Raw genomic sequence first — 72089 nt, 5'->3', positions numbered from 1 at the left:
TCTTTTAAAGAAAGGCCTGATTAATGACTTCAGCTTTGAATATGTAGAGGATGGTCTTTTGATGGCTAAAGCAAATTATTTGTGATTCATGGGACTAGTTCAATCAGGATAAATTGTTTTGTTAAATATTTAGAGAATAAATAGTTCAGGAAGTCATGAAGGGTAAGATTCACTAAGCTTTTTTTTCCCACATAGTGGGTGAAAAGCCTAAAGTGAATCAGTCACTAAGAGACTCACTGATTCAATCAAAGCTGTAGTGTACAAGCGAATGGACTGAAAGGCAAGTAAGCTTCAAAACCGAGGGGCAATGCTAGAAGCAGCCTGGGACCATTAAAAAAAACCAAAACTGTACCTGTACTGTATTCCAAAAAGGTCAGATCCAAAGTATATATAGCTGAATTTTCAAAGCCATTTACATGTATAAGACATGGTGTAATGCACAAAAAAGGATGCTATAAATTAGCCAGGGGCTCAGTGCATGTAAAAGTACACACATAACTGGATTTCATGTATATACTTATGTGCACTGGGAGAGACGTTCCTGGAGGGAGGGTGTGGAGTTAGAACATGCATACCTTTTTTATTTTAAAAAGTCTGAGGATAACTTTCAAAACTGCTCGTATGCACCCATTTACTCATGTAGAGAATGCATGCAAATTTACTACTTATTTTATAACCTGCACACAAATAATATGTGCAGGTTGTGAAATATGAGTACATATGCACACAAACATGCTTGCTTATTTAAAAACTGCAAGCCACGCAAGTTTTGACTTATCTTGAAAAGTAGTGGCACTTAGCTGGATATGTCTGAAAAGCACTATTGTCCATCTAAGTAGCGCTTTTCAGACTTATTGTTGCGAGTACAGGGTACAGTCGCTTGCTCAAGAGAGAGTGAGCCCTTGGATCACAGTACAACCTCAGGGCGAGTTTCCAAGGTAGGCATTATGGGAGGTGAACATATCCAGGCATGGGGTAAACTTGGAACATAGCTTGGACTCGGAACATAGTTCACTCAGACCTCTGCTGATCCTGTACACACAGAGCGAGATCCAAAAACGCAGTGCTGATCTCTAGGGTAGCCCTCCGGCACTCGATAGCCGGAATGGTGAGTGCATCAGGACAGTCAAGGACCGAGGACAAGACATGGCATGATAAGGAACGTGGACAAAGACACTGAAGGCTTGGCACTTAGAAGAAGACTTGGTACTTGGACAAAGGCTCTGGTTCAGGTAAGAGTTCAGTTTCCACAGGCACTGTACCTCAGCACGCCCTACACAGCCCACCAGCTGGTCATGAACCATGCTATCGCACTGCGCACCCTACACAACCTGCCACAGGTTGGTCACGGATGACGCCAGGAGTGAGACAGGCTCAGAACTGAGATTCAGACGAGGATGAGAGCCAGAACAAGGCTTGGAATGAGGAACATGGCTTGGAACGAGGAACATGGAGATCCACTAGCTGGACAAGCTCCACGAGACCTGGAACTAGGAACATGACTAGGAATTTGAAACTTGACTTGGAACTTGGAACTCTAAAAACAAAGATGGTCTTCGAGGTCTTGATCCAGCGAAGACTGACTTAGAGACAGACCTTGTACCAGGAAGCAGCCTACACAGTCCCCCATGGGCTGATCACAGACCATGATGCTGGCACGCCTGGAGGAAGGACGAGAGAGAAGCTGGAAAGCAGAACTTGAAACAAAGACAGGAACATCAGGAACTTGACTGAAGACTTGGACAAGGCGAAGCTTCAGAAGACTTGGACGAGTTGAAGACTGAGAAGACTTAGACAAGGAACTGATGAGAGACCAGGAACATGGAACGTCAAACATGGAGGAGCTCCCACGAAGAACAAGGAGACCAGGAACATCCAACGAGAAACATGAAGACCATCAATACAGGAGCATTACCACGGAAGACTTTGCAGGATGAAGAGACCATGGACAACCATGAGGATCCATTTCAAAGGCCCCAAGGAACTGGCAGAGAGTCCTTTCATAGGGCTGCTGGACTGACGAGGCAGTGACATCATCAAATGGAGCCACAGGGCTTTTCCCACTGTGGGCTTTTTAAATTGTGAAGAGAGGCGCATGCCTAGAGACGGGGCAGGAGCAGCAGCATTGGTGGCATTCCAGCAGCACTGAGGAGGCAGTGGAGTCGGCAAACCCATGCCACTAAGCAGAGGACAGTGTCAGCGGCCTCCCCAGGCTGCACCAGGAGCCAGTGTCAGCAGCATCCAGGCTGCGCTGGGAGGCAGGCAGCGGTGGTGGGGCTCCATGCCACAAGGAAAAACTGAGCCGACATCCGCCGGCAGGACGTGAGAGGCCGCTCGCAGGCTTGTCCCACGGCAGCATCACAACACTTATCCAGGTATGTAAGATAGCCAGGTAAGTCTAAAATGTGCTACATATCCGGCTAAATCTGAAAGCTGGGTAAGTAGAGCTTTTAGACTTATCCAGCTATCTGATTTAGCTGGATAAATAGCATTTTAAGACTTATCTAGCTAAGTACAGCTTTTTTTTTAGACTTATCCAGTTATCTCACATGTCTAGATAAGTCCGAAAAGTACTACTTAGATGGACAAGTAGCACTTTTCAAACTTATCTGGCTAAGTAGCACCTGCTGCTTTCTTAGCTGGATAAATCAGAATATAGCTGGATGAATGCTGCTATGTATCCAGATAAGTTCAAATTTGTCTAAGTAGCAGCAAAGGCACTACTTAAGCAGATAAGTCGGAATTTAGCCAGATAAGTGAGCACAGATGACATACCTACATATTTGTACTTCAAATTTTAAAGGGGTATGTGAGTAGATTTTGTTATGAATCCTCCTGTAGCTGTGCTACAGGAGGCTTCTCATCTCTTTCCTGGAGGCTGCTCCTAAGCCGGGGTCTCGCCTACGAACTGTCCAGGATTTGCTCCAGGGCCTGGGAGGCTTCAAAGTCCTTGGGGCCTGCTTGAGGCTTGCTTGGGTCTGCATGAACTTCCTGGTTTGGGCCACGCCCTTCTCCCTAGGGGCCGGCCCACAGCACTTCTCCTCAGTTATAGGGCCAGCTAGGTGTGGCCCATCCAAACTCCACCCAGGGAGTTGCCTGTCTTCAGCCCTCCAAAAGGACTTCAACTTCCAGTCAGCGTGGCCTTCGCAATGAGCCAGTCGTCTGAGGAGCTTCTCCTTCCCCTTGGACTCCATGTTCCTGCTCTTGCTTGGTGTTCCAGTATTCCAAGGGATCCCTCTTCATTTCGTCTCTGCTGTTCCTGATGCCGGTCTCTGATGTCCTGATGTTCCTGATGTCCTCCGTCTCTGCCCTCCTGATGTTCCTGACGTCCTCCATCTCTGCCCTCCTGATGCTCCAGAAGGCCTGATGTCCTCGATGGCTACAGGTCCTGATGTACCTGATCTTCCTGATGTCTGTTCCTGCAATGTTCCAGCTCTCCTAGTCCTCCAGGTGGCCACCCCGAGGGTAAATCCATTACGTCGGTTCCTGTTTCTGGTCACTGGAACCCCTGCCAGCTGCATTCCTTTCCTGAGCCTGCCTCGCTCCCGCGAGGTCCGTGACCAGCCTTCTTAGGCTCTGTAGGGCGCGTAGAGGACAGGGTGGTCTGTGACCAGCCCATTGGGTCCGCCCTGAGTAGTGGGCTGTGTAGGGCACCCTGAGGAACAGTGCCCACTTGTCTTCCTCCAAGTCTCCCCAGTTCCTTCCATCTCGTCTGGATTTCCCAAGGCCCGTAAGAGACATCCTTGCCTTGGACATTTCTGTTGCCGTGCGACTCCATCTACTCTAGTTCCAGATGCCTTCCATGGGAGAGCTTCTACCCGCTCACCCTTCGGGAAGTCTTTCGTTCCTGTTGTTGATGCCTTGTGTTCTTCTCCTGAATCCTGAAGCCTTCGTCTCAGCCTTCAAGCTTCAGCCCTTGTCCGCCCTCATCTCTTGTCCGACCTGCCACCTGTGCTGCTCCCTGCAGCAGGTCCGAAAGGGCTGGGAGTAGTCGGAGGACCACTCAGAGACCAACCTTGCGTGGTTGGCCTCATCCAGGCATGCAGGTCGGCAGGAGCCTGGTCATTTCCAACCCTAGACGAGATCCATCTTACCACAAGGAGCACACATCTCACCCCCAGTGCTCCCAGCCTGTGGAGCGCAACAGATTGCGAAGGCCCCTAGCGCTCCATGCAACCGGAGCGCAACAGATTTTATTCATGTTATTTAGATGCATTTACCCCTTAAGTCAGCTTTTACACATATAAGTCAAGGAATTTTCTAATATGTGCAAGGCAATAAAATAACCAGTTTTACCAAATAGTTTACCAGTTTGCCCAGTCCATCTGCAGCTTGAAAAGACCCTCCTGGTTCTTCAGCCTGAAGTCTTCCCAATTCACCCAGACCCCATACCCAGTCATTTTTCACTTTTAAGATGTTTACAATCACTTACTCCTGATATTGAGCAGGAGTAAATATATGCAAGTAAGGTGCCACATTTAGATGTGTAAAAAATTGTCCTCAGAGCAGTTAACGCTTTTAGCTGCATCAAAAAGGGGTGTTCCTTTAGGTTAGTTTAGATGGGACAAGGGACGGCTGTGACCACTGCTGCTCACCTCTTTCTTCACTTCCCTGACTCCATGGGGTAGACTGGCAGCCTCCGCCAGCTGACGACGGCCTGCCTACTGCTCCCAGGCCTCCCGGGGTGGCATGGATGCCGCTGACCACCATCTTGCCGTCAGAATCCCTTAGCCGCGCGCGCACGGGCCAGTCTTAAGCACGTCATGGTGGGAACCTCGGGGGCGTCCCCTCCGGATGAAGTCATCTCTCCAGGATATTTAAACCCACTGGCCTTGCCTACCGATGACTTGGCAAAGAGTTCATCCTTGCTAAATCCACGTCGCTCTGAGAAGAGTTCCTGCTTCCTGGCATAAGACGTCCCGGGTACCCGCTTCTCAGGGGCCCTCTCCTCGTCTTGGCTATCCGCTCCTTGGAGGTCCTAACGCTTGGAACTTCTGCCTGCCTCATTCCTTGAGGCTTCCCTGGAACCATCGCTACTCTTCTCGTGAGTACCCCGCTCTGTGGACCATTACCATCTCTACTGAGGACTCCCTCGGGCCTATCCCGCTCTGCGGGCTTTTACCAACTCTACTGAGGACTCTACTGTTGTTCCCCGCTCCGCGGACCACTATCATCTCTACAGAGGACCCTCACCAGTGTACCACGCTCTGTGGGCCATTACCTTCTCTACTAAGGACTTCATCAGCGTACCCTGCTCTGCAGACCTCTATCATCTCTACTGAGGACCCTCTCCGGTGTACTCCACTCCGTGAACCATTACCATCTCTACTAGGACCTCATTGGCATACCCCACTCTGCAGACCACTACCATCTCTACTGAGGCCCTCCTGCAGTATACCCCACTCCGCAGGCCACTACCATCTCTACCGAAGACCTCTTTGGTGTACTCCGCTCCACGGACTACTTCCACCTCTACTGAAGACCTCATTGGGGTATCCCGCTCTGCGGACCATTACCAACTCTATGGAGGTATCCACTCTGGGTATCCCCCTTTCCACCGACCCTGTGTTCTGGGTCTGTGAGACCTCCTCTCTGGCACCCCCTGCTCCGCGGGTAGTGTCACTCTATCTCTTTAATAAAGACTCTAGACTGTTACTGTGTCCGATGTCAGCTGAGACTCCGCCTCCCGATGGAAAGGCTCATGGGGCTCCTCCCTGTGGGCAGTACCATCTCTCACCTCGGCCCAGGGCCCACACCAACTAATTCTAACATAAAGGCAGCACCCTATGTGTATGTCCTCTAGTTGCCGCCTTTGTGCAATAGCTGATGCTCCCTCTCTCCAGGTACCATGTACACTCCCTCTGCGGCATCCAGTGAGTAGATACTGGACCCAGGAAATGAACCTAGCCGGGTCTTCTTCACTGAACCACTATGCCAGCCCCTGTTGAATTGCATCCATGTGTATGTGTGTTGGGGGAGGAGGGCGCGCGATTGGCACAGTAGTTCCTTCTTTCTCCTTCCTGCTCAGTCAGAACCAGTGCTAGGATTCTGGAAACTTCATTTGCAACTACCAGGGAATTTTTTCCTCTGTTTTTTAATAGACTTCCACTCCCTCCAACTATTCCTAATCATTGCAGCATTGATGCTGAGGACAGTAGCCATGCACCAGGACTTCCTCCATGATATTGTATCAGAGGTTCTAAATGCAGCCCCCAGGTGTCACCCCTGTTCAAGACCATGAACCAGGGTCCCTCTTCATGGCGGCATACAGCAATGCCACTGAATCAACCCACTACTTCCGGTTTATTTTAAATTTAATTGCCATTTTGTAAAATGCTGGTTACAGGTAGCTGCCACATATGCCTCTAACTCAAAGCCAGATGTACTAAGCGTTAATTTTTCACTAAGTGACTGAGCAGATAAATTTTAACTGGTTATCTTTAGTTGAACTCCTAAATCTAGCTAGGCAAAAAATTTGCATTATAAATATTTTATTTATGTATGATTTATATTTCACTTTTCAGGCACTTCAACATCGATTGCATTCTACTCTAGATATTAGACAGAGATGTCAGCACAAAGTTAGCTGGTTAGCACTGAGAAGAATCATGCTATCAGTTAAATTTGAAAATCCCACCCAGGGCATGCCCCAACATGGATGATTTCTAATCTGGTTAAATTTGTGCACACAACAATTTCATATGCACAATATTTAGCCGTACAGAAGGGCAATATTTAATTGGTTAGATTTATGCAGTTACATGTGATTTTAACCGCACACCTTTAGAGTATTAACCCCTATTTTTTTTTCAGGGTATATGTAAATGAGTCAGCATTCCAATTAAAGTGTAAGCAAGCATATTTTTATTATTCTTACACTTAGGGACGGTACATTTTAAACTGGTATTCGGACACACATGTGCGCGTGTTCGCTGGCCCATGCCCAGGCACACAGTTATTTTATAACATATGCACATATATGTGCGTATGTTATAAAATAGTCTGGCCATGAAGCTCAAGTGCACCTAATTTTAAGTGGGCATGCAACTGTGCACACAAAAGCTGCTTCTACTGCATAAGTGGGGAAATTTTAAAAGGGATGTGCACCAATGCCATTGCCTGTTTTACCAGTTCCCCCCCAGTTTGCCCAGTTAATAGATAGGTCCTCCAAAGTTTGGAGTCCAGATACCACTGGTTTGATAGCCCGTATACCCTCATTTACCTCAGACCCTTTACACTCCTCAGGTATGGCTTGTTAGGTTTTTTTTTAAACTTATATACCATCCATAGCAAAAGTAAAGTTATGCATCAGGGGACTTTGGCATGCATCGGATTGCGTAGGTATTTATGCACAAATTTCTGATTCAAGTATCAAAATGCTCATGTCCTGCCCATGCCCCTCCCAAATCATGCCCACTCTCGCACCTTTTTGAGAAGTCCTGAGATGTGCATGCAGCGGCATTTACACCGTATCTGGGCGCTTTTAAAATCCACTTGGTGCGCCCGAGCCTGACATATTAGCATATCCCCTAATTAACGCGCGCGTCAAGCTTTTAAAATTCAATTTAAACTGCGCTGCAATCACTCCTTGAGAAAGCATCTGGTTGGAGCAAATGCATAACCATTCTGCACCTCAGAGGGGATTGCTTATAATATTTCAGTATGTTGTCCTTATCAGCTTATTTGCTGGTTTTCAGAATTTCAAGGAGCCTCTTTCAAAACTCAGGTTAGCATGTATGATATTTGCACAACCCTCTCAAATAGCTCTTTCTCATAAACTCCTTCTTAGCTTCTAAGGGAGACAATTTTAAACTGCTGGCATTGCTGTAAAGACAGCGGGTGTTTTTTATCTGTGCTCTTTGCATCAGTTTTCAAATTAAAAGAATGCGTAGCAATTTATACCTCCTTTTCTGTGGCTCCTTCTTCTGACCAAAGTTACATGCATAGATTTGAAAATCCAAAACTCCATGTGAAGATTTCTCCTCTGACTTAATTCTGCCCTGAAATGCCTCCATACACTGCGGCTGAAAGTACATATATTATGGAACTATGTGCGTATTTTCACTTGCCTACAAGGAGAGCAATTTTCAGCTGATTTACGTGGGTAAAATGCTTTCTATTTGCAGAAACCCCCCTTGAAAATTGCCCTCTTAAAGGGTAACTGTAGAAGTCATTAAAACAGTGCTTTATCCACAAAATAGCTCTCCCTGTGTACAGGTAAACTTGTGAGTGTTGCGCCATGCCATGTGTCACGCTCCCTACTGTGAGAGGAAATGTTCCCCAGTGTGGGGGCAGGGAAGGATTTGCACCCATGGGCACAGTTTGGAATTGTCAAAAGCATGCGTGTAATTTTCCTCTGAAGAGCTACCCGCACAAATTAGCAGGTGTACACGTGCGCAATTATTTTTCCTGGGACAGGTTTCAAAGGGAAAGTATTTATGTCCTTTGCCTTTGAAAATCTGTGCAGTCTGGGGATAGAAAGTACCCTTAAGAGTTTGCACCTATGAGGGCAGTTAGAGAAATGACCCCCTTCCACTTATTGAAATTTATCATGTCACATTGATACATACAAAGTAACAAAGGAGGAAAGAAGATTTTAAAAAACAGGAAAGGAATTTAGTTGATGGGACCCAACATATTTGCAGCCAGGCTTGAAAATGCTTATTTTCAGTCTGTTGTGATTTATTTTTTTTTGCCCATAGACACAAAGAACAAGATTTAAAGATAGCAAGCTCATGGAAAACACTCCAGGTACTATCAGCTGTCATAAAGACTGAATCCATCCAGACTTTTACCCCCAAATCCCTTTCTCTCTCCAGCCACGTGGCATGTTGAAGCTGATTCATGCTATTAGCACCATTGGATACTTCTGTGATCTCTTTCAGAAATGGCAACATTTATCTACATTGGACTCTGACTATTCTAGAGAAAATGGCTAATGTATATGACTTGATATAGGGCAACATAAAACAAGGTCATCATACTAGAGCTGGAAGACTAAAGTAACATTATGGGAGCTTGCCGTTTTTCCAATAGCAAAGAGGTAAAGGTGGACAAAGCCATTTTCCCCATAGACACAAAATGAGATAACAATCCATTTAGTACATCTGACCTAATTTGTGTGTTCAGTTCCAACAAATTAGATCAATGCTGATGGTTTCTAAACCAATGCATGGAAATCAGATATGATACATTGCGTTGTCTTTCCTAATGCAGATAATAATACAACTGAAATAAATGATATTACATTTTGTTAATTAGATTCATTAATCAGTTATGGATAATCGTTCTAATACCATCAGTAGGAAATCGCATCATAGTGTAAAAAGGCTTGCAAGTGATAACAGTGGGAACATTTCACTTGGAATGTATATCCTGAGAGATAACTGCCAACTGTCACTGCTTTTCTGGCTATTTGTGAACAAACTGTCAAGCTGATGCAATAAGGTGCATACAGCAGAACAGTTTTGCAAGCATAAACCTCACTGCTGATGCAGGAAGGAGTTTTAGGTGCACAAAATGTGCATTTAAAACTGTGTGTCCTGCTTAGCACCCTCGCAAGGAAGTCCTATTCAAATGAGGGCATTAAGCAGTACTCCATGTTGCAGAGAAGTGAATTGGTCTAACCCAAGTTTTCATAGCATTGGGAACTTTACTCCTGGTCCTGCTTGCCTACAGATAGCCCTGAAAACAAAAACAAACACAATAAAAACATTCAAAGGAAATGCAGCCATACTAAAGATTCCGTCTCTGTCTCTTTCCCTCCTGCTCCTGTCTACCTACCTACCTCTCTCGGGCTCTCTCCCCGTTTTCCTAGGGGTTTCACAGAGAAGGGCAGAGGGACAATGGAGAACGACACAACCACCTCTCACCTTCCCTCTCAAGGCTCAAACACAATAGCCACTGCCTCCTCCTCCTCCGACTAACATATGATTTCTTCTGGGACTACCATAAAGGGGGGGGGGGGGGGGGTTGTGGAGTCAGCAAGAGCGAGGAGCTACCTTTTCCTGTCTGATCCTCTCTGTTACAGCCCTGGTTCTGCTCTGAAGTTCTCTTCTCCTCCTTCTCCCAGCCAAACATTAGGCAGGTGTTGAGTTCGTGCCTGCTTTCGCCCTCGCTCCACCGTCTCTACCTGTGTGGTGACTCCCTCTGTGCCTGATGGACGGCTTGATGCCGCAGCATCTCCATGCCACTTCTCCCTGGCGTTCCCGGGCGGCTCGACGCTGCGGATCCGCCATGTTCTTGATGACGTAAGGCGCGCACGCACGCGTGCTCCGAAGTATGTACCAGCAAGGGCGCGAACCTCAGGAGTGTCCCCCTGTATTGACGTCATCTGCTTCCAACATAAAAGGTCTTTACTTTTGCTAACAGATCGAGTTAGCAAGGACTCCGATTGGACTAGCTTCGGCTGTCCAAGACTACTTTGCACTCAAAGGATTGTTTGCGGGATTTCCTCTGGACCCGCTTCACTTTTGCAACATTGCCTCTCCGGACGTACCAGGGGTACCCGCTCCTCGGGGGCCTCATTCTCTTTCTATATTTCAGATTACAGAAAGGAGCTGGCACTCGCTCCTCAAGGGCCTATGTTCCTAAACCTTCTGAAGACTCTCCATTGCCTGGAAGCGATCGCAAGAGATGGACATTGTGAATTATTATTTCAGACTACAGATAGGAACCGGCACTCGCTCCTCAAGGGCCTATGTTCCTGAAGACTCTGAAGATTCTCCTTGTCCAAAAGCTATTGCATGTACAGACATTGTGAGTTACTATTTCAGATGGTATATAGGAATCGGCACTCGCTCCTCGAGGGCCTATGTTCCTGAACACTCTGAAGATTCTCTATTGATTAAGAAGCTACTCCAGATACAGATTATTGTGAGTGACCACCGCTCTCTCAGAGCTGTCCCTGGAACCAGTTACTCGCTCCTCGAGGGCCTAACCCTTTCCAGCTACTGAGCTATCTCAAGACCTTATGTGAGTTATCATCTAGTACTGGCTATGTATAACTGCATACCCTGTCTATTCACTATCTACAGTCTCTTTGCAGCTCAGCCACCTTGGAATCGTGGTTCCAGTATCTGAGGGACTTCAGCACTGCCGGGCATACCAGCTCACTCCTGCCACCTCTGGTGGTTATACTACTTATCTAATAAAAGAACTGTGTCTGTCTCCATACTCCAGTCTAGCCGGTGGTCTCTCTCGGGACTCCCTCCTGACCATCGGCCCAAGGATTCACCTAATTACCTTCTGTCCAGCTGAGCACCATCTCCAATACTCCGCTGGTACAGATTACCAACTCTGCAGTCTACATCATAACATATTACCATTCCTTAGCAGACCCATAGGAGGCAGTTCACTACAGATTGCTACTCCTCTCCTTTGGGGAGAGGATTCTATCAGACTGCTATTCTCATCTGCTAGCTCTTTCCATCCGCATAGCATATCCCACAACAGATTGCTATTCCTTTGCAGATTTGCTACAGATTGCCAACCCGCTAGCAGAAGTACATTAGATTGCTATCTCCTCCCCTTACAGGAGTATCCAGCAACAGATCCTATCAGATTGGTAACTCGTCCCTTCTGGAGGAGCAGATTCTAACAGATTGGTAACAGCAGGCCAGACATCATAAAGGAACAACACCCAGGTTTAAAATGTGCGTTCAGCCTGTACTGAACACACATTTTCCAGTCTGCACCCTTTTTTAACTCCTGATGTGTTGCGCTTGGAGGTGGACCCTTGTCCTGGAGCAGTGGAGAACGGATCCCTGGTAGGGACCAGGAAGCACCTGCCCCCAGGGGGTGGAGCACAGGAGGAGACAGAGAATAGGATGAGCTTCACCATTGGAAGCCCGCGGTCCCCCCGGGTGGAGCCCATAGGGACCTGGGCCACTTGGACTTAGGTGGGCCTCGCAGGGTCTCCCGGAGATGTAGTAGAGGGGCGTGCCCACGAGCAGCAAGAGAGCGCGGTCGGACTCTAGGCTGTAGGTCTGGAGGAGCAAGGAAGGCCAGTACAGCGTAGGCGATGACAAGGCAAGGGACAAAGCCAGAATCAGGAGACGTGGTCAATGGCAGCTGAGGTCAGAATCCGAGGATCAGTCCGAAGAGTAGTCGACTAAGCAGGGGTCAGGTTCCAGAGGTCAGACAAGGTCACAACAGGCAGAGCTCAGGATCCAGGCAGCGAACAGAATAGTCAAGGAGCAGGCCGAGGTCAGTACCAGAGAGACAGTCCAAAGGTACTACCTGGGGAGACAGGACAGAAAGACGCTGGAACAGAAGGACGCTGGAACAGAAGGACGCTGGGCAAGGCTGGAACACTAGGATGCTGGAACAGTAGGATGTTGAAACAAGACTGGAACAAGACTGTGAACGGGGAGGCAAACTAGTACACTTACAGTGCCGACCCGATTGCCAAGGCAAGGAAGTGCAGGCAGGGACTTCCTTATATCGTACGTTCAATCAGGGTGCGCCGCGGAGCTAGGACCCGCTCCTGTCCTTACAAGAGGCCGGGCGGTCCGCGCGCTCGTAGGAGTGTGGCCAACACCACTGGGGATGCCGAACTCCAGCGTGAGGCCTGGTGCACAGTGGAAGGCCCGGCAACTGCTGCCGCGGGACGCCAAGGCCTGGGGGAGCTTGTGGCTGCAGCTGGGGAGGCCAACCCATGACCTGCAGAGGAGCTAGTGAGGTGAGCATGCCTGTGCGCGGGCCGGGCACAGGCGGGGCGTGCAACATGATGTATTAGCATAGTATTAATTTGCAGCAGTTTTGCTTTTTTAAGTTTCATATCACACAGGTTATTGCATTGGCCTGTGAAGCAGCACCAGCACTTTCATTAACAATCCTAAAAATATACGTTTTTAAATACTGTTATTTTTTTAATTGCCTTTTCTAAAAGTTCCTGCTTTAAACATCCTACAGTACCTGAATGTAATTGGCTTCGAAGTTCTGAAAAACGGAATATAAATAGAAAACAATTAATACAAATAAATAAATCCTTGTTGACTTGATTTACAATTGTTGGTCAAATGGGAGAAGCAGAGAAGCTGTTGTCTGTTATTCAGTCCAACTGAACAGAGAAGCCAATGACTGAAGTGTTCATTAGAGATGTGCAGAGGCAAAATGTTCATATCAGTTTGTTAATTTGTTTTGTAGATCACCTCCATTTGTTTGGTTTGTTTAAAAAAAAAAAATTGTGTTTTGTTTTATTCATTCATTCATTTACTTTTAAAGTCAATGGGGGAAGCACTGCAGCCTATTTTGGGCTCCAAAATTGGGGGTTTCTCATCAATTCTACTGAAACTTGTGGGAACACATCATCAGAAGTGGGGAAGAACTCCGGGGCACCTAGACTGTGGCAAATTGGCACCAAAAGTGAAATGAATAGCCTAAGGCTCAATGAAGGGCTCTGTGAAGGGTACCAGCAGTGACAGGATTTATCCAAAGTACTATGAAAAGAGCAAAGAAGCATCAAGAGTGGTAAGAATACCCCAAAGCTTCAAAAGAGGGCAACAAGAACAATGGCATGAGCCCTCCAAGGCAGCATGAGAGGCAAAGTGGCACCAAGAGTGGCATCAATTTTCTAAAGCACCAAGAAGGGGGAATGAAGCAGAAAAGATGGCAGGAAAATCCCCAAAGCACCAAAAAAGTGACAAAGCAGCATCAACACACCAAGGTACTTTGAGAGGGGCAAAGCAGCCCCCCACAGTGGCAAGATTACCCCAAGGTATAGAGTCTGGGGTATGACAGCAAAGCAGAGTGACAGCAAGATCCTCAAGGTGCAAAGTCTGAGTATGGCAACAATGCTGAGTGGAATAAAGATTGATAAGTTATGAGATAAGGGATAAGGGATATAGCAGTAAGCAGAGTGGCATGGGAGATGTCTGTCTTCCTATTGAATACTTGCCACATCAGATTTAATACAAATGGATGACAGATCAATGAAGGATATCACTTTTGTGACACAAGCTTTGATTATATTCCCTACTTGAAATTGATTGTGCTGGGTGGAATTTTGGGTATCTTGTGAAATTTGCTTTCCAGCTGGAACTTTTGTCACAATCAGAACATGACAATAGTCTTTCATCAGTGTGGCCTTCCTGGTAATTTGTGAGCTTTAGCTTTATTAAGTTTTTCCCATATTCTGTACCTGAACACAGTCTCTTTCCTTTGTTGATTTTCTGGTGTTGCATTAGTTCTCTTCCCACTTAAACCTTTCCCACATTCAGAACATGTAAAAGGTCTCTCCTGTTATGTCTTCATCCTTCTGACTGTATATGTAGGTACAGTAATTTCAGAGTTACAGTATCCCTTTGTGCTTCCCTTGTGTGTGTATGTGTGATATTACTGGCACTTTGCTCATATACAAGAAAATTCTCAACTGAATTTCCTGCTGAATTTTTTTGCTTCTTTTCTGAAATACATTTATTCCTGCACTTTTCCCCCAGTCTTTCTAGTAAAATCTTGTTCCCTTTGAGCTTCTCACTGAGTTCCCACTGATGTTTCCCTATATTACTGCTTCTGCAATCATATTTTTCTGAAAGTGGAGAGTGGCATGAGATAAACACAGAGTGTTTCCCCCGTGGCTAAAATAAAAGAAGGGGGGGGGTAACATTTTCTTTTTTGTTAAATATAAGATGAGAAAATGCCTTAAAACTGAAATTTATGGTAAAATTGGCTATCATAGTATAGAGTTTCAGGGATCCTATCCTCAGCTCTCCGTGGAAGTTGTCAGCTGATTGGGACTGTCATAGCCCATGCTGGAACCTAGGAGCTGCTGGCCTAAGAGCTACTGGAAACTGTTTATTGTATCCATGGTAACCCAAGTGCTTCATGCAAAAGCTGATTGGACAGTTGAGTCAATTAGGATCCAGGCTATGAGTAAGAGAGTGGACATGGTGAAGGCAGAAGTGCTTTCATCACCTGTTTTTCTTCAGAGACTGCCTGAAGTGTCTGCATTCAGTAATAAAAAAAAAACAAAAACCACAGAGGGAATATTTGTAGGCACATTTCTGAGTGGATGAAAGTGTGTGATTGAGAATTTTAGTGCCTGCATCTGGTATAAGTACAGCTATCAAGAAAAGATGTTAGGACAAGACAGTGATTGCTAGGCCGTGGGTTTAGTTTCCCAGCCAGTTAGCTGCAATGAATGAGAAATAAAAATATGTGAGAAAAATACAACATAATTTTACACCTTGACCGAACATTTCCACTAAGGAGAAATTAATTTTTGTACAGTTTTTTTTCTTATGAACAAATTAAGGCTAGGATTTGAGATAACATTCTAACAGACCCTGTTGTCAGCCTGAGCCTATTTATTTGGGAATTGTGCCTGTTCTTTTAACTCACCTTAATTATTTCCCTGTTAAACTGGAGATGCTCTCTCCCCTTTGACATTTAGAGCCATAGTAAAAGGAAGAGAGACAGAAGAAAAAAAGAAAGGAAAATAAGAACTGTTTTGTGTTTCATGAAAGAACACAGGGTAATTGTGTAAAGAAAATCTCAGATAAACAGTGTAACATGCTGTAATTGAATTAAAAATGGAACACAGCATCTAAATATTAACCTGGATAAATACCAAACAATATGTCCACACTCACATAAGGAGGAGAGATACTAGTTATCCCTCTAAAGATACCTTGCAATGTGTGTGAGTGTAAATAAGCAACATTCTGGGAGAGTAAGTGTGTGACAATTCAAATACTTCCAGAGGAAGAAAGAAGATTATTGCCTCTGTAACATTAAAGATAGGGAAGTATAAATCATCAATTTATTTTTCCACAAAGCATATTCAAGTTCAACTAGCCTGCACTGACCACACATAGCAAGACAGTAGCACCGGGGCCAGTGTAGTCAGTGTACATATTGTTGTTTTATTTAAAGTCAGGACACACTTTTGGCTTCTGACGGCACCTATTCCAGAGAAGGCGGCTTTATCCAGAGATGCTGCATTGTCGGAGAATACCCTTTGGCCACTCAAGCCACAACTGCCAGCTATGAGGACTCTAGTACATACGCCAGATATGGCATGGGGCGAAGAGTCACTGAAAATAGATAAGTTCATGCACCAACACTAACAGCTACAATGAAATGCTAGACACTTTTAACAAAAACTATACAAATATATAGTAACTGGAAAGCTCACAGATATAGTTCACAGAGATATTGTGCACGTCTTTAATAGAGAGGATGTTGCAAATACAGAGAACAGAAGTAGAAAGAGTAAAGAAAGCAAGAGAAAGAGAGTTTATAGAGCCACATACACTTATCTGATTTGGAGGTGTCTGTACAGAGCCGGTTCTGAGCATAATTTGGGGAGACTCTATAGGAGATAACAGAAAAGATTGTGTTAAATGCTGTTTACTTAAACTGAAAAGATTATTCTTCTGCCAGCCAGAAAAACATCACAGTGGTTTTAAATTCTTTTTTTTTTACTTTGTCTCTGACTATAAGCTTTGATCATATTTTGATTTTCATCTAAATTATTGTTATCAAGACTCTGTCTTCTCTCTCTACCCCTGGGAGACAGTCTGGGTGGGTTCTGTTCCTAGTTTCTTTTTTAGAAGACCCACCTTTCACGGTGGTGCTATTCGATGCGAAAACCGGCAGCGAAGATACCGCGGTGGTGCGAAGGCTGCGGGCTTTTGCAGGCCCATCCCCCCTTTGCCCCCTGCCCCCCCCCCTGTTTTCGCTGGATTCATCATTCAGCGATGAATGATGAATCCAGGTCTTAGAGAGGTGCTCTCTCTCTCTCTTATGCAAGCATGTTATTAAAATATGCACATAAAGGCTGCACATAACAGGGATATTTTAAATGGTACTTACGTGCACTATATAAAATTAAGTTTATCTCTGCTCATGTGCCAATATGCATGTTCCATTTAAAATTAGCCAGTAAAAGAATAAAACAAAAACTATATAAAATAAAATAAACTTGCTAGGCAGACTGAATAGACCACTTGAGTCTTTTTCTGCCCTCGTTTACTGTGTTATTGTGTGTTAGAACCAGAAAAGAAATGGGGTGGGAGGAGAAACGTTTTTTTTTCTTTTTTTAACATTCTTTTTGGGGACAAAATACCCCAGTATAAAGAAAAAAGAATTAGAGAGGGAGAACTAGGCTTGGATTCTAGAAGTATACAACTAAAGAATAAGGTGGAGAACCAGAAAAGAGGTGGGGGTGGGAAGAGAAACTTTTTTTTAAATTATTTTATTTTATTTTAACATTATATTAACATAACATTTTATTTTGGTGTAACCCTTGTACCAAGGGGCCAGCTTCCCAGCTATGGGGAGTGTTAGATGTACTCACCCAGGGTGGGGTGCACTGTCTTTCAGGAAGCGAGGTCAAAACAGGATACTTATAAGGCCAAACTGGCTAAAGACACTTTGAAAGATAGTCCATAAATTCCACTGTCCAAACAGAATTTGTGCTCCAACAAAGTAGACATTTATTTTAAAACAGAGATGTAAAAGTAGCCACATTATCAGGTTTGAATCATACTAAATTTCTATATCTACTTTACTTGCCATCTTGGTCAGATCACAATAAATCCCCTTCAAGAATAGATTCCCTTGGCCCTAGGGCTCCAGCTCCAGGGCATCCCTCATACCAGGTGCAGCAAATGTGTAAAGCAATGGATATCCTGAAAGCCCCCATCTTCCATTGCCCTCATCATATTTTTCCACTGTCTGTCACAAAGAAGCCTGCCTCAAGGCAACTGCCACTATGCAACATCTTTCTTATGGCTGATAGAATATTACATGTGGTATGCAGCACAGCCCACCTGCACCCTGATGCTTGGTCCCTACTAGAGCTACAGCCTGCCCCTGCCTCTGCCAGGTCCTACAAGTGTGCTGTCTGGGAGAGATAAGTGTATGTAGCATTCATGCTGGTTCAGATATCACCGGTTAAATGCACGCTACTCCCCTCTACCTTAGCCAGCTGAGCTTGAATATTACTATGGTACTGCTTGTACAGGATAGGGATAACCTGCCTACTAAATGTAGTTCTGGAAAGCACTCTGTAATTGGGAGCTAACATATGCAGCAGATGCTTAAAGTTCACACTCTCCACTGCCTGGAGGGGCTGGTCATCTAGGGCAATCATTTCCCCAATGCTACTTATTACTATTGTTGATGCTGCCTATCTCTTACTCTAGGACAATGCTACAGAACACCACCCTATTTCCTCTATGGTGGGACACATGGCAGGGGGCTACTGGTCTGCCAACTGACTGCTGGAAGGAACCATGGGATCAGCTTAGGGGAAAGTTTTCCCCTTTTCAACCTCTTTCCTTTGGCTTTTACTTTAAATGGTAAAAAGGGTCCCCAGGCTAGTACTATCTTCCTCCCCTGGTGCCAATGCTAGTGTGTACCGCTTTTGCAAGTGATACTGCATACCAGCATTTGTCAGTTGCCCCACTTGCTTCCCTCAATGGATATCCTTACTGCAGTGAATATAGATTCTCCCTCACTTTAAAGTGCCTCCATATCAGGGATGTGTTCCACAATCTCTTCTCTACATCTGTGGGGGCTGATGCTGGCACTGGAGTTAAGGTTAAGGGTGGACCCTGAGAAAAAATTCCAGGAGCATCACTCAAACTCTCTACCTGTACTGCCTGCTGTTCCCAAACCTGGTTTGTCAATAGGCACCCATTATGTTTGTGCCTACGGTGGAAAACATTTAGGGGCAGCAGGTTGGCTAAGATTTGCTGCCTTCCAGCTCTACGAAAACTCGTTCAGCAAAGAACAACCCTATGCTCCCCTGTAATAGAAGGTGGGGGTGTAAAAGCAACAAAAGTGCCTAGGGGCAGCAAATTCTAAACTCATCATTGTCTGTTCCTAGTGGTTGCTCTCAACACTGTCAGTATCATCTATCTCCCTCATCAATGCACTGGATGTTAAGATACTACTGACTAAACTTCCCAAATTTTCTTCAGCTATTAATTCTTCAATTTATGATTCAGGGAATACCAGATGATTCTTCCTCAGAATCAGTTGTTAAAATACGGCATCAATTGCCTCAGAAGCCAATGTAGAGGAGCATGCTGCTGCTTTTGCTGCTGTACTTCTGCTGCACCATACCATGCCCATGTCCTGCTAATGTCAGTCTTGGATGGCTCCCTGCCTTTTCCTCTGCTCCAAAACAAGATGGAGAGGAACAGGTGGTAGGGACAAATGCTTTCAAACTTTCAATTGCTTCTGCCTTGAGCTGCCTTCTACTCCTGCCATTCTTCAGTTAAGAAAGTCTTGTTTCAGTTTATAGGAAGGACTGCAACTAGGCTGGCCTGGCCCTGCCGCAAATTCTCTACCCCTGCCAAGGCTGCAAATTCCCTCTTCTACCTTGTCCATGATTCCCTCTTCTACCTTGTCCATGATGAAATTTGTAGTGCCTATTTGGGGTTTGGATATCACAAAGGAATTTGATACTGTACCACCATTGATAGTACCACTCTATTGTATGCCAAAACATATGTCTCACACACATAGACTCCTATTCCCCACACACCCAAAAAATGTTAGAAAGTTAAACAGAACCAACAAGGATGGCAGCCTGGCAATATTCTCAACAGTGTGCATATCACACCACACTGTACTGCACTAGACACTATGACAGAGAAAGACAAAAGAACTGCTTCAATCTCCACACTCCTCCCCTCCCCCAGTGAACAGAGAAAACACAGTGCCACTGCCTCTGTCTTTCTGATACAGTGAATGGACCACTGCAGCAGAGAATAGCTGAAACAGTCCTTTACTAGTGCCAAAGCCAACTTTTTTAAAGCTTTTTTTGAACTCTGAGGGAGGTTTGCAAAATCAAATCCTTCTCTACCAACTGCTAGAGAGGAAACAGAGAGTTTCTTACACATACTCAAACCTTTCAGTGGGAGGATAACAATGTCACTTGATCCAGATGACAGCTATAGGCTAATTAAAAAGATGCTTCACCATGATTTGTCTTTTGTCTGACCTCCCTGTCAACTTGCCCTGCCTTGGCTCCCAGGAGGTTATGATGTCACACAGGCAACAATTGGTTGCTATAGTTATCTGCATTTGTTTGTTCAGTGCTCACAGCACAGCCATAGATTTGAATAGGTAACATGCTAATAAGATGAAAATGTCATGTTTGGCAACTCACAGTATGACCCCAGGAGCTGCTGCTCTCTGTGAATCCTCTAGGCACATGTGCACCCAACGCTTTCCCATTTAAAGGGCCCTCAGTGGGAAATAGGCTGCAGCACCCACGGATGATGTAATCTGCTTCGCCCTACTTAAGGGCTCTTCAGATTCCAGCCCTTTGCCTCAGCATCAGGTCCCCTAGCATCATTCTGTCCCAGTGTTTGTTGCTTCTTGTGTGTTTGCCTCGCCTCATCTTGTCTGTACCTACCTGGCCTTACCTGTAGCTGCCCTGTCCTTGCCTTGTTCATGTGCTGCTTGTCTTGGCTTGTCTATTTTTCTGTCTTGTGCTTGGTAAAGATGTGAATCGTGTGCCAGATCGTCTTAACAATCAGATTCGGCTGGGGGTGGTGGTGGAATCTGATCGTTAAGATATGTGAATTGGAATCGTTTCCCATTCCAATTCACATCGCTAGGGAGGCCCGCGCCACTAAAAAAAAAAAAAAAACCACCCGACCCGTTAAATCGACCCCCCCCTCCCGACCCCCCCAAAACCTTTTAAAATTACCTGGTGGTCCAGGGGGGCCTCGGGGGGCCTTGGGGAGAGATCCAGGGGGGCCTCGGGGAGAGGAGAGTTCCAGGGGGACCTCGGGGAGAGATTTCTCGGCATCAGCTGTTCTAAAAAAAAAATAATGGCGCCGATGCCCCTTTCCCCTTACCATGTGACAGGGTATCCGTGCCATTGGCCGGCCCCTGTCACATGTCGCTGGGGGTGTTGGTGGAATCTGATCGTACCGGCCACTTAGGTGCTGATGAGTAAAGTGGCCGGCGCCATCTTTAAAGATGGCGCCGGCCATCCAGTGCTCCTACCATGTGACAGGGGCCGGCCAATGGCACGAATACCCTGTCACATGGTAAGGGCAAAGGGGCATCGGCGCCATTTTTTTTTTTTTTTTTTAGAACAGCTGATGCCACAAAATCTCTCCCCGAGGCCCCCCTGGATCTCTCCCCGAGGCCCCCCTGGACCACCAGGTAATTTTAAAAGGTTTTGGGGGGGTCGATTTAAAGGGTCGGGTGGTTTTTTGTTTTTTTTAGTGGCGCGGGCCTCCCTTAAAAAAAAGGGTCGGGAGGGTGGGGGGTCGATTTAAAGGGTCGGGTGGGGTTTTTTTTAATCGGGCCATCGGCGCCATTTTAATTAGTGGCAGCCAAAATGGCGCCGATGGCCCAAGAGCAGAAGATCGCGCCGGGACCCCCCCCCCACTGGACCACCAGGTAGCTTAACATTTTGGGGGGGTTCGGGAGGGTGGGGGAGGGTAAGGAATTGGTTTTAAAGGATCAGGGTGGGTTTAGGGGTTGTTTTGGTGTGCCGGTTTTCCCGCCCTCCCCCAAAATTTAACGATACAATACAAATGCCCCTGACGATAAATCGGGGGCATTTGTATTGTATCGTGCACTCTAACGATTTTGGATGATTTTAAAATTATCTGACGATAATTTTAATCGTTCAAAAACGATTCACATCCCTAGTGCTTGGTCAGAATCCAGCATGACCTCCTGGATTCTGACCTTGGCCTGGACTCAAACCCTCCTTGATCACTGCCTGGACCTAATCCTACGTTTTGGACCTGATCTTGTTCTGTCTGCCTCCTGCCCCAACCTCCACCTGATCCCCATCTCTGCTGTCTGCTGCCTATTCCCACTACAAGGCATCTCTGCCAGCTGTCGATGTGGGTCTAGTGGGCTTGCTTACTAGGCAGCACCAGCAACACCACAGAAGTAAGGGTCCACACTTCCAATGAGCATCACAGAAAATTTTAATTTAAACTGGTGGAACCCCTCCATTCATTTTGAGGGTCGACAAATGAAACAAAAATGGACTCATTCATTGTATTTACCCATTTGCTTCAAACAAATGCATATCCCTAGCATTCATCATTTGCTGGCAGGTCCGTATTTTATGCAATAAAAAATATTAATTTGAAAAGTGTCCCAGATAAGTCTACAAGATTGGTGCATTTACCATACTAAGTATCATCAGGAACACGCACACATACACAGGCTTCCACTCATGCACAGGGAATCTTTTTCAGGCATGACCAGACCCCTTCTTCTGGTGCCATTGGATGAGGTCTGTGGTGCCCTCTCCTTCTCTGGCCACTGAAGGATGGGAACTGTGGCAACCATCCTGCAGGCCTCTTCCTCTGGTGCTGGGCAGCCCTAAGTGGGGTGGGCCATAGCCCTCCCATGGCTACACCACTGTTGTGGTTTGTGAACTGGTTAAAAGACAGGAAACACAGAGTAAGACTAACTGATCAGTTCTACCAATGGAGGATGGTAAATAGTGCAGTGCCCCAGGGATCTGTACTGGAACCTGTATTTTTTAATATTCCTCTGTAACAATTGTTCCCTAAGTGTCTATATACTTTCTGTTAATTTCTTAAGAAAATAAAACAATATTTATCATTTTCACTTTTGTTTGATTTTAAAATTTATAGCTGTCATGGACCGGACAACTCAAGCAACACCGGGCAATTTTTTTCTAGTTTTAAATATACGAAAAGAAATAAAATGAATGAAAAAAATGTCTGTGCACACCAGCAAATAAGACTAGAGTAGCTTATGTCTAGTTGATTATGTGGTCTCCTTTACATAAACTATTTCACTTCCAAGCAATCTTGTTTTCTTTATCCTTCAGAAAGTGTGAATAGGGAAAGGATTGCATCTTACCACTTGAAGAGGGAGTGTAGGTAGCGGAAACCACATTTGTAATGTCTTTTCGCTTTCTTTCTCTGATGTATTCATTCTGTATATTTCCATTTTCTTTTTATAGTGGATGCGAATAGCATTAACCAGGAACCCACAAGGTGTTTCATCTACTGGTCTCTCCACCATTTAACAGCATTATATATAGCTGTATTTAAACACTGGAATTTAGTTATTTCCATACCTTTAATTTGATCATCATCACTGGCAAGAAAATCATTTCAATCCAAGTCACAGCAAAAGGCATGACACTTTTAAACAAAGGTGCTGAAACCAGGAACTTAAATTCCTCTCTGATTGCCAGTCTTTAGAGGAAACTTTATAAAACAGAATGACATTTCTTGATACGGTACAGGTTTCGGAGTATAGCTGTAAAGAATGACAACACTTGTGTTTTTTTACTTGATAATTTATGCAGTTAATGAATGCACATGGTGGGACTAGAAGTTTATTGAGCTGGTGGTGAATCCAGTTCCATCAACTGACTGATACTGACTTAATGACTCACAATACTTTCAGTTGGTTCATGCAGCACAAAGATTGCTTTGTGATCTTCTTCCTACACAGACCACCAGAAAAGCTCGTTATTCCTGACCTGCTTTCTTAGCTAATTTTAGAAAGCAGCATAATCTTTCAAAGGTAAACCAGCATAACTCTGATAACCATCTTTGCTGTTGAGCATTTTGCCCTTAATGCTTTCTAGAGTGGAGATGTAATAAGATGCACACTGAAATTCGGTGCACAGTTTAATGCATGCAGTAAAAAATGAACACACTCTGCAGTGAACTAAAGGCATGCAAATTAATGCAGCAGTTAAAAAGAAAACTGTATTCACAAAAATGTGCATACAATTCTGCAGCAATATATGCGTATGTTTTCTGCATTAGGAATCCTAAATCTTAATTTTTCTACTCAAAGTGTTGCGATCCCGGGACGGCCCCGGGATCGGCACTCACCCCGCCGCAGTTCCGGTTCAGTCTCCCCTTCCCCGGGGCTGCAGGGATCCCGGCCGCAGCGTCCCCGGCGTGTATCAACCTCTCTCGGGCCTGCAGGGCCCTCAGGCACCGTGCTCTGGCTTCCCTCTCTTCGCCGGCGTTCCCCGCGGCTGGCTCCGCCCCCCTAGGCGCGCGCGCGCGTTCCTGCCCTGCACTTAAAAGGCCCAGCGCGGGAAAACCAGATCCTCCCTGGGGATGACGTCAGACGCTGCAGGACTATTTAAGCCCTGCAGTCCAGAAGCTCTCTGCCTTGCAACGAGGTTCCCAGGTTTTTCTGTCTCCAGTTGCTGCATTCCTGTATCGTCTTGGTCTCCTCTGGCTTCTGACCCCGGACTGGCTTACGGTGATTCTCTTCTGGCTTCTGACCCCGGACAGGCTTACGGTGATCCTCTGGCTTCGGACCCTGGACTGGCTTACGGTGATTCTCTGGCTTCTGACCCCGGACTGGCTTATGGTGATCCCTCGGTTCTTGACTCTGGACTGGCAAGCGACGATTCTCTGGTACACGACTCTGGACTGGCGATCCTCCGGCACTCGATCTTGGACACCGTCAGACTCGGCCCCCGCGGGCCCACCTAAGTCCCAGCGGCCGGGTCCCTACGGGCTCCTCCTGGGGGGACTCCGGCTTCCAGGGTGAATCTCCTAAGTCCCAGCGGCCGAACTCCTACGAGCTCCTCTCGGGGGAGGATCAGCTTCCAGGGCGAAGATCTTCTCATCTCTGCGCCAGTTCCACCGTCTCCTTCCTCCTTGCCAAAGCCCTTGGTCGCATAGGGCTTCCTAGGTCCTTCCTCCGGCCATCCACGACTCCGTCCTTGCCGCCTCCCGGTCGGGACCACTGCTGCCACCTCGCTCAGCAGTTCACCCTTTGGTTCCGATCGGCCCAAGGGTCCACGATCCCAACACAAAGTGAACATCGTTGTTCTGTGTGCATAAATTGTGATTTTATGCACACAAATTGTGTTTTTCTGTGCACATAACTGATGCATAGAAAAAGCACTTTAGTACACAAAACCAAAATCTGTGTGTATACAATTTTTTTATGCCTATAACTGTTCTTTGTGCATTTAGTATGTTATACATAAAAAAAATAATATATACTGGAAAAGCATGCTTTCTGTGTGTAGTAAAACAGTTTTAAAGTGGATCAAGTGCTGTAAATATTTGAGGACTACATAAAGTGCAACTTTTTGATTATTTTGATTATTATTTAACTTGATATACTATAATTCCATATAAAAAAATCAAAGAAAAGAGCCATTTTGTGTTTGTGTAGTGGGGAGTTTTGCACATAGGCCTTATCTTAGAGGAATGCAGCCAAGTGGTTTTCAATTCCTCATGCTTCATCCTCTGACAAGGATGATGATCAGGCCCCTCCATTATCTGATCCAAAACCATCATCATCTCTATTGCCAGACTCAGTAGCCCGGGAGCCATTTGAGAAGGAGCCATCGCCACCAGCACAGGAGCATACTGAAAATTCTCCAGCATCTTTTCTCCCCCATTTAGAATATCTGCTTCCCCAGATACAGCCTCCTACGAGTCATTTTGTCCCCAGGACCTTCAGGTATGCTGTGCAATTTTGGGTGTATTTCATTAAAATTGTGAGGATGTGTGTCCATGCACAAAATTCCCTCAGGCCTGTCCATCATAGAACTATTATTCCTGAAGGAAATGTGGATTCAGGTCCAGCAGGCCAGAAGGGTTAATTGATCCAGGACTGAGGGAAACTAAGGCCTGCGACCATAACCCCTGAGCCCTGGAAAACTTGGAGCCATGTCAATTTGGTGGATCTTGGTGGTTTGTTTACCTCGGAGCTGCAATGAATGAGAGCACTGTTATTCAAAACAAAGTTGTATTTTCAATCTCATACTTGAAAAATGAAGAATAGATAATGATAAGTGCTGAGCATCCATTTCCTCCAGCAGCCATTCATTTCCAATTTCCATGCTCTAAAAGATAAGGTAAATCACAGTACCCTTGGAAAAATCCCAGTGTCTCAGGCCTGGATTTGTCAGTAGGCACACTAGGCCTGTGCCTAGGGCGGCAAAAATCTGAGGGGGTAGCAGGCTGGCTGAAGATTTGCTGCCTTCCAGCTGTGCTGAATTTCACTCAGCAGAGAATAGCCCTCTGCTTCCTGATCCAGCCCCCTCTTTTCCCAGGCAGTATACAGGGAACAAAATAGGAGGAGAGTGAGACTGAAGCACAGAGAACAAAGGGAGATTATTTTGGTAAGGTTAGAAGGGGATGAATGGGGTTCATTGAAGAGAAGAGAGACTAAGGAATGGGTGTGGATCAGATGAGTGGAAAGGGGAAGTGTTTGTGTATGTACGTTTGCCAGATTGAGAGGTTAGAAAGAAGTTGTAAGCGGGAGCAGGACCAGAACACAGTAGGGATACCTACCTCTTTCCTTCCCCTCCCCCACCTACTGCAATTCAGGTTCCCTTTCCCTTGATCTCAGATTCATCCCCGGAGCCTCCCTTCTTTCCTCTCCATTCTCTCCAGATCCCTGAACCCACCCCCCAACATTTCCAATTCTCTGTCCCCCTTTCTCAATCCCAGAACCTCCTTCCTTCTCCCTATTTTTCTCCCATCCAAGATTCCCATTCCTCAATCTTCCCCATTTCTTATCCTCCCCATCCTCAGTCCTTTGTATCTCTCTTCCCCATCCTCTTCCCTCCAGTCCCAGTCCTATTTCCTTCTCATATTTTTCCCACCATTCCCAGTCCTCTTTCTTTCTCAGACTCCTCCTCCTATCCCCAGTTTTCTTTCCTTCTCATACTCCTCCCTCCTATCCCATCCTTTCACCTTCTCCTCACCCCATTCCTAGTCCCCCTCCTTTCCTCTCCCCATCCCTGGACCTCTCACCCTCCCCTTCTCTTCTGCCCAGCCCTGAGATCTCCTACCTGTACTAATACTTAAGATCCTTTTTCCTCACCCAGTACAATAAATACATTATACAAGGCTAGAAAATTACTTAATTTTTATGATATAAAAGATGGAAATGTTTGCCAATGTGCTTCAGATTTTTCCAGTTTTTGCCACAAAATCAGTGCCTGAGCTGCTGCAGCAAACTATGGGACTCTGCCTTACACTTCCTGTTCACTGTTGTTTGACCTTACCTAGGGGAGGATAATGGTAGTAACATTGCCTAGGGTGACAAACTCCTAAATCCTTCTCTGCCATATCCACTGAATAACCCACAGCCCATCAATCACAGCATGGTTCCATACAAAGGCACCAGGTAGAACTGTTATTAAGTTGGCTTTGTAATTTGCCTGAGAAGTAATCTACTATCACCTTCCAAGGGAGATTGTTCCTCCTCATAATATTGTCAGCTTCTACGGCAGGAGGGAAAATGGAAAGAGGACCCTGGGGGAGGGATCCACTTCATCCTGCATGCCAAACCTCAGAGAGATGTTTGGAAGCATGCAACACACCACAACAATGGCTGCCATTTTCTCTGATGAATATTCTAATGTCTCACCAGAACTGTCCAAGCACTGGAAATGATTTTTCAAAACCCCAATGTCTGCTTAATGACTAACCTTGTGGTGGTGCATGCCTCATTCTCTTTTTCTGCAGCTGTATATGTCACTAGTAAGGGAGTTAGCAGTCATGGCTTGCGTCCATATCCAGCATCTTTTACCCAAAGTTTAAGGTCATAAAAGAAATTGTTACCAAATGTGCAGCTGATGGTCCCCTTTGAGCCATAATTAGTGGTCCCCTGAAGAACAAGGGTTGTGCGCTGGTGACCATTCTTTGTGCCACACATCCAAAGAGCTGACTGCTATATGTGCAGAGAGCAAGCATCGAGCATGCATTGGCCACAATTAGCAGCCACTCCCCAGAGAACCGACTGCTGTATAAGTGGTAAGTGCTCTGTAGTGGGTACTTCCTTTATTCAACAATAAATGCTTGCTTCAAAGAACTGACAATAGACAGCTGTATTATTTTAGACTTCCCCGATGTATCATTTTGCTCTTAGATAACTTCATTGCTTTGATTCGATGCCCTTTAGTATATATTTTTTAAAATCCTCATTGCATCCATTTTGCATATATTGAACCCTGAAATTATTCTGCCACCTGAATCATACTGTCTCCCAGCCAGAAGTGAAATACCTTGCAGAGATTTTGCGTCCCTCCTGATGCAGTTCTCTGTATGAAACACGGTCCATATCAGGGGACCGTGTAATTCTTTCACCAAATTTGGAAATATCTTGATGATACATTTGAAAACTATGAATAACAGATATTCTAAGTCTGAAAAGATATGGACACGAGATATTTTTTCCTCCCCTACTGTTTCATGTGTATATTCTGTTTTAGGCTTACCCAGCAGCTAGTCTCTCCCACACTTCCCTTCTGTGAAATTACATCCAACTGCCAACACAAAAGATAAGAATCATGGAGCACCCACATCAATGGTAGCAAACAGAAATCTTTGAAACACTCAAAATGTTCAGGTGTGCATGACACACTCCCTATATATTCAAGGAGTAGGCATACTTCCTATTGTGAAATGCCATCTCTCAATCAGACAAAGGTAGGGGAGTAGTTGGAAAAGCAACATGGGTGCAATCAATTGCACTCATCCCATTCAGCATACTAGCTATAAATAAAAACCTGCATGTTTTACTTCTTGCCATTGTGCTTTCTGTTGAGAATACTGGATATAGTCCCTAATGCATTTTATCATAGCCCAAACTTCTTGACTGAAATTTCAGGACAAGGATAATCGGATCCATTCCACCAACTATTCCCACTGTATTCTGGAATGACCCATTAGCCAGAAAATATACAGTGCTAAGTAGCTTCACCAAACCAGGTATGGCATGTCCACAGACTAAGAAAGGATCAATGTACTCGGAATGTATTCATATAGGGACAAAAGTCCCCTGGAGCACAACCTCTACCCAGGACCAGTGCAAGAGTATTTGGCCTTCTCAACTTATCTACTGGCTGTGGCTCCAGCACAGTGCTCCTTCCTATCGGTAGCAATAGCTCCGGTCCAGTACTACTTTCTTTGGTATTGATTCTGACACAGCACCCCTCTTGATCTTGTACTGATGAGATTTTGCCTCCCCCAAACTTTTGGCACTCTAGGTGACTGACTAGTTTGCCTAATGGAATATTCTGAGCTCAGATCAGGATGCTGGAGAGCGTGAATCCTTGTGCTGCTGCACGACCTACACAATCTGGAGGCTGGCTGCGGTCCACGATGCTGGCAGAAGAACTCATCTGGGCATGGGCTGGTTGGGACAGGAATATTCTTGAACTTGGAACATGGCATGAACTCAGAACACTTTTTTAAAAATTATTGTTTTTATTTAAGGAAATGTTTTAATTTATGATTTGTTGTTTGAATTAAGGTCTGATGAATATGTTGTACACCATACCGATCAGGGTTTACCTGTGTGTGCAGTTAATAAGAATGAATGAATAAATAAATAAATAAATAAATAAATAAATATATAAACCTACATGCCCAGGAAGTGAGACCCAGCAACGTGATGCTGGTCTCTGAGCTAGCCCTCTGGCCACTCCGAAAGCCCTTTCTGGCTTGCTACTTGGGAACAGCTTGAGTGTTAGGGCAGATAAAGGTGAGGTCTGAAGGTGACTCTGGAGGCATGGACATAAAGACACTGAAGGCTTGGAACTAGACGAAGGCTCTGAAGACTTGGACAAGATGGGGTTCTGAGGACTTGGACGAGACGAAGGCACTGAAGACTTGGAACTAGATGAAATTTTGGGAGAGCCCTGCACCGCAGCGTGCCCTACACAGCCCATGGGCAGGCTGTGGACCACGCTGATGGTGGTCCAGACTCTGAACTTGAAACTTAATAAAGACTTAGCATGAGGACTTGGAACATGACAAAGATTCTGGGAGGACCCTGCACTGCTGTGTGCCCTACACAACTCATATATTGGACGCAGACCATGACAATAGCAGTGCAGGCTCTGGACTTGGAATTTGACGAGCACTTGGCATCAGGACTTGGAACATGATTGAGACTCTGGGAGTACCCTCCACAGTGCACGCCCTACACAACCTGTGGGCTGGTTGCAGACCACGACAATAGCGGTGCAGGTACTAGACTCAGGAGCGATGGCATGGCTGAAGTCGGTGGCCCTCAGGTAGCAAAGAACAGGGCAATGCCACCCAGTCACATGGTTGATGGGCAGCGTCTCTCCTGCCATGGAGCAGCAGCATGCGGCTGCAACAAAGCTGTCCGGCACACAGAAAGGCAAAGCGGCATCCAGCTGGCATTGGGGGTTGGTGGTCTCCATGGAGTTGGGAGGTGAGTGAGACACTCGCGGGCCTGTCCTGCAAGTGGAATCACAACATGGAAGCATTGGCCCTGCCTGTACCTGTGCACTACATCCATCTCTGGTAAATCCCAACAGTATTGTCCTTGTTTGAAATATACACTGCTTGCAGGACCTACTGAGGATGGTTCCAGCTAAGGCTGTCTGATCTTTTTCGTCTTTCATTGCCACTGACTTCCATTTCTCTCTGATTCGTGCTTCTAATTCAAGCCTCCACCCAAAAGAGGTAGGTGAGCAAACAGAAGAAGTGCAGGTAAATTATTCTGGCACAGCAATCTACACTAAGGGTAGCCACTGGAAATGTGAGTTAACTTTTAATCCATGTCTGACCAGTAGTTAAATTTCCAGCATAAAATAACTGAGCATTAAGCCTTTGGGGCATTTGTGCACTTCCCTGTATTGAAAAACATTAGCTAATGCTTTCATTTGCACTGGATTGACATGTAAGCACTATAATCTAAGAACAGAACAAAATCAACTTCTCAAATGATACAAATCTCAAAACATTTATTGAAAAATATATAAAAGAACTATGACAGTTTAAATTGTATACATTTAACGGAGATGAACAAGATTACAAGAAGGTCAGTATATTCCCATGGATGCATCAGGAGAAGAATCATACCAAGAAGGTTACCTTTGATAGCTCCTCGGGGAGCTCTTCAGACTGTGAAGATTTAGAAAGCATGACTAATGTGAATTTTTTAGGACAAGGACGTGTTTATCAATGAGGAAGGAGCAGTTGGAAGAAAAGGAGGGGGATCCAGTACCATCCAAGTGGAATCGACCAAACTCAGATTCACAGGAATTTGCAATTATAAACTTATCTAGCAAAGTTCTAGAGACTGATGAAATATCATTATCAGCTTTCATATGTGCCAACAGCAACCCACAATGCATTTCAATTTTATGTTGACTTTGAAAAGTTTATACGTCATTTATCCCTTAGAATTTATTTTAATGAAAATCCATCAAATACATTTTCTACCTCTAGAGTGCAAACTAAAAGCAATTGGAACCCTCCAGGCCAAATACATCCTTTATTATTTTCCTTTACGAAATTGGTTCTAGAAGATGTGAGACAGCATGAACAATAATAGAATGAATCTATCAAAAAAGGAAAGAATAGCTTTGAAATGCCTTAGAGAGAATGATACAGTAGAAATCAAACATGCAGACAAGAGAGGAGCTATAGATATCCAGGATAAAGATGATTATGTTAGAGAGATTACACATCAGTTGGGGAACTGATTAGTTACAAGCCACTATTGATCCAACTCGTCTGAAGCTACAAATCAAGCAAATCACAACTAGAGCACTCACTCTGGGTTTTATTAGAAACAATGAGAACACATTCCTTAATTGTGTGCATCCTCAGACCCCCACGATTTATACCTTAGCCAAGGTTCACAAAAGATTAGAAAAACTGCAGGGATGTTTCATCTAATGAATCTTTATTGTAGTCTTTATCGAAGTGTGTAGATTGTTTCTTGAAAGATTTTGTTTCTGAAAGTGACTTTTTTGTTCAAGATTCTACACACTTTATGAATATGTTAGATCAGTTACAGGAGGAAATACAACATTGCATCCTGGTAATGTTTGGTATTAAATCCCTATACACATATATGCCTCAAGATGAGGCTTTACACATAATCTGGGAATTCTTGGAACAGCATCCGAAACCTCAGGGGTAGATTTTAAAAGCAGTGCGCGCGCTACCCGGTGTGCACACATTTACGCCCGATCTTATAACATGCGCACGCAGGCCCGCGCATGTTATAAAATCGGGGTCGTCATGCGCAAGGGGGTGCACAATTGTGCATCTTGCGCATGCCAAGCCCGTGCCGAGCCGCGCTGCCTTCCCCCATTCCCTACCACCCCACCCACCTTCCCTTCCCTTCCCTTCCCCTACCTCCCATGCCCTTTCCCTCCTACCTTTTCCTTCTTCTGTCTTTTATTACAAAACTTACTTCAGCTCTGGGGCTGAAGTAAGTTGCGCGTGCCGGCCGACTACCGGCACGCAATCCCAAGCCCAGCGGCAAATGGCCACTGTGCCTGGAGCCTCTGACCCTGCCCCCACCCCTCCCCCGGACTGCCCCACCCCCACCCCACCCCCTTCCCGCTCCTTTAGTAAAGCCCCGGGACTTACACGTGTCCCGGAGCTTTACACGCATCGCTGGGCCTTTTGAAAATAGGCCTGGCGTGTGTAACCTTTTGAAAATCTGGCCCTCATGTGTACCTACAGATTTCACAGAAACATAGAAATGATGGCAGAAAAGGACCAAATGGTCCATCTAGTCTGCCCAGCAAGCTTCTTAAGGTAGTAACTGCCACTATGCAAGTTACTCCCAAGTTTCTCTTAAGGGTAGTAAGTGTCTCTGTGCAGTTATCCCCAAGCCTTATGATACCCATAAAAATTGCAGCTAGTGGGGGGGGGGGGGGGGGAGCATGTCCATGGCTGCAGCTTCAGCACACTCTTCTTTTTCGTGCTCCCTTGGGCCTGACAGGATTCCCTCGCCTTGCCTTTTTTCTGATCGCTTATAATCAAAGCAGCTGGTTACATAGGGGCGCTATTACCTTTTTTTTGTTAATTTTTCATTTTACTCACTTAACTCCTTTGAGAAGGAATGACGAGCCGCACGAAGTGGACAGGACCCTAGAAGCTAGGTGGGGGCAAAGATAAAATGGTGGCGGACAGTCAGCAGAATTGGTGATAAAAGAACTTATTTGCATTTTCTCCGCTGCCCTAGCCGATCAGCTACAATGGATTCAAACCTCGGTGGATGACATTTGGGACAAAATGGGGCACTATGCAATGGCATTGATGGTGATCCAATCTAAAATGGAAGACCACGAGGCGAGAATGACAGGCCTTGAATTTGGCATGACTGAACTGGGGAGACGCTGCAGGTTTCTCAAGGATAAGTTAGACGACCTCAAGAACCGCAGCAGAAGGAGCAATTTGCTTATTCTCGGGGTCCCCGAAAACATCCATGGTTTCGAGCTGATGCGTTTGTATGAGTGAACAATTCTGCAGCTTGACCTGCATAGTCACCCCATATTAATTGAATGGGCACATCGTCTTGGTTCCAGGGGCCTGGACCTGAAACAGCCCTGGCAGGTGATTGTCAGATATTTAAATTATTCTGACAAGGCCAGGATTTTGCAGGCATATTGTGCAAAAAAAGAGCTGACGATTCTGGACTCAAAGCTTCTGATTTTTCCCGATTTTTCTAGCAAAGTACAAGCTGCACGGAGGGAATTCTCCCCCTGCTGCACACAGCTTTTTCAGCGTGGAATTAAATTCTCCCTCCAATGTCCTGCAAGCTTGAAAGTCTTCCATCTCGGGGCACCCAGGCTGCTTTCTTTGGTTCAGGAAGCCAAGGAGTTTTTGGAACAGATTCAGGTGCGATGTGGCCAATAATTGGTACTGCTCTAATTATCTTTTTTTTTTCTTCACTTTAGTTGTGTCACTGGGACTTTTGAGCATACCTGCTATTTCCAGACCCATTCTTGGACAGTGTGGATATAGAACACTCTGGTTCCAGCTTGCTGTTCTGCATCACTTCACCTCATAAAGAGCATGGTTACTCTGCTCATGGCAACCATATGAACATTCTACTTTTTGTTTTATGGTCCGATTTGCATACTGGTCCGACACAATGTTTTTTATTACTTTTCTTCTTTTTTTTCCTCCTGGGATTCACTGGTTGCATACCGTCTTCATGCTCCTATCATCCAGGACTTTGGGAACTTTGTACTTTATTTTGCGTATTTTACCTCCCCTGGGTTCTTTTCTTTTAGCCTGACTGGATTGGCATACAGTCCTTGCTGCATCTCTTCGAGATGCTAATTTTTTGTGCTCTTCTATGCCAACTTTGTTTGTCTACCTCCCTCCCAGGGTGTGTGTGTGGGTAAGGGTTTTTTTTTTCTTTTGTGCCCTTGTGTGCCCAGTGCAATATTGGGTTGAGGTGGCAGGGGCCCAGGAGACTTTTACTGAGTGTGGGCGCCCCCCTACTAGAGAAGGAGAAAGTGTCCACTCCTTCACTGGTGAAATTGGAGAGTGCCTCCCCCCCCTTGGGTTAGGGATGGAGATCTTGGGGGTTTACATATGCTAGAGTCTTGTTGGAGTGGGGTGTGTATGTGTGCGTTTGGTTGTGTGTGGATGTGTGCATGTGTTGGCCTTTTTGAAAACAGCAGCACCATTCTTGTTGTGTATCGTTGCTGGGATGAGGGGGAAGCAGAGCTATGCTCGGGGATCCCTCCCTCCATGCTCTTTAACCTACTGTCTTGGATTTATGCCATTGCTGACTTTTATGTCTAACTTTGTAATTTCCTCCATTAACGTAGTGGGACTTCATTCTCTAATTAAAAGGGAAAAGCTTCTTACTGACCTGAGAAAACATGGATCTCATGTGGCATTCTCTAGGAGACCCACTTGGATGACGAAGAACACAAGAAGCTACAATGTGAATGGGTCGAGCAATGTTTTCATTCTTCTTTCTCATCACGACAAAGAGGGGTAGCGATACTGATTCACAAGTCGATATAATTTCAGAAAGAAAAATGCTATTCTGATTCCAGTGGTCAATATGTCATTGTAGTGGAGGAACTGCAAGGGATTAAGATGGTTCTGCTTAACCTTTATGCCCCTAATATATACTCTCATAGTTTCTTCCCTAATCTCCTCGCTAAACTCACGGTCTGGGAGGCTATAATTTGATTTTAGGAGGTGATTTCAATGTGCTAGACAACCCGCTGGTGGATTGTGGACCAGCCAAAACACCCAAAAAAAATTAAGCTGATCTGGGGGTGGGATTTTTATCTCAAGAACTCTGCTTAATTGACTCATAGCGTATGCATCACTTGGATGACCAAAAGTTACCTTCTATTCTCATGCACATAATGTCTACTCTCATTTGGATTACATTCTCATCTCTGAAACTCTTTTTAACAAGCTAGTAGCTAGTAAGATTCATGAAGTTCCATTTTCAGACCATGCAATAGTTCTTGTCACACTTGAGCTGGCTCCAAAACCCTTGGGTCAGATTTGTTGGTCCATGTCTCCCTATCTGTAGCAAGATAGATGCTTTGCTACCTATCTGCAGGATAAATGGAAAGAATATGTAGACTTTAACCTGACTCCTGGAATTGACCCAATTCTATTTTGGAATGTGGCTAAGGCAGTCATGAGGGGTTATATCCTCGCTTATCACACTTGCACCAAACATGACAGAAACTCTGCCATACTAGCTCTGACAAAAAAAATTATGGCGCTGTGCCAGGCTCATGTGAGAGATCTTGGACATTCCACTAAGACCCAACTAGAGGAGGCCCAGAGAGAACTTAATTCTCTCCTAGATTGTAAGGCCCAACAGAGCATACTCTTTCTCAAATATAAATTACATCAATGGGGTAGTAAATCTGGAAAATTGCTGGCCTGATTGGTGACCTCTACTGGCCGTCCCAAAAGGCTCATTACTAGAATTCAAGACCAATCTCATTACTATTTCCTGAGGGGCGGATTTTAAAAAGCATTTACATGCGTAAATCTGGGTTTTACGCATGTAAATGCACTTTACTCGAGTAAGTGGGCTTTTGAAAATTGCTACAATATATGCCATTGAATCGTCCATAGGATTTATTCGCATAAGTGCACTTTACATGAGTAAATGGCTTTTGAAAATTGCTACAATAGTAGTTACATTTATGCGCGTAACTCCTTTGAAAATTACCCCCTTAATATCTGACACTTATTTATTTATTTATTTATTTATTTATAATTTTTCTATACCAACATTCTTGAACAAAATATCAAATCATATCGGTTTCCATTTAAACAGAACAGTCGCGGCTATGGCGTTACATAGAACATTGAGCAATGAACATGGAACAAGTCAACAATAACAAACAACAGTAAAATAATTCGTCAATGAATAACATAATATATAGAGCAACAACAACTGGGGCGGCTGTGGGCGTAACATCAAATAATACGTTTAATGGAGTATCATTATGAGACTGCATAATAGATAAGGCATGGCGGGGGCCTAAGGCATAGGGTAGCAATGAGAATCTGGCTGAAGGATGGAGGGAAGGAGGAGTAGGGAGAGGGGAAGGATGTGAGGCGTTGAATCATGATTGGAGGAATATGCTAAAGAAGTAATGGATGATCAAGTATCTCCTTAAAGTCCTGATATGTCATATGGCCAGAGGTTCCCTGATGACCTGTTATGTCCTTTGACCAGTGTCCAAGTAATATTGAGATTCTGGGAAGGCTTGTCTGAAGAGCCATGTTTTAAGGTGTTTCTTAAACATTTGGAGAGAGGGTTCTTGGCGAAGCTCGGGTGGTAGTGAGTTCCAAAGGCTGGGCCCGGCTGTGGAAATAGCGCGTTTTCTTAAAGTGTCACTTTTGTCAAATATTACAAATCATTATATATACCTGGGTCTGGAAACAAAACAGAATATCAGTCTTTTTTTTGAGGGTTGCAACTGATGGAGCTGAGTAAACAAGCATGGGGCCTGCTTGAGGCGCCTATAAGGGAGGCTGAAATTTGCGGGGCTATCCGCAAGTTGAAGCTCTGAAAAACACCCCGGCCAGACGGCCTTGGACCTAAAGTTTACAAATTACTGGGTGACTTCACTCTTATTCCCTTGAAGAAAATGTTTCATGCTGCATGGGATCGGGGAGAATATGAGAAAGGCCATAAAGTAGCTACAATAATCTTGCTCCCGAAACACCATCTTATAGACCCATTTCTCTTCTTAACCAAGATATCAAACTCCTAGCAACCATCTTAGCACAACGGGTTAACACTGTCATCCAGAAGGTGGTAGCATCAGATCAAACTGGATTTGTTAAGGGTTGGCTTTCCAGTTCCAATCTTTTAAAAACTTTGATGGTAACTCTTTTACCAAAAGCTGGTGCAAGCAAAGATCTCCTTGTAAGCCTCAATGGTGAGAAGGCGTTTAACCGAGTGGATTTAAGTTTGGGAATTCCTTTCTGTCTTGGGTTAAATTGTTGTACAAGTATCCTCTAGCACAGATCCTGGTTAATGGATCCCTCTCGGAAATTTTTACTCTGGGTAGAGGCATGAGACAAGGTTGCCCCCTTTCCCCCTTATTATTTGTTCTCGCCCTTGAGCTGCTTGCTATTAAACTGTGAGCTCTCCCCTCTTTCACTGGCATCAGGCTTCACAGGACAGAGGTCAAGTTGAATCTCTTTGTGGATGACATGTTGTACTTAAGAAACCCTACAGAATGCCTGGAGGACATTATTGCCACCATTACTCAATTTGAGTCTTTATCTGGTTTCCTGATTAATTATGGAAAATCTTTGACTTTTTCCTTTAACTGCTCTACAACAGAACTGGGTTGGCCCTTTCCTGTTAACCCAGGCTGGGCCTTCCTTTCGGTACTTGGGAATTCAAATTGCGAGATCCATTGAGGAACTCTATGAATTAAATATAAATTCAGCTCTTCGCAATATAAAGGCGTTATTACAGAAGTGGAAAGCCCTCCCTCTTTCTGTCCTGGGTCTCTGTGGGTTGATTAAGATTGCAATTCTTCCTAAACTCTTATACCTGCTACAAACATTGCTGCTGTGGCTTAAATCTTCAACCATACGAGCTTTTTGGTCCCTTGTGGGGACATACATATGACACAATTGGCCAGCACGAGTAAGTTATGATATACTCAGACTGACCCGAGAACGGGCTGGAGTTGCCCTCCCTGACATATCATAATGTAGCATGTCTGCTCTGCTATATACAAGAGTGAGTCTCACATCGACCTAAATTTGACTTGGAAGGCTTGATGGCTGATTGGACTATGCCATATGCCACAATTAACTTGATTCATCTCAGCGCCGGTAAGCTGCTTTCTCTGAAGATGTCTGGGTTCTGGCTCACTGCTTTACGTAAAGCCTGGACATAGTGGAGGGGGCTGATGGTTTGGAGCGTGACAATTTCCCCTTTTTTGCAGTTTGTTGGCGACAGGATTTTTTTCCTGGTTTGGGACCCTTGATTTTTCAGGACTGGGCGGGCAGGAGGATTCATAGCCTGGCCCATTTTGTGGACTCAGAGGCTTCTTGCCTTTATTCATTCGAGGAGCTGCGTGAAGAGTGGGATATTATTCAGAAGCACAATTTTTTTGCATACCTACAGGCCCGTCACTTTTGCATGACCATTTGTAAAAATTATGTTTCACTTGTTTCTCTAACAGACACTGAGGATAGTTTTCTAGATACCTCACCTAGATTTAACAAAATTGTTGTTTGGGAGGAGGCAGCTCCTTTCTGACTTGCCCGCCCTGCACCTGCAATGCCTTGCCGCAAAATGGAGTGAAGATCTGGGCATTGAAATCCCACTGCAATTATTGTCTTGTGCTTTTAAGCTGATCTATCAGCAATATTTAGCAGCTTCTGTGCAGGAAATTCATTTTAAGCTACTTCACAGGGCTTATATTATCAGGGTTCAGGGCGTCTTTATGCGGTTGTGGGATTCCAGTCTCTGCTTAAAATATAAAATTCTCCCAGATCTTTGTCACATAGTCACTAGCTACTCTAAATTACAGCCTTTTGGGCATTGCGTTATGAATTATTTGGACAAGCTATTCGGATGTCACATCTCTTGGTCTGGTGAGTCTTTTTATCTATGTATTTGGGACAAGCGGGGCTCCCTCCCTCAGGGGGGGGCAGGAAATTTCTTGTGGTAGCCATCCTCCTCGCAAAAAAGACCATTCTGGTTAATTGGAAATAAGAAGAGGCTCCTTCCTTTGCATAATGGTGTTCAGCATTTGTTCTTTTGCCTGTATTGCCAATGATCCAAAAAAGACGAATTACAAAAAAAATTGCAGCTAGCAACATTTTTACTGGGTGATGGGCTTTCTTGAAAATTCAGTCTTGCTTGATGTACTTTGTTTATGGACTTGGCCATAGAAGTAGTATTATGCTTTCTCTCTTATGTCTGCGTATCAGTACCTGGACCGTAGAAGTCGAGCCCTCTTGGTTGTTGTCTGAATCCTATTCCCCTTTCCCCCTGCCATTCCCCTTTTCCCCTGCCCATGAAGTGTCTGATTTTAGTTTCCTAATTGGTTGGTCACAGGCCTTTTTTTCCCCATCTTCCCTTTCTTGGTCTTTTGCAAATTCCTTTCACAGGGTTTCTTTTTTTTCCGTTTCTTCTCTATCCACCTGTCTTCTCTTCTTCCCTCAAACACACACTAATTCTCACATGCTGTCTCTCTCTCTCTCACACACACACAGGCACAGGCTCTCACACACATGCTGTCTCTCTCACACACACACAGACTCTCACTTTCATATGCTGTCTCACAGAAACACACTTAGGCTCTCATTCTCAAACACTGTCTCTCTCTCACACATACACACACACAGGCACAGGCTCTCACACACATGCTGTCTCACACAATCTCAAATGTTCTCTTTCATACATACACACTGTCTCTCTTTCACATGCTGTCTCTCACACACACACAGGCTCTCACTTTCATATGCTGTCACACAAACACACAGGCTCTGACTTTCACATGCTGTCTCACACAAACACACAGACTCTCACTCCACATGCTGTCTCACACACACACACACAAGGAGCCTTACATGCTGTCTCTCCAATTATACAGGCTCTCACTCTGACACATAATCTCTCAACTCACTCTCACACATAATCTCTCAACTCACTCTCATACACATACACACTCTACAGGGCCTCACCTCTTGGCCTCCTCTTCGCAGGTCGCCGCAGCAGCCCTAATATTCTCAGGCCGCTGTGAGGTGGGATCTGCGGCAGCCCTGCTACAATCGTTACTACTCCTCCTTGCTGCCTGCGCAGCTCTGGCAACATTTTCCTTCCAGGGCTGCCCAGGCAAGAAGGAGATGGGGAACCTGGACTGAATTTTTCTTCAAGCCATGGTGGGATGAGCTGCACCACAGCCCTGCTGATCAACGTGACATGCCCGTTGCCACCCATTATAAAACTGCTTCCTGCTTTTTCTGTCGCCAGTGGACCTGATCCATTGGTGGCAGAAAAAACGAAAATCTTCCGCCACCGGTGGGATCAGGCCCACTGGCGGCAACACGGGCCTCTCCCTGCTCCTGACGCTGCCCCACTGGGTGTGCCGCCCCATGCAATTGCACTGTTTGCACACCCGGTGGTGCCAGGCCTATCAGTGGCACAGATGCACTGCTGAATTTCCCCAGCTATGTTAAAGTTAGCTGGTTATGTTAAGCTGGCTAACTTTAGGACAACTCTATGGGCTGACCAGAGTTAGGCACGTTGGTTAAGCAGCTAACTCTGGATACTTGGAGTTAGTCCCATAACTTATGCGGCTAACTCTAGCTCGTCCTGAAATGCCTCCCGCCCACCTGAAAATGTCTCTGACTTATGCGCCTAGATTCTTGGTACACATCTCAATGTATGCCTAGAATTTAGGTGCATATGGTACTGAATATCTCCAGCTAGCCATTTAGAATGGATAACTTTTCAGTTATCCATTTAGGTGGCTTTTGAATATCGACCTCCTTTTGACCAGGTTTCCTACCAATGGATAAAGTCCATGTAAGAGGAGATTTAGGAGGGAACAAACTTGAAGGCCATTTTAAATGTGGACAATGTATGATTTGTAAGGTTACTATACAACAAAATAAGTGTATTCATCCAAGAACATCTAAAGCTTTTTACTTGAATCATTTTACAACATGCTCTTCAATTCATATCGTTTACATCATTATTTCTCCTTGTGAACTTCTTTACATAGGAAAAACAATTCGTAGTTGCATCAAGAAGAGGAAATTGAATGCACCATTGGTACAATATTGTATGGACCAAAATCATCTGTTTCATGAATTACATTGCTTTGTTTTGGACCAGGTTGTTATACATTCAAGAGGTGGTAACCATGACTGGCAGCTCTGCACATTAAAACAAAAGTGAATATTTGAACTAGGAACAGAGGAACCCTGTGGTTTGAATACAAACAGAATGGGGAACACACATTGGAACATCAAATAAATAAATTCAGCAAGTTGTCCACAGTGCACACAGTATCAATATGGTAAAAATTTCAGATGGGTTTAAGTGACTTTATAACATCGGATGATATATTGCAAATGGTATCTAAGTAAGTTGCTATTGATTCATTTTAATGTCCATCACACTTTCTGAAAATAATAATTGGCCTACAATTTAAAGGGACTTGAAGGCTCACCTGTTGTTAGGTATTCTGATCAGCCATTGGTCTGTACACAAAGTCAGTCCAACGACCGTGTCAGCTGATTGGTTGAAAGTAGAATAGCCATTCATATGATTGGATGAACGTTTCTCCATAAGTCAGTTGAATGCTATGATTCGCCAAGTTTAAATACTACAAGAAAGCTTAAGTGCTTTGCCATGAATCATCTAAGTTAGCAGTAAGAAGAGCATAAGAACTTTTAAGAACACTTTTGAGAAAGTAAGACTTTTAATTGCAATGTTTGGATTAAAAAATATATACTAAACACTATTTAATATTCTTGCAGCATCACCCTGAAGCAACTGGTTTCCAGAGAAATGTGTGCTATGTTGGCATTTTTCACAGCATTCACCGAGATGTTTGATATTTAAAGTTTCAAGTGTTTGACATTAGCATGATTGTTCTTTGTAACCATGAGAAATATATCAACAGTCATTTGGAAAAAGAAATAAGCCTCGATGAGATAAATTTCATTTATTGAACTTCATTTTGTGTCCAGTAAAGGCTTTTTTGATATAAACAAGTTTGGCTGCAACGTAGTGAAGGGATTCATACAAAGATAAGTTCAGTTTCATTGAAAATACATTTTGAGTTACAGAGGATTTTGTAGATTAAAAAGTCATAAAATACAAATTTAGAAAAATAAGAGACAAAGCAACAAGAATGCACATGGGAAGTTATTAAAAGAAGTATTGATGGGAAGTTGGTTCATACTTTTAATAATAATTTTAAAAATATATACAAAAAAATTCTCATAATAAAAAATAGGAGGATGGAGTTTTTATGACCAATGATTGACATCTTGGCATGTTTGAAACTTGGTAGATCAAGCCTGCTCTGAGGTCTTTTCCTCCATTTTGATAGAATATATAAATATTTATTTGGCCGGAATTAGAAAATATTTAAGGCATCAAATATTTGAAATGTTGATTTTGTTCTGTTCTAAGATTAGACTTCTCATCCCTGGCTATATTGAGATTCAGCACCATAACCCATATACACACATATTTACATACATATTTGGTATAGAAAACCCCTTTGTGCATTACAAATAATGTCTGGGCACAAAAAATATGCACACATTCATGCTTAAAACTGTGCATATAACATAGCACACATATCAGGCCCAGGGCAAGAACTCTGACACATTAAGGGCGCTAAAGGGTTCTCCCCCTTCATTTTGTGTCTATGGGTAAATTGCTTAGTACATCTAACGTATTTAACAAAGGAAAAGATTGGGGGATAATGTTACGGTTGATCACTAAAATACTGCCGTGATAAAAATGGATCACTTTTTTTTAAATAAAGTATTGTTGGTGGACACTGAGAACAGACTTCCAGCAGAGGTGGGAGGAGCCAAAACAGTCACAAAATTCAAGTATTTTTCAGACAGACCCAAGGTGTCCATTTTCAAAGAGCCCATGAGCAGATAAAATAGGCTAATTTTCGTCAGTTATCGTTAGGTGAATTTTCAGACAAATCTAACCAGCTAAGTTTTCAGCTAAAAATTTGAAAGGCTAGATTTAGGATGGCTAATTGTGTGCTGGGGATGCCCACTAACAGCCAGTTATCACTGAAAATCAGTACAAAGCGGCTAAAGTCATAATAAGCCTGCTCTAGCAATGCTTCTGATGCCACCTCTTTTTCCTTTGACCGTCTGAATTTTCCCACCTTTTGAATTTAGGGATGTTAAATCTAGCCTGTCACAGGGGAAAATGTCTAAAAACAGAGGTTAAACCAGTTAACTCCTGTGGGGGCCAATGTAATAAAACCCACGCCAGAATCAGAGTTAGATTTTAGCATGAGTTTTAATGCACATGTTAAATAAGTGATTGATGTGGTGTACAGGAAGCTATGACATGCAAATAGACTAGGAGTAAAAAATAAAAAGTGTACAGGACAGTCTTCAGAAAAGGGATTAGTCCTTTCCCTGATAGCTGACAGTGAAGGGACCAATCAGCTGAGAGTGAGGAAGCAGCCCTGCCGGAGGAGATAAGATGATCTCCGGCTAAGGCTGCCTAGTGGTGGGGGGAATTTGGAAAGGTAGGTGGGTTCGTGAGGGTAGGGGAGCTCTGCTCTGGCCAATTTGTTTTAATTAAGGGAGGGGTCTGACCTTCTTGGGAGGGGAGGGAGGATTCACACAGCCTGGCCCACCTGAGTTGGGTTTTGTACCTCCAGCAGTTTAACTACTGCCTCTGATCAGGAGTTAAATTTCCCATGGTTAAAAAAAGGCATGTTAAGCAGCCTCCCCCATTATCATGCCTCCTTGCATTGCAGGGTAATAGCTAATACATTTATTACCTTGCAATTAGCATGAGATCTGCTAACCTTGCCGCAGGTTTTAACTCCTGTTTTATCACAGGTTTTTGCAGCCCTAAAATCCCTATTACATATGGGGTTAGGTTAGCACCAAAAAAAACCAGGCTAAAACAGAAATTAAAGCCCGTAGTAGGGTCAATGCTACTTATTACATCACCCAATAGTTAGCCTAGTAAACCTTTGGAAAAATTCACCCACAAGGCACATTAGTGAAAAAGCAAGGGAGAAAGAGACTGGATCGTATGCAGGCTAGAGTGCTCTATTTTTCTAATGCAGTTTTCTTCTTCTCATACAGTGGTAGATTCTAAAATTAATCATCTAAAAAATCATTAATTTAATGCAGAGCTCAAACACATTGCAGTTTACTGATACAAGATGTATTGTGTTACTTGAGTGGCATGTCCTGGCTGATACATTATAAATCACTCAGAAAATTCATTTGTTTTTTTCTGCTTTCACATGGGCACTTCTCCTGTTATCTTATCTATCATCGTACCTGTTTAATAACACAGCAGTGCTGGCTGGCCAGTCATAATCTTTGCTGAAAGAGTATACATTGGCAAACACCAGTGTTTTGGGGACTAAGGAATAACATCAAGTAATATAACTTGTGCGACAAATACATTACTTTGTTATAGTCTTACTGATAGGAAAAAGGACTGGAAAATGGAGCCCTGTTTTTTCATAGTACACTATGCTTTATTCTGCATTAAAGTCTAAGGCAGGGGTAAACAACTCCAGTCCCCAAGTGTGGTAAATGGGTCTTGTTTTCAGGATATCTGCAAATAAATATGCATGTGATATTTGAATGCACAGCCTCTATTGTATGCAAATCTCTCTCATGCAAATGCATTGTTGATATACTGACATTGTGGCACTCAAGGACGGGACTTGCATACCCCTCGTCTAAGGGGCCCATTAATGAAAGGGTAGTAGGCTTAACTCAGCTCTGTTAAACTTACTGTGCTCAAAAAGGTCAATAACATAGACAGGATTATTTAACAATGGGTTTATGTCGAATTGAGTATAATACTAAGAGGAAAATGAAGCCAGAGAAGTGGTCACTGGGAAACCTGGCAGAGGCAGATTGTTAGTAAACACATATAAGCTTCTAAATGCAGAAATTTATTTTACCTATACCTCTAGAGATGTAGGTCTGGTTTTTTTGCTGCTAATTTTGGAGCATTAATAGAGATTGCATTAAAATGCATGTTGTTTAACAGCAGTGGTCCTATACCTCACAAGCCACTCCTTCTCTGCCCTGCTGCCTAAAAAACCTCTCCAAACCAGCAAACCTTTTTCTTGTACTACTATGTATACTGACTGAATTCTGTTGGGTAGTGCAGGAGCCATGAGAGGAGGCTGCTGAAGGCCAAAGGCTGGTGAAGTACATTCAACCTCTATTATACAAAGGCAGCACATAGGCAGTATCTATAAGCCCATGAGGTGGTAATACATTTATTAACATAGTGAAGACCATATTCAAAAGCCTGGTGAAAGGCAAAGTTGCCTGGATAAAATCAATGGCATCTATGTGGGTGAAAGTATTGATGAGTATACTCTGCTAAAGTTATGCTAAAGGATGACACCTCCTGAGCTTTTGAAAATTGAAAAAAAAAAGTATCTGTGCAGAATACTCTCTATCCTATACCCCGGCCCCCAAGAGAAATAAAAAATAGCAGGCAGAGTTGCACTGATCCACCAATATCCCCTAACTTAAAAATAGTGACGTGCAAAATTACTTACCCCCCATCCCCCATCCCCCAAAGTGCCCTGAAAGCCCAGCGGTATAAGAAGCTTTTACCTCCTCCCAATGGGCTTAATACTAAGTGCTGGTACAGCTAACAGGTAAGGGCATTTAGGATTAATTTATTCACTCTGGGATGAAAAAAAACAAATCCCATTCACAACTGATTTCTGAATTAGATTGTTCCCTCCCCTGCCCATGAGTTCTGAAAGGGATTGGCTCCTTCCTTGTCAATATTCTTTAAAAGTAGAATGATCTTACCATAGTATCACAATAAAGGTTTGTAAGGTATAAAATGGTTTTGTTTTCTTGTCACATAAAAGAGATGCACCACACATATTATTGTGTGTATTTTTTTCAGACACTAATGGATATTCTCTGTTTTGCTAAATAACATTGGCAAATGACAGATTGAGGATTCTGGCTGATCCTCAGCAATAGGTGGGAAGAGTCTCTTCACAGGGACTTAACTTAATGAAGGACTGGGAGCTTGGATACAATTAACTGGAAACACAATGCATGCATCACTGCCTGTGCTGACATTCAACCTATATCTCCCTGGTGGTAAGAGCATTTATATAATGACTGTTTCTGCTAAAGTTCATAATGAAAGCTCTAAATCTTGTCTTGCTACAAAATTCTACCATATGATGAAAAAAAAAAAGAAAAAAGGGTACCATTGTCTGTCCTTATAGAATATTTTAACCAGTGTTTTGTACACTTTATACCACTGGTGTTTGCAGAAGTAAATGTAACCCCATTCTCCAGTCTTCCTGGTGGGGAGCAGAGAGAGGAGGGGTTACATTCAGGTGCTGCTGAAACAAAGCAAAACTCAGCACAGTCACAGTGGGTCTTCAGGACAGAGGGAAAAGTAGTATTTCCAGGCCCTTGAGGATAAAATAAAATATGCATTTGTTTTTAACAGATGCCAAAAAAGCAACAAATGAGGCCATTTTTGGTTCATTCTGAATGAAAAAAAAACCTGAAAATAATCTTCTACTAGAGATACCAGAAATATTGAGGTATTTTTGCCATTTAAAAAAAAAAAAAAAAAAAGACTCCAGTAGTCCCAGCTGGACCTTCCTGGCCAGGTTCTGGGCCTTTGCTGAAAAACTGCTGAAGCCAAGGAGTTCCCATCCCTCCACCCCAATCTTGCTGTAAAATGGGCAGGTATGAGGGCCAGGCACTCCTACCCAGGTCCTGGCACTTTAAAAATGGTACATCTATCTGGAGGAGGGTCCAAAGTGACATCACTTCAGTGCCTTCAACCAGTGTGGCTAGGGCCATTTTCATACACGGCTGTACGTTTCTACAGCCATACATCAAAATGGCTCTGGCTTCATCAGAATAAGAAACCAAAGTGACATCACTTCAGTGCCACTATCCAGGTGGAAGGGGCCATTTTTAAAGCACTAAGACCAGATCAGGAATAACTGGGTCTCACTCCTGCCTGTTTACAGCATGATCCAAGAATGGTGCAAGTGGGGGCTGGAGTGGGAGCTCCCCAGCCCCTGCTTGGGCAGTTTTTTGGCTCAAGAAGGCCCAGCCAGGATGGCCATTTTTTTTAATCAATTCCATTTTTTTTTTTTTTTTTTTTTTTGCTTAATGATTTTCAGTTTGGCAAACAAATCCCCCCAAAAAAATTACGCTGAAATGAAAAAATGAACCAAGAATTGAGGGGCTGCACATCCCTACTATAAAATTCTTCACTCAGTGTTGTCCAATCAAATGATAATGTACTAAAGCAAAATTCAAACTTGGGTGAGCTGATTAAAATTTCTTCTTAAGAATATAAGATTTGCCATACTGGGTCAGACTAAAGCCCAGTATCCTGTTTCCATCAGTGGCCAGTCCAGGTCACAAGTACCTTGTAGGAACCCAAACATGTCGAAAGATTCCATGTTGCATATCCCAGGGATAAGCGGTGGATTTCTCCAATTCCACCTTAATAAGTTTATGGACTTTTCTTTCAGGAACTTGTCCAAACCTTTTTTAAACCCAGCTACACTAAAATCTTTTACCACATCCTCCAGAAACAAATTCTAATGCTTAATTGTTGTAGGTGTGGACCTTTGGATTGAGGTGGAATTGGCACAACCTGCAGGTCCCCACTATCGGCTGGCGGAGCTGGTTGTGGCAGAGGCCCACTAGAGTTTCACTTATAACAGCCTTTGTTCCCATTAGGTTGAATCCTTGGGTGCCGGAGCTGACAGGCCTTAGGCAGGGGCCTCTGCTGATGAGCTGGATGTCTGTGGAGATGGTTGGGTCACAAGCCAGAGTCCAGGGCAGATTGGGTTCATGCATAGTTGGAGGCAGGTGGTGGTTGAAGCAGGCAGCGTTCAGACGTAGTTGTGAGTCAGGCAGTGGTCAGTGGCAGGTGGAGTTCAGGCATAGTTGTTTGCCAAGCAGGCCGAAGTCAAAACCAGAGATCCATCTGAGGGAAGGCGGGATAGATCGGGAAGCACAGAGGCGAGGAACCGCACAGGTGGGTCAGCAATGACACAGGGGACACGGAAGAATTAAAAACCTACCACAAGACAAGGAGTTGACAAAGATCTCAGGACGAAGATGAAGATCAGGAACTGAAGAATGAAGACCAGAGATTGAAGAGACCAAGATCAGGAACACAGGAACAAATACCAGGAACATGCGGAGGCAACTTGCTCTACTTACAGTAGTGGACCTATTGTCGAGGTGTCTAGATGCAGGAGTACTGTTCTTATATAGAGCAGTTTCAATGAGGTCATCAGCAGGGGCTGCGGAGGTTTTCCTGCCATGGTCCCTTTAAATCTTGTGCTGAGACACGCATACACCTAGGGCCGGCACTGCGTGCAGGGAACAGCTTCAGAGGAGAGTCTAGACACGGCGACCTACCGCACGTTCCTATGTGGTCTTCCCCATCAGAGAGGGCTACTTCATGCTTGGGGCTGGAGGTAAGTGAGGAGGTCTCCATGACAAGCCCATGGACCACCAAATGCAACATTAATTATGCGTTGAATAAAAAAAATATTTTCTCCTATTTGTCTTAAATGTATCACCTTGTAACTTCACTGAATGTCCCCTAGTCTTTGGACTTTTTGAAAGAGTAAACAACCAGTTCAGGTTTACCTGTTCCACTCCACTCATCATTTTATAGGCCTTCATATCACCCCTCAGCCATCTCCTCTCCAAACTGATGTGGGTCCAAGGCTCACTAGGGATAGGTAGAGGTTGTAATAATTCCCAGGGATGTCCAACTGGAGGCTTGTGGCGGGTGCAGGTAGGGCAGGACTCCACGAAGGCCTGTACGTCCCTCTTCATATTGGGCCACCAGTAAAAACACTGGAGGGTGGCAAGGGTCCAAGCCGGTCTGGAGTGACCCACGACAAGAGAGTCGTGGGACCAAAATAGTACCTTCTTCGTAGCCTGCATGGGACCACGGTCTTCCCTGGAGGGATCGGGAAGCTGGCAATCAGCAAGACCCTGGCAAGGTCGATGATGTGTCGTGGTGAGTCCGGTGCATCCTCTGAATTGAAGGATCTAGAAAGGGCGTTGGCCCAGAGATTCTTGTTGGTGGGCCAGTAACGCAGAAGGAAGTCAAACCATGTGAAGAAAAGGGCCCAGCGAGCCTGACAATGGTTGAGGCATTGGGCCCGATGCAGATACTCAAGGTTCTTGTGGTCAGTGTATACAGTGATTTGGTGCTGGGCCCCCTCTAGCCAAGGACGCCACTTCTCAAAGGCCAGCTTAATGGCTAGAAGTTCTCTATCCCCTATGGCGTAGTTTCGCTATGCTGGGGAAAAATGTTTGGAAAAGAAAGAGTGTGATTGGCAGAGTACTGGCTCAAGACCACTCCAATTCCTTCAGTGGAAGCATCCACCTCCACTATAAATGGGCACCAAGGGTCGGGATGCCAGAGACAGGGCTCGAGGAGGAAGGCAGCCTTGAGATTCTGGAATGCGGTGAAGGCCTCAGGCGGCCACTGTGAAGGGTTCGCCCCCTTGCGGGTTAGGGCCATGAAGGGGGCTGCCAGGGTTGAATAGTGGTGAATTTGGTTGAATTTGTTCCCTGCAGAGAAATCTCTGCAGGGAACAAAGACCAGTGGGTTGAGGCCAGTCTCTAATGCTTTTGAGCTTCTCTGGGTCCATCCAGAAGCCCTGGCTAGACACGATGTAGCCCAGGAAAGGAACGGTCTCCTTCTCAAAGGAACATTTTTCTAATTTCATGAACAGCTGGTTCTCTTGGAGATGCTAGAGAATGCGGGAGACACGGTGGCGATGGCTTTGCAAGTCCTTAGAAAACACCAAGATGCCATCGAGATACACCACAACGCAACGATATAGCATGTCCTTCAATACCTCGTTCATTAAGTTCTGGAAGACGGCTGGGGCATTACAGAGGCCGAACGGAATAACAAGATATTCATAGTGGCCGTCCCTGGTATTAAAAACCGTCTTCCACTCATCTCCCTCTTGAAGGTGGACCAGGTTATAGGCTCCTCTGAGATCCAACTTGGAAAATATTTTGGCCCCTTGGAGCCTATCAAAGAGTTCTGCAATGAGTGGTAAAGGGTAACAGTCCTTTTGGGTGAAAGTGTTCAACCCGTGGTAGTCGATGCAGGGGCGGAGTGTCCTGTCCTTTTTTCCCATGAAGAAAAATCCCGCTCCAACATAGGACATGGAGGGATGGATGAATCCCTTAGCAAGGTTCTTGCCTATGTATTCTGACATCGCCTGGGACTCTGCGAGCAACAGCGAGTAGATTCTGCCTCTGGGATGCTCAGTGTTAGGTTGATGGCTCAGCCGAGTGTTGGCGGCCTTTTTGGAAAACATGTCTGCAAAAGCAGCATACTGTGGTGGTAGGCCCGGGAGGAGGCGTGAGGTAGTGAGGCAGGGTTGAGGCGCAATGACCTCCTGGCAAGTGGAGTGGCAGGAGGGTCCCCATTGTGAGAGTTGCAGAGTGGCCCAGTCGAACTGGGTGAATGCTGTTGCAGCCAGGGCAGACCCAGGACCACTGGGTGTATCACCTTGTCAAGGACATTGAAAGTGATTGACTCCACATGCAGGGACCCCGTGCAGAGGTGGAGTGGAGCCGTGGTGTGGGTGACCCTTCCCGGCAAGGGTTCGCCATGGATAGACGAGAGGAGCAGAGGCACCTGGGAGCGGATGGTGGGAATCAGGAGATGTTCTGTCAGTTGCTTTAAGATGAAGTTGCCTCCGGCTCTCGAATCTATGAGGGCTAGAGTATGGAACTCCCGAGTGTCCACGGTGATTGTCACCGAAAGAGTTAGTGGAGGAGATGGTGAAATCAGGCCTAGGAGCAGTCTTTCCACTGAACCTAGGCCCGGAAGTTTACCGAACGCACTGGACAGGCTGCTAGGATGTGACCCGATCCCCCACAGTATAGACAGAGGCTGGAATGCCGGCGTCTGAGATGTTCTTCAGGGTTAAGCTTACCCTGGCCTAATTGCATTGGTTCTTCTTCAGTTGAGGCTGATGGGGCCTGATCTGACTTGGGTGAGGGGGAGTACCGGATGCATCGGGAGGCCGTGGCTGGTTTCTTTGAAGACTGCAACTCGTAGGAATGCTCCTGGAGCCACTGGTCGATGCGCCCGGCGAGATCGATAAGGTAGTCCAGTGAGGTGGGTAATTCGCGGGCTGCAAGTTCATCTTTGATCTGGGGACTCAGGCGCTCAAGGAAGATGGATCAGAGCAGGGGCAGATTGGCCTATCGGGGGATCATGCATCCCCCAGTGGGCCGGTGGCTCTAGTCACGTGATCTGCCAAGCGCGGCTGTGACAGAGCCGCGCTCAGCAGACCACGTGGTATCTCCTGGGGCGGCCTGGGCGGTGAATCCCCGGGCCAGTCATCATCGGGAATCCGCCCCTGCGTCGGAGACAGTCTGGACCCCAGTGCAGTTCAGAGGCTAGGGTTCGGAATTCAATGATGTAATGCACGAGGGACAGGGAGCCCTGACGTATGTGAAGAACTGCGGATCTTGATGCTAACTGCCGGCCCGGGTCATCAAAGACAGAGCAGAAGAGGACAAGGAAGCCAGGCGGGTCCTGGAGGATGGGATCCGTGCACTCCCACAGAGGTGAGGTCCAGGCCAAGGCCTTCCCATCCAGGAGGGAAAGGATGTAAGTGGTCTTTGTAATCTCGTCTGGAAAGAAGGCCGGCTGGCGGCAGAAGTGCATGTTGCATTGGTTTAAGAAGCCTCAGCACATTTGGGGATTTCCAGAAAAGCGCGAGGGGGCCGGAAGTGGGACAGTCTGCCGTGATGTCATCATGGGAACCGAATGACTGGGGCCTGAGGGCAGCTGACTTACCGCAACAGTGGAATCAAGGCAAGTGCTGAGGTTTTCCACTGCTGCCGTGAGGGTTTCCAGGACCTTTTGTTGTTCAAGGATTTTTTGGGGCAGGCCCAGAATGACCTGAATTGCGGAGACCTCCTCTAGTTCCATGGACTTGGCAATCTGTTAGGAATTGTGGATCCTTGACCCGAGGTGTGTTGGCACCACCTGTAGGGGTTGAGCCCCTCAGGTCTCCACCATCGGGAGGCGAGTCAGGCTGGGAAGCAGAAGCCAACAGGAATGTTGCCAGTATCAGCCCACGTTCCCCGCAGGTTGAGCCCTTGGGTGCTGGGGCCGGCTGGTCTTAGGTGGGCCTTTGCATGGCTGGTCCTGGAGGAGTGGCAGATGAGGCAGGTGGAACAAGGGAGGTCAGGTCCAGTCCAAGGTCGAGGGCAAACAGCAGGAAATGGTGGTCGAATTCAGACTGAGGTCAAGGGCAGGCGGCAAGAAGCGATGGTCAAGTCCAGTCCGAGATCGTAGTGCCTTTGAGGAAAGAGTGCTGAAGCAGGCCCTGCGGAGCAGGGGCGCAGAGGCAGGATCCCATGGAGCGGGAGAACTGAAGCAAGCTCCGTAGAGCAGGAGTGCTGAAGCAGGATCCTGTGGAGTAGGAGCGCTGGAGCAGGGTTCCGTAGAGCAGGAGTGCTGAGGCAGGAACCCATGCAGCGGGAGCACTGAAGCAGGAACCCATGGAGTAGGAGCACTGGAGCAGGATTCCGTGGAACAGGAATGCTGAAGCAGGAACCCATAGAGCAGGAGCGCTGAAGCAAGCTCCATAGAGCAGGAGTGGTGAAGCAGGATCCCGTGGAGTAGGAGCACTGGAGCAGAGTTCCGTGGAGCAGGAGTGCTGAGGCAGGAACCAGTGGAACAGGAGCACTGAAGCAGGCTCCACAGAGCAGGAACAGCAAGTAAGGAATGCCAAGGTAGAATCACCGAAGCAGGAACCAGGGAACTCGTTGCCAAGTCGATTAGTCAGGGAGAGAGGCTGTCCTTAAATAGCCTGGGGGTCTGATGTCATCACCTGGGGACGGCTCTGAGGTTCCCACTGTTTAAAAGGAGGGCTGGCGGTGCGCGCGCGTGCCTAGGGAGGGCCCAAGTCGGAATGCAGGTTGGCAGCGTCCCAGCCATCACGTGGAGTCCCAGAGCTGCGGTGGAGCATGGCGGTAGTGGCTAGCTGCAGCCACGAGAGTACCGGGAGCTAGGAACAGAGCAAGGCATGAGGTGAGTTGTACAGGCTGTGGCCGTTGGGTGTAACACTCTCTAAATTAATACTCTTGAACCAATACCATTAAACCACCAATACCATTAAACCACCAATACCATTAAACCCAACATACAGTTTCTCTTAGCAAACAAACAATCAATTAAGAAAGTTCTGTTAACTGCAAGTACTCTGAAGCAGTACTTTTGGACCCAACATAGAGTTTCTTTTAGTAAACCATTCATTAACAACTCCCTGTTAGTTTAAGTACTCTAGAGCAGTACTTTAGGTCTAAATATACAATTTCTCTAGCAGGCAATTTATTAACGTTCCCTGTCAGCTACAATCAGTTTAGAGCAGTGCTCCTGTGTCAAACCAAAAAACCTTTGTTGGCAGACAACTATTCAAAAGTAAATGAAACCTGAACAATGTCAGTACTTTTCTTACCCTGTCCTATTATTCTTTAAGGGAACTGGTACAACTTTTGAAAACTCTGCTTGTACTTTTTACTCTTGTTATAATTTCTCCCTAGTTCAGGAAGAGGGGTTTGCAGCTGTAGCATTTACCTCTCAAATCTGTATTACCATTTTGTGCATTTACAGATTACTGCAGATTACCACTATGACCCTTCCTAAGGGAGCCAAAAACACAAACTCATAAACCTTACAATATATATTTTTCAGCCTGGCTTAACTTCCCTGCTCCACTACTGTCAGTTTATCCTGTCTAAGACTTGTGCACAGGTCACTTTTGATTTATTTTTTTATTCTAAATTAATTCTTAGCAACTAAACTAAGATGGGCTTTTAGGATGGGTTGTCCAGTCAACCTCAGGATCTTCCTCTGCTGAAATCTACTCCATAACTGAGGTTACCAGCTCTGTCCCTCTGCTACTGCAGAAGCCTCTTATACAACTGAACCAGTGATGGATTTAGGATTTTACTGCCCCTAGACACAGATGGTACTGTTGCACCCCACTCTCATCCCCCAGTAAGGTCAGACAACAAGGAGTAGGTGTAAGGCACAGCCCCAGAGTTCAAAGGTACAATCCTAGGCAAAAGTGAAAATTCTGAAGTATATTGACAAATATTTCCATCTTTTTTATTACATTATAAACCTTGCTTGTATCTGTACAATTTATTTTTCTTTTATTGGGTAAGAAAAAGGATGTCAAGCATCAATACAGAGAGGAGATCTCGAGGATGGAGAGAGGCGGAGGGTGAGGACCAGGGATGGGGAGAAGGATCAGGAATGGGGCGAGGAGGAGAGAGGACCAGATATAGGGAAGTTGAGGGGAGGGAGAATCAGGAATCTGTGATGGGAGAGGGGAGAAAGTTTAGGCTTGAGGAAGGGGAACAGGGAGTAGGAAGTGTTAAGTTCCAGGACGTGGGAGAAGGGAGAGATAGGAAGGATCAGAGGATCCTGAATCTGGGAGACAGAATACAAGATCAAAAGTGTGAGGATGTGAATTGTGGTGGAGGGAGGGCAGTGGAGGGAGTGGTGAGAAGGCAGGTGTCATTACTGTGCTCTGGTTCTGCTCTTCCTTGCCTCCCCTCTCTAGCATCTCACCCAATTTGGCACAGACACCCACATACACACCCCCAACTCCAATCCTGCCTCTCTCACACCCAAAATTACTGCCTCCCTCTCCCATTCCCCCTCTCACACGCACAGACATACACCCTCCAGCTGATCTCTGTCGTCCCCCAGTGATCCCCACCTCAGTCCCTCCTAAACTCTTCAAAATAATCCGGTTTGCTTTGTCTGCTCCAGGCTCACCACCTCCTCTCCTTTTCCCTGCAAGTTGCCTGGGAGAGGCTGGATCAGGAAGCAGAGAGCGGAAAATGAGATTCAGCACAGCTGTAAGGCAGCAAATCTTCAGCCAGCCTGCTGCCCCTCCAGATTTTTGTCACCTTAGGCACAGGCCTAGTGTGCCTACTGACAAATTCAGGCTGGAGCTGAGCAAGCTAGCAAATGAGATGCTACTGGCCTCACCCAATGCCAATTCATCCCTGCTGGCTCTCTGCCAAAGTCAGTCAGCAAGAGTGCCTAGGAAATGTAGTCCTAAACAGAAGCTTACCTTGATTTCTCACCCCTGTTATTCTCAGACAAGAAAACAACTACTGCTTTTAAAAGTCTACGTCCCTCTTTCTGCACAGCAATTACTACCAAACCATTACAGCCCCCCAAAACTGTTAGTTCTTGCACCAAAATAGCCTGTGAGGGAGTAAGTTGGACCGTTAGATGATCGAGGGGTTAAAGGGACACTTAGAGAAGATAAGGCCATCACGGAAAGATTAAATTAATTTTTTCTTCGGTGTTTACTGAAGAGGATGTTGGGGAAGTACCCGTACTGGAGAAGGTTTTCATGGGTAATGATTCAGATGGACTGAACCAAATCACGGTGAACCTAGAAGATGTGATAGGCCTGATTGACAAACTGAAGAGTAGTAAATCACCTGGACCGGATGGTATACACCCCAGAGTTCTGAAGGAACTAAAAAATGAAATTTCAGACCTATTAGTAAAAATGTTTAACCTATCATTCAAATCATCCATTGTACCTGAAGACTGGAGGATAGCTAATGTAACCCCAATATCTAAAAAGGGCTCCAGGGGCGATAAAGGGAAACTACAGACCGGTTAGCCTGACTTCAGTGCCAGGAAAAATAGTGGAAAGTGTTCTAAGCATCAAAATTACAGAACATTTATTCCATTAAACCATATTCCATATGGTTTAATGGAATAAAGTCAGCATGGCTTTACCCAAGGCAAATCTTGCCTCACAAATCTGCTTCACTTTTTTGAAGGAGTTAATAAACATGTGGATAAAGGTGAACCAGTAGATATAGTATACTTGGATTTTCAGAAGGCGTTTGACAAAGTTCCTCTTGAGAGGCTTCTAGGAAAAGTAAAAAGTCATGGGATAGGTGGCGATGTCCTTTCGTGGATTGCAAACTGGCTAAAAGACAGGAAACAGAGTAGGATTAAATGGATAATTTTCTCAGTGGAAGGGACTGGGCAGTGGAGTGCCTCAGGGATCTGTATTGGGACCCTTACTTTTCAATATATTTATAAATGATCTGGAAAGAAATATGATGAGTGAGGTAATCAAATTTGCAGATGATACAAAATTGTTCAGAGAAGTTAAATCACAAGCAGATTGTGATAAATTGCAGGAAGACCTTGTGAGACTGGAAAATTGGGCATCGAAATGGCAGATGAAATTTAATATGGATAAGTGCAAGGTGATGCATATAGGGAAAAATAACCCATGCTATAGTTACACAATGTTAGCTTCCATATTAGGTGCTAGTGCTACCACCCTAAGAAAGAGATCTAGGCGTCATAGTGGATAACACAATGAAATCGTTGGCTCAGTGTGCTGCGGCAGTCAAAAAAGCAAACAGAATGTTGGGAATTATTAGAAAGGGAATGGTGAATAAAATGGAAAATGTCATAATGCCTCTGTATTGCTCCATGGTGAGACCGCACCTTGAATACTGTGTACAATTCTGGTCGCCACATCTCAAAAAAGATATGTGATAGAGAAGGTACAGAGAAGGGAGACCAAAATGATAAGGGGAATGGAACAGCTCGCCTATGAGGAAAGACTAAAGAGGTTAGGACTTTTCAGCTCGGAGAAGAGATGGCTGAGGGGGGATATGATAGAGGTGTTTAAAATCATGCGAGGTCTGGAATGGGTAGATGTGAATCGGTTATTTACTCTTTCAGACAATAGAAAGACTAGGGGGCACTCCATGAAGTTAGCATGTGGCACATTTAAAACTAATCTGAGAAAATTCTTTTTCACTCAACGTACAATTAAACTCTTGAATTTGTTGCCAGAGGATGTGGTTAGTGCAGTTAGTGTAGCTGTGTTTAAAAAAGGATTGGATAAGTTCTTGGAGGAGAAATCCATTACCTGCTATTAATTAAGTTGACTTAGAAAATAGCCACTGCTATTACTAGCAACAATAACATGGAATAGACTTAGTTTTTGGGTACTTGCCAGGTTTTTATGGCCTTCATTGGCCACTATTGGAAACAGGATGCTGGGCTTGATGGACCCTTGGTCTGACCCAGCATGGCATGTTCTTATGTTCCCCTCTTGTTGGTTCCTGCACAGCTGCTCCATGAAGCAGTCATTTATTTCATCTATAAACTTTACCTCAGCATGACCCGATGTGACATTTACTCAGTCAATACTGGGGTAATTGAAATCACCCATTAATATGTTGCTAATTTTATTAGCTTCCCTAATTTCTGTTAGCATTTCATCATCTGTCTGTTCATTTCGGCCAGGTGGATGGTACATCCTTACTACTTTTCTATTCTCCTTCTCACATGGAATTTCTATCCATAAAGATTTTACAGTGCACTTTGTTTCCTTCAGAAATTTTCCTGCCCTCTTTAACTTGTATCTTTCATCTTTTTATCTTTATTCTGCATTTATTAATCACCTACTGCCTAGGCTCTAGGCAATTTATAATTTAAAACATACAAAATATATGAATAATATACAGTATATAGCAACACTCTGCCATCAGTTTTATCCATTCTATACTCCTGGGGGAATTCTGCGCAAAAAAGTTTAAAATTCTGCACACAATGTTGTGACTGGTAAGGTGGATCCTTGGTCCGACCGGATGGAGATGGGATGGAGGAAGTCTCCGCAGATGGAGCTCGGTCGGAAGGCGGTACAGCAGCTGAAGACTGAGGATCTTCACCCTGGAAGCCCGTGACCCCTCCAGGAAATCCTGTGGAGGTCCAGGTCGCTGGGACTTAGGTGGCTTCACCCTGGAAGCCGAGATCCCCCCGGGAGGAGGTGGGGATTCGGCCGCTGGGACTTAGGAGAACCGACAGAAGACGTAGACGAGAAGACATACCAGGATCGGGGCAGGCGGCAGGAGACAGACAGGAAGATGAGCCGAGGTCTGGACCAGAAGACAATCCGAAGGCGGGTTCCAGAACCAGGAACTGGAACAGGCTGGCAGGAACAGGCTGGCAGGATCAGGAACAGCAACTCTCTACTCTAAACGAGTCGACCACGTTGCAAGGCAAGGAACCGGGGTCAGACGCCGGGTTTAAATCCCCGCCGGCGTCTGACGTCAGCACAAGGGGCTGACCCTGTTTTCGCGCCAGAGGCCCTTTAAAATGGTTCCCTCTGCGCGCGCGGGGCCCTAAGGGGGCGGGGCCAGGATAGCATTCGGCGGCATCTCCCTCGTGGAGATGCTGTGGTGTAGGCCCGAACAGGCCCGAGGAACCTGCGGGTCCCGGAGGTGCTCCCCCCGACCGGCAAGGTAAGGATCCGGTCACGAGGGTCGCAACCGGAACCGCAACAGTACCCCCCTTCTTACGCCCCCTCTTTAACGGGCCCGGCTTCCCAGGGTGGTCTTGATGAAACTGAAGCAGCAGAGACATCTCCAGAATATTTCGAGCGGGTTCCCAAGAGTTCTCCTCAGGGCCACACCCCTCCCAGGCTAAAAGGTACTCCCAGCGGCGATGGTAAAAACAAACGTCGAGTACCTCACGAACCTGATAAGTCGGGTCACTCTGTATCAGAGTGGAGGCAGGATCGGGCAATTGACAATGGAATCTGGAGAGTACCACGGGTTTCAGTAACGACACGTGGAAAACGTTGTGCACATGCAATGTGGTGGGGAGACAAAGCCTGTAGGACACCAGGCGCATTCTCTCTGCGATGCGAAACGGACCACAATACCTTGGTGCCAACCTCCGGTAGGGTATTCGAAGGTGGAGGTTTTTTGTGCTCAACCAAACCTTGTCGCCGGGTAGGAAGACTGGTGCTGGTCGCCGGTGTCGGTCAGAGGCTCTCTGCGCCAGACTGGCCGCCTTGGTGAGCTTCTGTTGTACGGAGCTCCAGAAGTTATGTAACTGCATGGCTGATAGTTGAGCCGCTGGAGAGGGAACGGGAGTTGGCAGAGGAACTGGAGGCCGGAGGTGCCGTCCAAAGACTATCTGAAAAGGGGATCTCCCAGTAGCAGAGTGTGTATGATTGTTATACGAGAATTCGGCCCAGGGAAGTAGCGCAGTCCAGTTGTCTTGCCTCTCTGTGGCAAAGCTGCGGAGGAAGGTCTTCAATGATCAATTCATTCGCTCAGTTTGCCCATTGCTCTGAGGATGAAAAGCTGTCAATAGATTTAACTGCACCTCGAATTTCTTGCATAAAGCCCTCCAATATCGTGCAGTGTACTGGGGCCCGTGATCGGATACAATGCTCTGTGGAAGGCCGTGAGCACGAAAGATTTGTTGAGAAAAGAGTAGGGTCAGTTCGGGTGCAGAGGGGAGCTTTGGCAGCGGAACCAGATGAACCATTTTAGAAAAGCGGTCCACAGTGACCCAAATGACCGTGTTTCCCTCGGAAGCTGGCAGGTCTACCACAAAGTCGGTGGCTATATGCGTCCAGGGTTCTGTGGGTACCGGCAAGGGTTGTAAGAGTCCCCAGGGTCGACCATTCAATGGCTTCTGCCTGGCACAGGTAGGACAGGAATCCACATACAGCCGGACATCTTGTCGCAAGTTCAGCCACCAGTAGTATCGATTAAGGAGGTCAAGGGTTCTCGCTTGGCCCGCATGGCCCCCTGTGAGAGAGTCATGGGCCCAACTTAAGACTTTCTTGTGATCCCGACACGGAACGACAGTCCTTCCATGAGCAGACACCGTGGTACTGGACAGATTGATCTTGGCCGGATCTATGATGTATTGTGGAGGGTCATCATTCTCTTCTAATACAGAGTTGCGTGATAAAGCGTCCGCTCGGACATTCTTAGAGGCAGGGCGATATCGAAGGACAAAATCAAACCGATTGAAAAAGAGGGACCAGTGAGCTTGCCTGGGATTTAATCGTTGAGCCTGACACAAAAACTCTTAAGTTTTTATGGTCGGTATACACCATGATGGGATGGCTAGCTCCCTCCAGCCACTGTCTCCATTCTTCAAAGGCTAGTTTGATGGTTAACAACTCCTTGTCACCTATACTGTAGTTGCACTCCGTGGGGGTAAACTTCTTGGAGAAGTATGAACAGGGTAGTAGTCCGGTACTGGAGCTTTGGCACAGCACAGACCCAACTGCTGTATTTGACGCATCTACCACCACAAAAAATGGTCGGAGTGGGTCCGGATGGTGTAAGCATGTCTCAAGCATGAAGGATTCTTTGAGGTTCTCAAAGGCTTGACAAGTCTCGCTGGACCAATGTCGAGCTTCCGCCCCCTTCTTGGTGAGATATGAAATGTCTATAGAAGTTTGCAAACCCCAAAAAGCGTTGCAGAACCTTCAGGCCTGTAGGGCAAGGCCACTTCCTAATGGCCGATACCTTTTCCGGGTCCATATGAAAACCAGTGGCTGAGACGATGTATCCCAAAAACGGCAAAGACTTCCGCTCAAACATGCATTTCTCCAATTTTGCGTATAAGTGATTGTCCCTAAGAAGCTGTAACACTTGTTTGACATGTTGACGGTGAGAGGTCAATTCACGGGAGTAAATGAGGACGTCATCCAGATACACGATTACCGAGGAGTACAACATCTCGCGGAGTACTTCGTTCATCAAGTGCTGGAAGACTGCTGGGGCATTGCACAACCCAAAGGGCATCACCAAGTATTCATAATGCCCGTCCCGGGTGTTAAAGGCAGTCTTCCACTCATCCCCGGGACGGATCCGGACAAGGTTGTATGCCCCTCGTAGATCTAATTTGGTGAAAATTCTGGCTCCTTGAAGTTTGTCCAGGAGTTCGGGGATTAATGGAAGTGGATGATGGTCCTTCTTGGTAATGGTATTTAAGCCCTGGTAGTTGATACAAGGCCTCAGGGAGCCGTCCTTCCCTTCAAAAAAGAATCCCGCCCCGGCAGGAGACTTGGAGGGACAGATGAACCCCTTGGCTAGGTTCTCGGCAATGTACTCTGACATCGCCTGTGTCTCCAGTCGCGACAGAGGATATACCCTTCCTCGGGATGGAGTAGTTCTGGGCAGAAGCTCTATGGCACAGTCGAACGGGCGATGTTGTGGCAAGATCTCCGCTTTCTCTTTTGAAAAAACGTCCGCAAACTCTTCGTAAGGTATCGGTAACAACACATCAGCATACGCCAGTGTTATTCGTTGAACCAGGGGTGCTCTGATACAGTTCTTGAAACAATGAGAACTCCATCGGGCGATTTGAAGAGACTCCCAATGGATCACCGGGGAGTGCTGCTGCAACCAGGGTAGTCCAAGAACTACCGGGTGACCGCTTTCTCTAGAATCAGGAAGGAAATCTCCTCAGAGTGCAGAACTCCGGTCTGTAATGTGAGCGGCATAGTGACAGTTGAAATGCTTCCAGGAAGGACAGTACCACGGATGGATATAATCAGCAGCGGAGGCTTGCGAGGTAGTGTGGGAATCTGGAGCTGTTGCACCAAATCATGGAGAATAAAATTTCCACCTTCACCGGAATTGATGAAGGCTAAAGTCTCGAAAGACCCTCCTGGGTACCTCAGGGTTACTGGTACAGTACATTGAGGAGCAGTGTTGACACAGCCTAGGAGTAGCTCCCCGGTTTCTCCTAGGCTTTGATGTTTTCCGCCCTTTCCTTACATTAGGCCAGGAAGTGACCCTTCCCGCCACAGTAAAGGCACAACCCCAAGGCTCGATGATGCCGCCTTTCCTCGGGGGATAGAGATGTACACCCCAGTTGCATGGGCTCCTCCGTTGAGCTTTCTGGAGGCGTAGAAGCAGTCCTGGTTGAAGGTGTCAGTGGCCTGGAAAAGGCTGGAGCCAAAGGAACCATCCGGCACGGAGGCCGCCCCTCCCTAGTCCTCTGCTGAAGACGTCGATCGATGCGCCCAGCTACGTCAGTTAGCGCATTGAGATCCTCTGGGAGATCCCTGGCAGCTAGCTCGTCCTTGATCCTTGCCGAGAGGCCCTCAAGAAACACTCTGCGTAGGCAGTCATCGCACCAACCGACCTCCAGTGCCAAGGTACGAAACACGATGGCATATTCTGCCAATGAGCGATTTCCTTGGTGTAGCTGGAGCATCTCTGAGGTAGCGGTAGCCATACGTGCCGGTTCGTCGAACACCAGCTTAAAGTTCTCCACAAACAGAGAGAGGTTATTCAACATGGAGTCACTCCGCTCCCACATGGGAGACGCCCAGCTCAAAGCCTGTCCGTCTAAAAGGGAGAGGATGTAAGCTACCTTGACCGAATCCGTGAGGAACTGCCCAGGAAGTAAGGAGAACCGTATAAAACACTGGTTCAGGAACCCCCGACATGCTCTCGACTCCCCTGAGAAGCGAGATGGGTCAGGTAGTTGGGTTGGAGTGTTAACACTCACCACCGGGGGTGGAGTTTGCACCTGGGCCAGTTCTGGTGGTGTGGTCTCCAGCCGGTTAGCCAAGCGCTCTACCATCGCTGTCAAGACATCCAAACATTGCTGTTGATGCTGTATATGCTGAGCCATTCCGGGAATGGCCTGGAGGCCTGCGAGGTCCACCGGATCCATGGCCTTGCAAACTGTTGTGACTGGGAAGGTGGATCCTTGGTCCGACCGGACGGAGATGGGATGGAAGAAGTCTCCGCAGATGGAGCTCGGTCGGAAGGCGGTACAGCAGCTGAAGACTGAGGATCTTCACCCTGGAAGCCCGTGACCCCTCCAGGAAATCCTGTGGAGGTCCGGGAAGCTGGGACTTAGGTGGCTTCACCCTGGAAGCCGAGATCCCCCAGGGAGGAGCCCGTGGGGATTCGGCCGCTGGGCCATAGGAGAACCGACAGAAGACGTAGACGAGAAGACGTACCAGGATCGGGGCAGGCGGCAGGAGACAGACAGGAAGACAAGCCAAGGTCAGGACCAGAAGACAATCTGAAGGCGGGTTCCAGAACCAGGAACTGGAACAGGCAGGCAGGAACAGGCTGGCAGGAACAGGCTGGCAGAATCAGGAACAGCAACTCTCTACTCTAAACGAGTCGACCGCATTGCAAGGCAAGGAACCGGGGTCAGACGCCGGGTTTAAATCCCCACCGGCGTCTGACGTCAGCACAAGGGGCCGGCCCTGTTTTCGCGCCAGAGGCCCTTTAAAAGGGTTCCCTCTGCGCGCGCGTGGCCCTAAGGGGGTGGGCAAAGAGTATGGATTAGACACCAATAAGTCCAAACGTATCTTTATTTGAGTGGAGACAAGATTTCATACAAACGCCCGACTCAGGCCGAGTTTCGCCCCACTTGGGGCTGCCTCAGGAGCTAGAATGACAAATATGACATGTAAATACACATACATACTCAAATGATTAAAATTCACTCATTAAAATAAAGAAGTACCACAAAAATTGACAAACCGTGAATACCACTTGATGAATAAATTATATACATAAAATTCCATAATAAAATTTAACAAAGATATTTGTACCTGTGTGTGGATGTTCTCTTTATAATAAAAAAGATATTCATATATTAAGCTTCAAATGTATGATAATCTGGAAATAAATGTATAAAATATTACAACTTCAATGATGCGGTCAAATAAATATGCATAATATTATGAACAACGCAATATATCTATAAATTGTGGACTACACATAGGATATTGAATGCTTGTAACTACACAATATTTAAATACACAAACGGACAAATACTTCAAGAAAAATTATTTGTGATAAAAACACTTTCAACATCACTTAACAAAGCGATTGGAAAATGTAAACATATTAATGTCGCTGCCATTACTGGACTCCAGATGCATAACTTCGCTTTATAATGGCTTGCAAATACAAAATAGCTTGCTCAATTCAAATTAAGGTATTAAAATAGTACTTATATTTCATGAACATGAGACAACAGACCTCACTTTAACCATATATATCATGTTACTATGATAATTTGAATACAAAATCTAAAACAGAAATTGAACTATCTTATGACTTAATATACTAAAGAAAGGAGTGGACAGTAGTGCGGCTGTGATATAGGTCAAATGCTGGTTTTTGGCAAATCTTATTATTTCAATTAACACTGTATCGCGGCAGATTCTTAAATGAATGTTCACTGATAGACAAATTATGATGTCAATGCGAGTGTGGACTGTTCAAAAATAAAACTTAGTGTACTTGTACTTCATAAAGGCTACCAAGAAAACACGATCAAGACATCATTCGGTCTCTATGTCGGCATATTATTATTAAAAAATTGTAACTAAAAACAAAATATATGGCCCCTTATTACTGTATGTTGTTAATGCTAAAGACAAAAAAACGTTTTCACTGTTTGAGCGTATTGTGCTGATGCGTTATTGAAACGGTGTAAAATACCGGACAGCAAAGTAAATTTCAAGCACATAAAACATAGCGCTTATTAATTACATTGTAACTTAATGTAGAGGCAAAACAAAGCTGCCACGGTCCATCTAATCAAAATTAACACCGGTCTTGCTAAACCTAGAAAACACTAGCATATCTAATGTGGGCCACTACGATATATAAACATATAGAGTCGTTTCTGAAAAACATTTGCTTCCAAATAAATATAAAAGGTATCTGCTCGAGGGCATAACGACTTACAACACTGCAACGCTGTGATGGCTATTTAAATATGCCAGGATCCGCGCCAAAAAACGCTGTGTTTAGCCACTGCCAAAAAAGAAACTCCACTTTGATATTTAAGCGCTAAACTTCTGCGCTTTTCTTAATGGGTATAAACTGCCGAAACACAAGAAGATTATTAAATACCACGCTACTCTATTATCTAAATGGTCAGACGCCGGGTTTAAATCCCCGCCGGCGTCTGACGTCAGCACAAGGGGCTGGCCCTGTTTTCGCGCCAGAGGCCCTTTAAAAGGGTTCCCTCTGCGCGCGCATGGCCCTAAGGGCGCGGGCCAGGATAGCATTCGGCGGCGTCTCCCTCGTGGAGACGCCGCGGTGTAGGCCCGAGCAGGCCCGAGGAACCTGTGGCTCCTGGAGGCACTCCCCCCCGACCGGCAAGGTAAGGATCCGGTCGCGAGGGTCACGACCGGAACCGCAACACACAAAAGCTTAAAATTCTGCAAAATTCTTCAAACTTTATATTGGTCAAAATAACACAATTTACATGACAGTCTTTTAGTAATTACACTTTAAATTAATAAAGAAAAAAGTTATTACTTAAAGATGCAGAATTTTAAATATTTTGAGCAGAGTTTCCCTAGAAATTCACTTTAAGAGTGTCCCTTCTATTTGCTCTCCCTACTCCCCTGGCCACTTTGCCCTCTCAGGCCCCAACTCCTCCACCTGCCAGTATCTCTCCCCTCTACTCAACCCCTTCCACTCTATCGCCAGTCCCAGAGTTTGACCCCGTTCTCAGTACTGCTCCTCACCCAGGCTCCCTCTGTCCCTCCCTCTGTCACACACATGCTCCCTCTCTCTAATGTACATACACACACCCTCATACAGGCTCCCTCACTCTTGCATACACACTCACACAAGCTCCCTTTCTATCTCACACATACAACTCACACAGGCTACCTATGTCCCTCCCTCTCTCTCACACACATGCTCCCTCTCTCTAATACACATACACACACCCTTATACAGCCTCCCTCACTCTCTTCCACACACACACACATCCCCTCATACAGGGTCCCTCTCTCTTGCATACACACCCACACAAGCTCCCTCTCTCTCTCACATATATATCCTCACACAGGCTACCTATGCCTCTCTCTCATGCACCCCTTCACACATGCTCTGTCTCACACATACACAATCCCTTCACACCGGCTAGCACACTCATATACACATGATCCCTTTTTCATACACATGTGCTCCCAATCTCTCACACACATACACACTCCTTCACAATCTCCTCATATAGGCTCCCTCTCTCTCTGGCACCCACACTCAAGCAACCCCTCCCCTACTCTCTCACCTCCCATGCTCTCTCTCACACCCTCCTGCTCATCCCCCCTGCTCTCTCTCATCTTCCCCTTCCCCACACCCACTCCCTTCTCCTCTCTCACACCCCTCCCCTCCCCTCTCTCACCCTCTCTCCCTCCCCTCTCCTCCCCTCTCTCACCCTCCCCTCTCCCTGCTCTCACCCTCCCCTCTCTCACAACCCCTCCCCCATACCCCCTCCCCCTCTCCTCTCTCACACCCCCTCATCTCTCTCAAACCCCTTCCTCTTCCCCTCCCCACTTCTCACACCCCCTCCCCTCTCTCACATCCCTCCCCTCCCTTCTCCCACACTACCCTCCCCTCCCCTTTCTCACACCCCCTCTCCTCTCTCACACCCACACCCACTCCCCTCCCCCACAACCCTCTCCTCTCACACCTCCTCCCCTCCCCACACCCCCTCCCTCCCTTTTCCTCTCTCACACCCCCCTCCCCTTCCTCACACCCCTCTTCCTCTCCTCTCACACACACATTCACTTTCACCGGGGCCATCTTTGCTGCGAGCGGAGCATACTCCATTCACAGCACATGGGGGCCTTCATCTTCGCTGCAAATGGCGCACCGTTGCCTTCATCTTTGCATGCTCCGTTCGTGGCATGCCGGGGTCTCCTCTGCCATTTTCTGCACAGGAGGAATTCTGCACAAATTCTACGCTCTGCAGTAGCGCAGAATTCCCCCAGGACTAATTCTCTTATTGCAATATAATTTGTATCCTATGTTATGAGCTCAGTATCTGTGGACCCTTAGTGCTGTGAATGGTTGGCACAAACTAGCGGGCGGGACATGCTGACAGCTGACAGACGTACTCTACAGCGGAACAGACTGGAGTTTTGCCTATACCAGCTGCCTTCCCCGCAGGTTGAGGCCTTGGGTGGTGGCCAGCAATACTTAGATGTGTCCCTAAGGCGGACAGGCAGATGAGAGTCCAAGATAGACCAAGATCAGGACTGGTGGCAGGCAGAAGATACCAAAGACAGGCCAAAGGTCGGGGCAGGCAGCAGACAGGGAGATGTCAGACCCAAGGCAAATAAGGTCAGGTCCAGGTGGCAAGCAAGGAATGGTCAAGGTCCAAGCTGAGATCAGAATACGGGAAGTCAAACTAAGGGAAAACATGGAGAGACAGGATAAGACAAGAACAAGGACCAAGATAAGGGCAAGATAACAATAGCGGCATGGCTGAGAAAAGCAAACAAGGGCAAGGCAAGGCAAGCAGATAGGAATACATGAGCAAGGCACGGAGGCTGGGCAGGAGCACTGGAACACAGGAACAAGAGTAGGAATGCAGAAACGAAGGCAACACACACTGAGGCACAAGGCACATCAGGAGACTTTTTTCTGAGGTATTTTCTGCTTCTCAGAAGGAGCCTTAAATACAGAGGAGCCAATGATGTCAAAGGATGATGAGGCAATTCTCCCACCACAGGTGCTTTAAGATGCAGTACGTTGGGCAGTCATGCGCCTGGGGGAGTCAGGAGCAAAGAATCATGATGACGTTTGGGACTATGCTTGGTGTTGTCAGAGAGCAGGCAGCGTTCCAGCCACAAAAGCATGCTGGCAGTGTCTAGAATGCTATGCATTTTAACTCTCCCATCTTATATTTTAGACTTCAAACATTTGTATGCAGATATTTCAAAGTATGTTTGTTTGCATTAACAACCTTCTTATCAGTTGACAGGAATAATTTGGAATCTTTCTGCTCTGTTTGTTCTTTACTTAAAAGGCACCTGGGCTACTTTAACATTTATTGCAACCTCTCTATCGAGATGCCCTAATTTCCCTGTTCTCTTACTATCCATCAAAGATACATCATTCTGAACCATGCACTTCTGAGCAACTGTCTGCTTTCCCCCATGTTCTAGTTAAAAGCTGCTCTAACAACTTTTTAAAGGTAGTGCCAGCAGCTTGGTTCCACTCTGGTTAAGGTGGAGCCAATCCCATCAGAATAGGCTCCCCCTTCCCTGCATCATTGTCTCATTCATATAGAAACATAGAAATGACGGTAGAAGAAGACCAAACGACCCATCCAGTCTGCCCAGCAAGTTTCGCACTTTTTTTTCTCATACTCTTGGCTCTTAGTAACCTTTTGGTTCTATTTCCCTTCCACCCCCACCATTAAAATAGAGAGCAGTGTTGGAATTGCATCTAAGTGAAATATCTAGCTTAATTAGTTAGGGGTAGTAACCGCCGCAATAAGCAAGCTACACCCATGCTTATTTGTTTACCCAGACTATGTAATTCAGTCCTTGGTTGTTGTCTGTATATAGATCCACTTTTCTTCATTCCCCCTGCCGTTGAAGCAGAGAGTTATGCTGGATATCCATTGAAAGTGAAGTATCAGACTTTCTCCCCTGCCATTGAAGCAGAGAGCTATGCTGGATATGCATGAAGTATCAGACTTTATCCCCTGCCGTTGAAGCAGAGAGCTATGCTGGATATGCGTGAAGTATCAGTCTTCCTCCCCTGCCATTGAAGCAGAGAGCTATGCTGGATATGCATTGAAAGTGAAGTATCAGGTTTATTTGGTTTGGGGTAGTAACCGCCGTAACAAGCAAGCTACTCCCCACTTTTTTGTGAATGCAAATCCTTTTTTCCACATTTCCTCTTGCCGTTGAAGCTTAGAGCAATGTTGGAGTCTCATTAACCGTGTATATGTTTATTGAATAAGGGTATTATCTCCAGGTAGTAGCCGTCATTCTCGCGAGCCACCCACTCTTCATTCACATCCTCTAGACTTTATGGATCCACAGTGTTTATCCCACACCCCTTTGAAGTCCTTCACAGTTCTGGTCTTCACCACTTCCTTTTTGGTCACCCTTCTCTGGACCGCCTCCATCTTGTCTCTGTCTCTTTGGAAATACGGTCTCCAGAACTGAACAAAGTACTCCAGGTAAGGCCTCACCAAGGACCTGTACAAGGGGATTATCACTTCCCTTTTCTTACTCAATATTCCTCTCTCTATGCAGCCCAGAATTCTTCTGGCTTTAGCTATCGCCTTGTCTCATTGTTTCACCAACTTCAGATCATTAGACACTATCACCCCAAGGTCTCTCTCCTGCTCCGTGCACATCAGCCTTTCTCCCCCCATTGAATAAAGTTCATTCGGATTTCCACTCCCCATATGCATGACTGCACTTCTTGGCATTGAATCTCAGCTGCCATATCTTCTACCACTCTTCCAGCTTCCTTAAATCCCATCTCATTCTTTCCACTCCTTCCGGCATGTCCACTCTTTTTCAGATCTTAGTGTCATCTGCAAAAAGACAAACCTTACCTTCTATCCCGTCTGCAATGTCGCTCACAAAGATATTGAACAGGACCGGTCCCAACACTGATCCTTGTGGTACACTGCTTAAAACCGCTCTCTCTTCAGAGAGAGTTCCATTTACCATCACACATTGTCTTCTGTCCGTCAACCAGTTTGCAATCCAGGCCACCACCTCGGCACTCACTCCTAAGCTTCTCATTTTATTCACCAGTCTCCTGTGCGGGACTGTATCAAAAGCTTTGCTGAAATCCAAGTAGATGACATCGAGTGCTCTTCCTTGATCCAATTCCTTGGTTACCCAGTCAAAAAAGTCAATCAGATTTGTCTGACAGGATCTTCCCCTGGTGAATCCATGCTGCCTCTGGTCCAGCAATTCTCCCGACTGTAGATAGTTCACTATTCTCTCTTTCAACAGTGACTCCATTACTTTTCCCACCACCGAAGTGAGGCTAACTGGTCTGTAGTTACCAGCCTCTTCTCTGTTCCCATTCTTGTGAAGCAGGACCACCACCTTCTCCAATCACTCGGCACCACTCCCGTTTCTAGGGATCTATTGAACAGGTCTCACAGCGGACCCGCCAGCACATCTCTGAGCTCCCTCGGTATCCTGGGATGAACTTCATCAGGCCCCATGGCTTTGTCCACTTTCAGTATCCCCAGCTCTTCCCATACATTCTCTACTGTAAATGGAGTTACATCTACTCCACTCCCCTCCAGTTTCTCTAACTAGCGATGGTCCTTCTCCAGGGTCCTCTTTAGTGAACACAGAACTGAAGTATTTGTTTAATATTTCTGCCATTTCTTCGTCTCTCTCCACACATTGATCCTTTCCATCTTTCAATTTCACTATACCACTTTGAACTTTTCTCTTTTCACTGATGTATCTGAAAAATGTTTTGTCACCTCTCTTTACTAGTGGTGTGCATTTGTTTTTGCCATATTGGCGATCCGCAATGTATATTGCACTATTCGTAGTATTCGTGGGGGAAGCGAAACGTATCGCGATTCCCCACGAATACACGCATCTTCGCCGAATTATATGGCCACCTAAGTAAAAATATAAACAAACCCCCCACCCTCCTGAACCCCCCCAAGACTTACCAAAACTCCCTGGTGGTCCAGCGGGGGGGTCCGGGAGCCATCCCCTGCACTCACACCCTCGGTACCGGTTTCATCATGGCGCCGATAGCCTTTGTCACAGGGGCTACCGGTGCCATTGGTCAGCCCCTGTCACATGGCCATCGGCGTTATCTTGTGCTCCTACCATGTGACAGGAGCTGACCAATGGCACCGGTAGCCCCTGTGACATAATATGGGCAAAGGCTATCGGTGCCATTTTGAGTACTGGCATCGGACGGCCGGAGTGCAGGAGGTCGCTCCAGGACCCCCATTGGAACCCCATATTATGTCACAGGGGCTACCGATGCCATTGGTCAACCCCTGTCACATGGTAGGAGCACAAGATGGTGCCGATGACCATGTGACAGGGGCTGACCAACGGCACCGGTAGCCCCTGTGACAAAGGCTATCGGCGCCATGATGAAACCGGCACCGAGGGTGTGAGAGTGCAGGGGATGGCTCCTGGACTCCCCGCTGGACCACCTGGGAGTTTTGGTAAGTCTTGGGGAGGTCAGGAGGGTGGGGGGTTGTAGTTAATTTTAATTTTAGCTGGGACACGAATAGAAATCGCCGTATTAACGCATCGGGGCGCCATACGGCCGAATGCAACGTATCTGCTCCCTGACGAATCCGAATCACGAATGCAACCTATGGTGTCCCTCTGCACATCCCTACTCTTTACCTCCTTGACAATCCTTTCTTCCGCTTGACTTTTTGATGTCTTGATTAATTTCTTCGTCTCCCTCAGTTCTACCAGATATTCTTCTTTCTGCTCCTCCCTTTGGGATCTTTTATATTTCTTGAACGCTGTTCTTTTAGCCTTTATTTTGTCAGCCACCTCCTTTGAGGACCAGATAGGTTTCATTTTTCTTTTGCTTTTCTTTACTTTTCTAACATATAGATTAGTTGCCTTGGTAACTGCACCTTTTAGATTGGTCCACTGTTGATCCACATCTCTCTCGTTCTCCCAGCCTTTTAGTTTTTCCTCCAGGTACTTCCCCATTTCATCAAAGTCCATGTTTTTGAACTGCGAAACTCGGGTCTTGATGCTTCTTTTTCGGTATCCTTTTTGTGATATTAAACCAATACCGTTTGATGATCACTGGTGCTGAGGTGGATGCCCACCTGGACATCAGAGACATTATCTCCATTAGTGAGCACTAAGTCGAGTATAGCTCCTTCTCTCGTGGGTTCCATTACCATTTGTTTGAACAAAGCTACTTGCAGGGCATCCACTATTTCTCTACTATTATTAGATTCTGCAGATGGGATTCTCCAGTCTACATCTGGCATATTAAAGTCTCCAACGACCACCACTTCTCCCTTCTTTCCTATCTTTTGGATGTCTTCAGCCAGATCTCTGTCCAGCTCTTCCTTTTGGTTTGAAGGCCTGTAAACCACTCCAATAAAAATGGATGCCCCATCTTTTTTTAGGTCAGCCCATAGTACTTCTTCATTGCCCCATCTTCCTTGCAGCTCAGATGCTTGGATATTGTTTCTGACATAAAGAGCTACTCCTCCCCCTTTCCTATCCTCTCTGTCCTTCCTTAACAAGTTATAACCTGGTATTGCCATATCCCAGTCATGAGATTCCGTAAACCATGTTTCTGTGACAGCAACAACGTCCAAATCCGCCTCCACCATTAGGGCTTGCAGATCTGGGATTTTATTGCCCAAACTACGAGCATTTGTGCTCTTAGCTTTCCAGCTTTCTTCGTTTACTGCTGTTCCTGGACTCCTTTTGTGACCTCTTTAGT

Source organism: Rhinatrema bivittatum, chromosome 4 (assembly GCF_901001135.1).
Source record: "Rhinatrema bivittatum chromosome 4, aRhiBiv1.1, whole genome shotgun sequence".
NCBI classification, from domain to species: Eukaryota; Metazoa; Chordata; class Amphibia; order Gymnophiona; family Rhinatrematidae; genus Rhinatrema; species Rhinatrema bivittatum.
Note: the sequence above shows the minus strand (reverse complement) of the source record.